This window comes from Aotus nancymaae, unplaced genomic scaffold (genome assembly GCF_030222135.1).
Source record: "Aotus nancymaae isolate 86718 unplaced genomic scaffold, 86718_ANA_hifiasm-v0.15.2.pri h1tg000058l, whole genome shotgun sequence".
Taxonomy (NCBI): domain Eukaryota; kingdom Metazoa; phylum Chordata; class Mammalia; order Primates; family Aotidae; genus Aotus; species Aotus nancymaae.
Window position 1 is genome coordinate 23,952,816 of NW_026988472.1, and position 72,089 is coordinate 24,024,904.

Below are 72,089 nucleotides of genomic sequence, written 5' to 3' on the forward strand. Positions count from 1 at the left end.
TCCACTTACAGGTGGTAAAACCATAAAAATGCAAAGCAGAGAATGGAGTCTTGCTGTTATTTTTTCATGTAAAAACTGTAGGTCATTATGTTGAATGAAATAAGCCAGGCATAGAAAGACAAACATCACATGTACTCTTTTTTTTGTGGATCTAAAAGTCAAAACAATTGAACTCATTGAGATGGTAGGACGATGGTTACCAGAGGCTGGGAAGGGTAGTTGGGGAAGGGTGTGAGGGAGGTGGATACAGTTAATGGGTACCAAAAAAAATTAGTAAGAAAAAATAAATGAGACCTAGTATTTGACAGGACAACAGGGTTAATGTAGTCAATAATAATTTAATTATATGTTTATATATAATTAAAAGAATATAATTGAATTGTTTGTAATACAAAGGATAAATGCTTAATGGGATAGGTATACGATTTTCCATGATGTGATTATTACACATTGCATGCCTGTAGCAAAACATCTCATGTACCCTATACATATATATACCTAATATGTACCTACAAAAACTAAAATTTTTAAAAGATAAAACTAGAATATTTATATACTAGAAAGTATTTGGACACCTTTGTTAATCCAGCATTTGTTTATACATAGCACTGCTTTGAAATTCCACTTTCCTGATCAAGGCTTGGAAGTCAAATTACTCAGCAAGCACATGGCCTATTATTAAGAATTAAACATGGTACTTAAAAGAACAAATTGCTCTCTTCTCTTTTTAAAATAAGAAAGTAGCATATAATTTTTAAAGTTCATAACAGTCTATCATTGAATAAATAATTTTTGAGGAACCCCTAGTGACTAAATATCAAGATGCTGTGCTCATGGAGGAAGATGCCCACACAAATAAGACACGATTCTTGTCACAATGACAAGTAAAATTAATGCTTAAAGCACTGATTCTTGCAGCCTGAATTTGCAGTATTCAAATCATTCATTAATTCATGAAAATGTCACTAACATCTCAGTAAATGCACGATGTAAACTGGAGGAGTTATCATTTTCTCATCCATCTGCAAGACTACAATCTCCATGGCTGCAGATTCTTTCTCTGACTTGTTTGCAGCTGTATCTCTTGTGCCCAGAGCAGTGCTTGGCACAGAGTAACCTAATAAATGTCTGTTGAAGGAAATAATTAGTTCACTCATTAAATACTTCAGTTCACCTAGTGTTAGAAACTTGTCACATATTCTCTGACAATTTGTAAGATGAGCACATGTGGTCATTGTGCACTGGAGACTGTGTGCATGAGGTTAAGAGCACAGACTGAAGTAATATTCCTTGAGCTTGACTTATACCCCAAATGCACTAGCTAGGTGACCTTGGATTAGTTTCATAGCATCTTTGACCTTCGGTTTGTATATTTGCCTTCAAAGAGTAAAGAGTCATAATGTAATCCTCATAGTATTGTGTGAAAGTTAAATTATCTAATGCATATTCAATGCTAAGCACAGTGTGTGTGACATGATAAACAACTGTCCTTGTTTGTGATACCATTTTCATCATCTAATAATATTCAACTCGTTTTAATTAATTAATCTGAAAAATCATGTAAAACTACTCTGGAAGATGAACATTTCAAATGTGATACCTAGGGCATAGCAAAGTGCGTAAGGCACGGGAAATTACAATCCAATTCACTATAACGACAAAGAAGCCTTAGAAAATTTGATTTTCAGTGGTTGTAGCCCTGCAGCAGGAAACTCCCTCTTTACCTTCTTTGCATTGTTTTCCTAGCAAATATTTTACAATCAGACAAAGTATCGAGTTATTCTCCTTTCCTAAGAAGCGTGGATGAAAAGAGTCTCAGTGAGGGGTTAAAAAGAAACCACAGAAAACTGTTCATGAAGCACCTATCTAGAGAGAAACAGAAAACAAAGAGGAAGCCCAGCAGGGAGAACCTCATAACTAAGCTACAGGTGATATTTTTAAAAATCAGTATTGTTGGGGAAATTCTCTCTTTCTCAGACCTAAGTTGCCAACAAAAACTGAGAGGAAGAAAATTGAAATTGAAAGGAAATTACATACCTGTGAACTAGGAAAAACAGTTTCTTCACTGATGCCCATTAAAAGAGATTAAATTAATTTTTTCCAGTGGGAAATCTTTCCAACGTATTCTCTTCTCTCTTGGAAAAAAAATAATTGAACGAGTTTTCAAATTGATACATATTTTACAATAACTATTACAGTTTCTATTAATACACTTTTGCAGTATCATTAAGTGTTTATGAAATGATGTAAACTGACAGTAGGATTAAAAGGATTGAAGTGGCAGGATGTCACCAGATGCCATGTTACAGATGCACAGTTTCAAGAGACAGGCCACATTGCCTGCTGATTGAATGTTGCCATTACAAAACCGAGGAACTGCTGCCAGGCCTTGAGTTCCTCCTTCTCCCAGTCTGCCAAGAGACAAATCCAAGAAATTGTGATGTGAGCACAACATGAAGGGGATGAAGTTTAGTCATTTTTTGAAAGGACAAAATAACTACTCTATTTTCTTCACTCATCTCAAGTCAGAAATGGATTTTGTGCCAACATTAGAAATCAATACTGATGATATTTGGAGATTAAAATTCTTAGCACAAGTTTTCAAGAGAAATGCTAAGGCCAATGTTACATTCAAATCATGTTGGAGATTGGGCATTCCACCTACCTAAATGCCCGTCTCTTAATTTTAAATACTCCCTAAGTTTCCATAGTAAGTATGTGGCATGTAGGCTTTTAAATAGATGCAAATGGTATATTTCTAAAATTTTGAGTGTAAATAATGTACTGAGAAGTTACATGGCTTCCACTTTCTTTCCTACCAACATTGCAATTGACTTCTCTCATGCCAAAAACACAGATGCCTAGCCATGATGTGGCTGCTCAAGACTTTGCTGTTGTAGCAGACTAGGATACATATGATCCACGCTACCTATGAAAGGGGACTAAGCATTGTGAAACTGTAAAAGATTGCCAATATTATAGAGAAAAATCTCAGTTAGTGAATATACACATCTATATTTCACTAATTCAAAAAGATACATTAAAATCCTCAAAAAGTGAGGTTACTTGGTGTTATTTTGAAAAATTTTAATATTGCTATAATCATAATCACTATAATTATTATTGATATCTTCTCCTTTTAGGTGGCAAATAATCTCATAATTTTATAAGAATATTTTAAAATTGTAAAATAGATAGCAAATATTGATAGCCTATTTGGCTACCTTATAAATACTCAAAATTCACCCTTGAATATCTATCTTGTATAGACAAGATAGTTCTGGCTTAATTGAAATAATAGATTATTGGTAGTGAAAGTAGGTATTAATTTTAGTTAATTTTTAAATAATTCAGGAGTTAATGACTTTATATGTAAAATAGACATAATACCAATCTCTTAGGTTATTATAAGAATTAGGATTCACACATGTAAATTTCCTAACAATATGCCTGGTAATAATGATACCCAATACTCATAGCAGTTGATATGTGTCAGAACTGTTCTAAGTGCTTTTTATTTATTAATTCAATTGATGCTCATAACAACTCTATGAGGAGGATACTATATTTAGCCCCCTTTTACTGATAAGGAATTAAGGAATTAGATTGATTCAAAAGTAATTGCATTTTTGCCATACTTTTACTTCTAATGGCAAAAACCACAATTACTTTTGCACCAACCTAATACATAAAGGGTGAGTAATTTGCCAGGTAAAGTGCCAAACAGGATTAGAACACTGAAAATCTAGCTCCAGGGACCACATTCTTGTAATGTCTTTTAAGTACCATGTTGCAACTGCAGTAGTAATCATTAAGTATTATATATATGTGTATATACATTTATAATACAAATAGATAATCTCTGAAGCTAAATTAAGTATATTGAACATACTGATATGTACATTTATTCATTAAACAAAAAAAAAACTTATCACGTACTAACATAATCTGGTGGTGCATGGAAAATACAGTGGTGGATAAAACATAGTTTTAAACACAATTAGCATTAGCATCAAAGAGAAACTAAGTAAATTCAACATTCTTTGACTATAGGTTGAATTATTGCTCAGCAAATGTACATTCTTCTCTGTTTTTCATTTGAGTGGGGTGTATTTCCCTACCACACTGACTTTGGATTAGTAGTATGACTTACTTTGTCCAATGGAAGGTTGACAAATGTACTCATGTTGTTTACTATGAAAAGAGCATACCCTGGGTAGACATTGGTCCAAAGAATATATCTGGAGGAAATTCTACGTGGATTACTCACATTTCTTTATTTCTTCTGAGCAAAAAGCATTGACGGCTTTGTTCTGGAATATCGTTGCCTGAATGTTTGTAGAGAAAACAGCCTTGAATGTTAGAGATGACTTTTCCCTCTGAGGCAGAGAGCAAGATAATGACTCTATTTGGGTTAATGGCTGAGCAAGTTTGCTAGAAGTTACTTTTAAAATATTTGGATTCCCTAAACTCAGGGTTCCTTGGGTATGACACAGACCCGCTAGGTATGAAACATCTACCTGGTACTGCCTCCACATAAGTTCCATAAAGTTTAAGGGGCAGGAGAAACTAAGGCAAACATGAATCCGAAGCTTTCTGCTTTGGTATCAACATCTTAAAATACAATAAAATAATAGAAATGTCCTTGGTCACTGCCCAAAGAGTCTCATTTTCCCTGTCAGCGTCTATGAAACTGTGAGAGGAAACTTGTTAACTTACAAATAGGATAAAATTTGAGGCTGTTAATAGTTAATTATAGAGATTCAAAGTCAATTGGATCAGATCTAAATCTAATTCATTAATTGGAGTTAAGCTCAGCCCACTTGCAGCTTTGAAACAGAGTGCCGTGAGCCCAGGCAAAACCAGTCAATCCATAGTTGATACAATGTGAAGTGAGTGAGACCAATATACTCATTGTTTTAAACCACTAAGTTTGGGTAATATGTTATGAATAATTATTGCAGCATTAGCTGACTGACAACATTATACTATGCCATGTGCTATATTAAAAGTAAGTATAAGGTATAGAAATGAGATAAAATAACAGGAACACTTAAAGAATTGTATGCTCTGACAACAAGTACTGTGGATATAAAAATGGTTATATAATTTTATTTCATCTAACATTGACAAAAACAAATTCTGCTTATTGCTTGCTCACAAAGATTAGAAACCATTTTTGACATTCTTTGCTATTTTTCCCATGAAACATAGCATCTACATATTAAGTTGAAATAAACAAGCGAAGATAAATTAAGTATATGTGCAATTATTATATGTCAATCATAAATGAAAAAAGAGATTCCCAAAATATAAGACATTCCTCAACCTGAACCTAGAAATCCTAAAATATGGATGTAGTTATGGAAAAATGTTGACACTAAGTTGATTACAGTAAGGCTTAGAAGGAAAGTGTAGTTAAAGTTTTCAGGAATACAAATGATGTAGGAAGGTCTCTAGAGCAGAGTGTGCACTTCAACAAACAAGAGTTCTTCTTCACGATATTCTACCAAAATAGGCATGGGTACAATTGAAAAGAGTTGTTGGCTCCTTCTTGCTAAAGTACCCACAGTCATGAAACACAAATGTGTTAACATTTAAATATTTCAAGCATAATGTTCAAAGAATTAGACAGGGAAAATGACCTCCTTAGCGTAGCTTATTTGGAATATCTATTGTTTGGTTCAAATAGTGTTGGCTAATTGGACATTTTTGTTACCTCCAGCAAATTTGTCAGTTGATTATAGGAATATTATGTGAATATCATTTGGACACAATAAGAAATGGGAGCAATTATTCTTCTTAACTAGGCCTTTTATGTGAAGCGTCCTCCTAAAGCTAGTGCATCATATGCTGTTCTGTGTAAGCTCTTTTCTCTGAGGATTTCTGAACTCAATTTTGCATCTACCATGGCCACATATACGTATTATGAAACATGATTTGCTTATTCTTAATATCCCTAACAACTTAAAAAATTTAAACAGTGGTTGTCATTTTAAGAAATCAGAAAATAATATCCAATTCTGCTCAAGGATGACATTTTACCCATAAATGACATTGTCAATATGGGGTTCATTAAGGATAATTTCTAGACAATGGCTCAGATTAACCAGGAGAAATTTGAAGGCTCATCTAATGATGTATTCATTAAGGAAGTGTTCATTGAACACCTTCAGAATGAAGTATTATAGAAAATGCTTTGAATAAAAGAAGTAGGTACCATCTAGTAACTTGATTTGATTTTTTTTCTGTAGTTGAGGGAATGTAGCATAGAGTCTACAACTGACTTGCTCAAAGTTGTAGAATTTGGTGGTGGTCTTGGTAACTCAGCTTCCTTCATGTTAGTAACTGGCTGTTTTCTTTGCATTAATTATCTCTATTCTGTATTATCTGATATCTATTCTGTATTATCACATGTTTTCTGATATCTATTATCTACCTGATATCTATTCTGTATTATATTATATCCTGAGGACATAAACAGGATATGGCCCTTACCCTTGAAAAACTAATGATCCAGTGGAATGGACAGATATGTAAACATTTAATTAAAGCATAGTCAGAGGCTGATCCACCGCAAGTAAAGACCACAGTCCCTAGCAGTGCTTCCTTAATGGGATATATAACACCATGATGCAAGAATTAACATTATAATATTGAAGGAGTGGTTGAGATAAACCTTCTGAGGTAGGTCTCAGCCTGAAATGTTTTGTCATCAGTTAAAAGCCAAAACAGAGAAAAAAAAATCCAATCCATTAACTGGCAACTGCAGCAAAGCAATTTTCAGAATTGCTAAAACACAAGAGGAAACAGAACCTTATTAGGTTCTATATTGTAAATATTACATGTGAAAACAAATAGGGATATAAAGCAAGACTTGCATGCATCTGGTTTTTAATATTGCTTATACTCAAATTCTAAATTTGAGCCTATGTGAGATATTGAGAACTTTTACTTTTATATTTGATTTCTGATAGAAGGAGTTAATCAATCTAAGTAACATAACTATGTTGTTGGTGGTGGTGCTTTTAAAGCAAGGGGAGAGTGGGAGAAAGAGAGAGATCCTATTGATTATGTTTCTGTGAAAAATACTAATACACCCTTACAGGATATAATGTCAATATTTAGAAATAAACATGCTTTTTATTATAAGTACTTTTGAAATAAAGTGATTGATGTTAACTAAATTAACAAATATTTAGTGATGTCTAATCGAAAATTTTACCTACTGGAATTAAGTGACACAGAAAAATTTCTCCTAGTCTTCCATAGACTTACAGTGTGTATAAATACTATATTGGTGTTACTGTATTTTGCTGAAGGAACACTATATTTCAGAAACATAAAAACGATTGAAAAAATAGAGCTTTGTGCTTCTTTATGTGTTAAATGGGAATGCTGTTGTTTCCTAAGATATAGTGAAGATGAAATAAGACTATGTGAGTTCCTTGGTACAGAATGGTTGGTTGTTTAAGATAGCTTAGCTTGCTTACTTAGCCCAGCAAAAAAAAAACAAAAACAAAAAACCACCACCAGCATCACCAACACAAAAACTTTATTTTTAAGGACGCAACTATCCCAATTATTAAGTGACCATTAGGAAGAGTAACAGCAACTGCAGTTCTAAAAATGGAGGTGTAGATTTGTGAAAAAAGGGTGAATTAAGTAGAACCATAATTCTATATAAAAATAATTTATTCCTTAGAAAGAAATAGTGGTTAGTTTGTGAAAATACCACCACTGTATACTAGTAGCAGTTAATTTTTAAAATGAATTATTTATAATACTACTTTAGATTTTTTAGTATTCTAGTCATAATCCTAAAAAGTCATACATATGTAGTTGTTTTACATGTATCCATCTATACATATTTAGGACTATGCAATGTATGTTTTTGTTGATATTATAAATGATATATTTTGTTTCATTACGTGAACTAATATGTTGTTATATATGAATTGAACTGATTACTCTAGGTTCATTTTCTAGCCTGTAGCCATTATTTTTATATTTTATTATTCTTGATTCCAATAATGTTCCAGCAGCTCCCTAAACATACATAATTTGGTCTCTTCTAAGACTTAAAATTATTATTACGTCTTTTGCCTTTAGATATTGACTAGAATGTCAGAACAATGTCAAAGATAGCAGTGAGAATAGAGCTAGTTGAATTGTTCCTTATCATTAAATCTCTAAGAATTCACTATTGAAATAATGCTTATTGTGTTCATTATTTGTATTTTACTCTGTTTATTAAGCATTTTTCTGTTAAATCACTTTTGAGTTTTATCAAATTATCTTTTTGATCAATTTACATGATCATAGGTTTGATTGTTTTTAAAACTTTTCCTATTGCTATATACTACATTAATAATTTGCATACTGTTAAACTATTTGATACATTCTGGAGTAAAACTTACATAGTCATTATTTATTACAATTTAATAAAATCATGAATATATTAAATAAATGCTTTACATTTAATTTAATTTGTTGAATTAAACAAAGTTTTTCCTCAAGTTTGGTGTTTTTGTTGAGGATCTTTGCACCCATCTTTTTGTTAGGCAACTTTTGCTAGATTAAGTTGAGGTAAAGAGCCACCCAACATGTCAGTGGCATTCGTTACAAGAATTTTCTCACTCTCTCACCCCCAATTTACACGTGGACCACTGCTGCTCTATTCCAATGTCTTTACCATCCTGGGACGGTAAGCGATCAACCCTTATCTTTTATCTTATTATAAATAAAAAGGGTAAAAGAGCTGGTGAAATCCACCCATACTGCTAAACCTTTTGCTGGGAACTGTTATCCAGAATCATAATTACTCACATTTCATTAATCAAACCAATTGCATGACAAAGCCTGATATTAATGAGCTGAGGAATTATACTTCTCCCACAGGGAGAGACTGCATATTGTATGATGATGGACAAGGATATATGATTCTCTCAGAGGGAAGGGAAAAGTGAATAAATGGGAATAATAATCCAATCCAATCTACCAAAATAATTGTAAATAAGATTGAGAATGCTTGTTTTGGTTTTATCTTTTTCAGGTTTCATGTTTCCTCTTGCCGGGTATGCAAGCCTTATAAAATGAATCGAGGAATTTTCTGATTATTTTCTAGAATTACACACACACACACACACACACACACACACACACACACACACACACTCTCTACATACAGTTGATTCTCATTCTTCACAGTAGTTCAATTATATGAAGTCACCACAAATACTAAATTATCAAATACTAAACTATTACTCCTAGCTAACTAATGCAGGGTAAGATTTCTGTGAGTCTCCGGTCACAATGTTTTTGTTAATCAATTGATGTGTAAATTCATTTAACGTGTTTTTCTGTTTCAAGTCACCTTATTTAATATATATTGTTGATTCATTAAAATTGAGTTCGTGTCAACAGCACTATAACTCATGCCTGGACAAAGTTTATCTAATATATATTTTCTCTGTAAGTGACATCACAGCCTTCTTTCACGTAGAAATGACATCATCTCAGCACTATGTGTAGAGGCTACTTTAAATAGAAAAATCACCAAAAAGCACAAAAAATATTAAAAATGTGTCACTAAATATACTACAAGAGGACTTTGTTTATAATATGGAGCTGAAACAAGAAGGTAAGTTGAACCTCAGCTGGGAACGTGTACATCAGGTGACTCAAATATTCCATTGCTCTATGTATATCCATAAATGACCTCAAAAATAGCACAAGTATTGATTTTGGAGTTACAAATACGTTTTAACAGTAAGCAAATTTTCAAATATGGAATCCACAGATAATGTGGATCAACTGTGTACATACACTAGACTTTGGCTCTTATTACAGATTTTTTTTTAGAAATATAATTTCCGTTTTAAAATTTTATTTTACAACTTGCTATTTAGACTTATATTCAACTTATTTTACTATTCCCTGCTAATTCTTAATTAAGTTTATTTTTAACATCTCTTGGTCCATAGGGTATCTTGCTAAATACTTTATTTATATAGGTAGTATTATTTCTGAGCCATTTAATTTCTGAGAATGCTTTTCTTTTGCTGTCCACCATAAATAATAACTTAGAGACATATCAAATTTGTGAGTCACAAAATTGTTTTCTGGTGATTAATATTATAAGAAAGTCTGAAGCCAGCCTGTTTTTGTTTATTTCTTCTGGAGAACTACCATTTTCCTATTGAAATTGGATGATTTTCTTGAATTTAAAAATTCATGAGACTAATTCTTTGATTTTGCTTATTTAATACACTTTCCTGACATTTGCTGAAATATCTTACTACACAGGCTGAGGTCTGCAGCTTTTGAAACATTTTTAAGCATAATTTTCACTGTTGTTTCTGTTCCATCTAGTTGACTCCTTTTAAAAGAATATTTAATTCACAATTTTGATATCTCTACTTTTTGTTCTCTACAGTAATGATCTCCAACATTTTCACATATTTCTATCTTTCTTAAAATATTTTCCCCAATTCGTTCCCAATATAACTGTTTAGTTCTGCTTACATTTTAATTCAGATTTTAATACTTTCAAGAATTTAATTTTTAAAGTAAATCTACATTACTTTCTGTCTGCTTCTCAGCTCCCATTTTATCTCACTCTTTATTTGCATTTTTGTTTTGATCTGTATAAGATCTATATAAGATCAGAATGACCCATGTAAAATACATTTTGTCAATATCACTAAGTACACCATGCAGATAATTTTCTCTAAGATTTCTTTGCTTCTTGTTGCTAACTGCTTCAGAATAATTTTCTTCTTCTCAACTAAAGTGTGTGATCTTCTTTTATGCTGCAGAATCTTGTCATATGCCTAATTAGCAAGAGTTCTCTTTATTTATAAACGCAATTTTTCTATGAGCTGCCCAGAGTTTGTGAGTAAAACTTTTCTTTTAAAAATAAGAGTGGTAAATCCATCTTTGTTTTATAATGAAAATAAGGATTTTTTTTTTCTTTTGAGACAGTTTTGCTCTATCACCCAGGCTGGAGGGCAGTGGTGTGATCTTGGCTCACTGCAACTCTGCCTTCTAGGTTCAGGTGATTCTCCTACCTCAGCCTCCTGAGTAGCCAGGACTACAGGAGTGGGCCACCACACCTGGCTAATGTTTGTATTTTCAGTAGATATGGAGTTTCGTCATGTTGGATAGACTGGTCTCAAACTCCTGACCTCAGGTGATTCACCTGCCTCCACCTCCCAAAGTGCTAGGATTACCGACGTGAGCCACCACGTTCAGCCAAACAAGAATACTTTTGATTGAGCTATCTGTTTCTCTATTAGATGTTTTCTGTCAACTTTGGGATTGTGGAGTTTATCATTTCCTCGCACCTTGGTGGGAATTGTTGGACAAAATCACTACATAGAGGATAAAAGAAAAACTAAGGAGTGTGGATACAAAAATAAAAAATGATTCATTGGCTGGACCAGGAAGGCAGAAGGGAGCATCCCATGATAAATAGTGAACTGCTGATTAACCATAAGGGCTTCCTTCTATCTTTTGTGTAGGAACCAAAATTTGGTAACCAAGCTACAAGTTCCAGTTAATTTCAGAATATTTTTTATTTATTTTTGAACAAGCAACAATTTGTCAACAATGAAATATGTCCAAGATAGCATGAATGGATGCGCCTTGGTTCCCCTAATATCTTGGCTATGGCTATTTGAGGGAGCAAAAGTGTCACATTAACATTTTTTTAGAAACTTCATAGGTCTTCTGGGAAAAACGCCTTCATTTTCTAATAGAAAAATAATTATCTTCAATTTATAACAGAAATAATTGGCATGCCTATCCTCTTCCACTTCTAATAATGCCACATTTGGGGGGAAATACAGATCGAAAATATAGAATGAGATCTTATCAAAAGCAGTGTGCCTGGGAGATACTGTGGGTTTGACTCCAAGCACCACAATAAAGTAAGTCACACAATGTTTTATAACAAATGCATATAAAATTATATTTACACTATATACTATTAATAAAGTATGCAATAACATTATGTCTTAAAATGTGCATAAGTGAAGACTACTTTATTGCTAAAAAATTTTTAATGATCATCTGAGTCTTCAGTGAATTGCAATCTTTTCACTGCTGGAGGATCTTGCCTCAATGCTGCTGACTGTTGACTGATCAGGATGGTGGTTGCTGAAGGTTGTGGTGGCTGTGCCAATTTCTTAAAATAAGACAACAAGAAATCCGCCCCATTGATTGACTCTTCCTTTCACAAAATATTTCACTGTAGTGTGAGATGGTATTTCATATCATTTTACCTGCAGTAGAAAGTATTTCAAAGTTGGTGTAAACCCTCTCATTCCCTGCCACTGTTTTATTAATTAAGGTTATGTAATAGTATAAATCCTTTGTTGCCATTTTAACAGTGATAATAGTATTTTCATCAGCAGTAGTTCTCATCTCAAGAAACCACTTTATTTACTCATTCAAAAGAAGCAAACTCATCATTTGCTCAAGTTTAATCATGTGATTGCAGCAATTCAGGCTCCAATTCTAATTCTAGTTCTCTTGCCATTTCCACTACATCTGTAGTGACTTCCTCCACTAAAGTCTTGAACCCCTCTAGGTCATCCATGAGGGTTAAAATAAACTTACTCTAAACTCCTGTTGAGGTTGATATTTTGACCTCCTCTCATGAATCATGAATGCTTTTAATGGCATCTAGAATGGTGACTCCATTCCAGAAGATTTTCAGTTTGCTTTGCCCAGACACATCATTGGAATCACTATCTATGGCAGCTTTAGCCTTATGAAGTTTATTTCTTAAGTAATAAGACTTAAAAGTTGAAATTACTCCCTGATCCATGGGCTGCAGAATGAATGTGGTGTTAACAGACAAGAAAAAACATGTATCTCTGTAAATTTCTATCAGAGTTCTTGGGTGACTAGGTGTGTTGTCAATGAACAGTAATATTTTTAAAGGAATCATTTTTTATTAGCAATAAATCTCAACAGTGAGCTTAAGATGTTCAGTAAACTGTCTGGATGTGGGGGTTCATGCTATCTGTAATCCCAGCCTTTGGAAGGCTGAATTGGGTGAATCGCTTGAGCTCAGGAGTTCCAAACCAGCCTAGGTAACAAGATAAAAAAAAATTAAGTGGGCATCATGGTGTACCCACTTGTGGTCACAGCTACTCAGGAGACTGAGGTGGAAGGATAGCTTGAGCCTGGGAGGTTGAGGCTACAGTGAGCTGTAATTGTTCCACTGCACTCTACCCTGGGTGACAGAGTGAGACTCTGTCTCAAAAAAAAAAAAAAAAGGTATTTGGTAAACTATACTGTAAACTATATGGTAAACTATTCTGTCATCCAGGCTTTGTTGTACCCTTTACAGAGCACAGTCAGAGTAATTAGCATAGTTTTTTTTATATACTTTTATTTTAGCTTCAGGAGGACATGTGCAGGCTTGTTATATAGGTAAACTTATATCACAAGGGTTTTATGTACAGATTATTTTGTCACCCAGGTAGTAAGCCAAGTACCCAATAGTTACTTTTTCTATTCCTCTCCCTCCTCCCACCCTTCTCCATCAAGTAGACCCCAGTGTCTGTTGTTCCCCTCTTTGTGTCCATGTTTTCTCAACATTTAGCTCCCACTTATAAATGAGAACATGCGGTATTTGGTTTTCTGTTCCTGCATTTGTTTGCTAAAGATAGTGGTCTCAAGCTCCATCCATGTCCCTGCAAAGGACATGATCTCATTCTATTTATGACCATGTAGTATTACATGGTGTATATGTGCCACATTTTCTTTCTTTTTTTTTTTTTAATTGTACTTTAGGTTCTGGGGTACATGTGCAGATCATGCAGGATTGTTGCATAGGTACATACATGGCAAGGTGGTTTGCTGCCTTCATCCCCCCATCACCTATATCTGGTATTTCTCCCCACATTATCCCTCCCTGTCCTCCCCACCCCCTACTGTCCCTCCCCTAGCCCCCACAACTGACTGCATTGTGTGATGCTCTCCTCCCTGTGTCTATGTGTTCTAATTGTTCAACACCCACCTATGAGTGAGAACATACAGTGTTTGGTTTTCTGTTCTTGTGTCAGTTTGCTGAGAATGATGGTTTCCAGATTCATCCATGTCCCTATGAAGGACACGAACTCATCATTTTTTTATGGCTGCATAGTATTCCATGGTGTATATGTGCCACATTTTCTTTATCCAGTCTATCGTTGATGGACATCTGGGTTGGTTACAGGTCTTTGCTATTGTAAACAGTGCTGCAATGAACATATGTGTGCATGTGTCTTTATAATAGAACAATTTATAATTCTTTGGGTATATACCCTGTAATGGGATTGCTGGGTCAAATGGTATTTCTATTTCTAGGTCCTTGAGGAATCACCTCAAAGTTTTTTAACTTTGATCATATTTGATGACCTTGGGGGTTTGTGACATAAGGTGAATTCAGTCAACTGGCTTCATGACTGGAAGATTTTTAGAGGGGCCAGACTCAGCTCAGAACTCCTGCCTGGATCTCATGCTGTAACTCTGGTAGACTTGTATTAGGCCCCAGCTTTGATCTCTGGCTCCTTCAGGTTAGGAACCCTATTGTACTGGAGGGACTGAGGTGCTACAAGACCGCTGGTCTCAACACTCTAGCGGATGGTGCCAGCCAAAGCACTTCACAGGGCAGTAACAGTGAGCTCTGTCCTTGTTCCCATGAACCAGCAGCAACTGCGGCAGCAGCATTGCAGGGTGCACACTTGTCCATTTGCTGCAGCATGGTTCTCATGGGTGCTGGGATGTGGGTATTCACAGCAGCAGTGGTGGCAATATGGCTTGGTGGGGGCGAGGAGCTCCCATTGGGACTGTGTGCCTATCCCTACAGGTGGTGGTTTTAGCATAGAGATGGAGCATTGGTGGGTTCAGGACTATGTACATCCTCTGTGTATGTTCAGGCTGGCAGCAGTCTGCTCAAGGCTGGGGGCTAGTCTACTGTTTTCCATGCCTAGTTTTGCTCTGGTGGCTGAGGCTCAGGGGCAGGGTGCTGGCAGGGGTGGGGCTGGGGGGTTCTGTCCCTGCTGATGTTTTGAAGCAGTGTAGTGTCGGGGTCTGACAGGCAGATCCTGACCCAAATACGGATGAATAAATTCATGCAGACACTGATTTTCAGTGAAAGAGTGGACTAGGGTGTCCAGGCCATTCACCCAAAGGAGTTAACAGCCTCCAGTCCCCACTCCCCCACTCGCTGGCCCTGTAGGCTTTTATTTAGTATAGATCAAAGGACAAGGGTCTTTGGATAAACACCATTAGAGGATCATTAACTTCTGCCCACCCCCTGCTTAGGAGGCAGTCAAGTGCAGAGGGGCAAAGGTTGGTCTTAGGACAACAAGCCATTTAGATAAACTCCTTGTTAACTGCTCTATACTTCAAGCCTCAAGATAAAAGAACTAGCGGCCTTGGGCCAATTCTTTCCTGAAACTTTTACAAAAACCTCCCTGCCTTCCAAGAAGGTTTGCAATTATTCTACAATGTTTGTAATTTTGCCAACCACCCTGATCAATCCCTCACAGTGTGGCAGGGTGGGGTTGGTGAGGGGGTGCACTCACACCAGCAACAGTGGCATGGCAGGGTGCAGGTTACCAGTACCAGTGTGCTGATGGGAAGGCTATGTCTGCCTGGGCATACACAGACTAGCATAGTGATGTGGAGGGTGGCCATGGGTGTGAACAACCTGTTGTGTGTCTGCAGAGGCCACTCTGCTGGAACACTGCCAGTCAAGTATGGTCGACTAGGTATGGTGTGGGCCCCGGGGGCACCTGGCAGCTGTACTTGCAGGCAGCTGTGGCCAGGCTGGAGCCCCGCAAGAGGCCAACAGACAGAGAGGTGCTCAGATTGGACTGGTTTTGTCTCATGGGTAAGACTGCCCTGCAAAGTTCAGGTCTGAAAGTTCCCCTAGGGCTAAATTCTCCTATGCGAGTCTAGGACACTCCTATGCAGTCTCCTATACAATTCTAGCCTAGGGGGGTGCACATCTCTGACAGTGCTTCACTCCAGTTGCTCCCATGGGACACTCTCTTTGCTCTGCCCCTGGCTGGAATTCTGCCCCTACCATTTCTTTAAGTAGCTTTCCCTGCCAAGTCAAGTGTCCATGGTGGTTGAGGGGGTCTCCTGCTGAGACTCCAAAGGCCCACAGTGAGGGTGGGTTGCTCTTTGCCTGTTAAACTCACCCCCTCTGTAGGAGTAACTGGGAACCAGGAACACATTCCAGTGTACAGTAGCCCCAGGAAAAGTTCCTAGCTTCTTCCTCCTTCAGCAGAGCCTCTGTGTTTTCCCTCTGTCTGCTCTGCCTATAGTTACAGGATAAGACCATGGCAGTGCTGTGATATGAACTCATTTTTACCTAGCTCCAAAGGCTTGCTCATTCATGCAGCCTCTAGAAATGAAAAATAATTGCCATCATTTTTGTTAAATCACATGTTCCTTCAGTCCAATTCTCCAAAGCTTTTATGAAACCTATGTGATGCTGTAATACAATTGATTATTACAGCATTTATGGAATATACCATTCATAGCTTTAGGCTACACAGGGACAGTTATATATCATGGTCTCTTGAATTCCCTCTTTTTCTAAAATCTATGGATTTGAAGTCAGGATGTTTTCAGAAGACCAACTGGTGTTAAAAATACAAATAGATCAAATATTGTTTCTGTTTATATCTGTGTGACAAATAATACCAATGTGTGTAATTACAGTGTGGAGAAACCCGCATAATTTCTCTGAGGAAATTTTATTTCACTGAAAGTAGTCATTGCCAATAAGCAATAGAAGCCCTAACCAGTGGCTCTTATTTTGTAATTACACTTTTCATCTTAATTTTAGTGTATGTGCAGCCAAAGCAAGTACCACATTTTCATCTTAAGCAACGACTAAGATTGTGTGTGATATAGGTGAAGGCTATCACCAGATAAACATCATCAAAAACTCATTTTTTAATAGTATCTTTCTGTTGTGGTATTTTTAGTACCTTTCTTCCTATCCTACTCCCTCCTTTTCCACAAATATATGTTGACTATCAATTCTGTGATGCTTGAGGCATTAGGCACTTTAATAGGCAATCATTTAGGTCTCTCTCAGATTTGAATTTGATTATATGGTGTCCATTGTGTAGATGAGGATACATCCTCTGTGAAGTGCAAGGTCACATAACCAAATGCGGAAAAGTAGATCTGTTTCTTGCTGAAAGAAAGTGAATATTGAATGCTGCTGCATGAAGCCCAAAGCTTCAGTGGAGAACCTCAGAAACCAGATAACTCTGAGCCGTAAGGCATGGTATTAGCCTCTCAGAAGTCTGAATAAATAAGTATGGGGGTTTCCCTTATTTTGAAGGCATTCATGACTCATTTCTCTAAGATATTAAAGTGAATTCTTCAGTGGAAGACAACTGGAAAATGAGTGTCCTTGTATACAGACATAGGATTTTAATATAAGTAATCATGAAATTGACCTTGGTGGGGAGAGCTCTGAAACAAGATTACATGGTCTGAGTGAAGTCCTAACAAAAGAGAAGATTATGTACGAAGACACAAGAAAGACACAGAGGTAAGAAAAGGAATATTGCCTGGAGTCTGGAATGCAGGAGCATGTGCATATATGTATGTGCACATGTGTGTGAGTGCTTATGTACCTAGGTAAGTTTAGATGAGCCTGGATAATTAATAAGCTGTGCTTGTATTTTGCAAAGATACACTCAAGAAGAGACACAGGTTGGAAACCATTGCAGAAATACAGTAAGATGTAGTGGTGACATGAAGCTAAGTTTATGATGATGAATTTGAAGAGAAATTCTAGGCCTTGGCTTAGAAAACAACATTAGAAAAAAAAAAGACTTGGTTCTTCAGGAACATAATGCCCACAGACAAACTTCATGACAAACAGAATTTGTTCATAGACAGATGTATATATCACTGCTTACTTGGATGAAATATATGCATATACTTCCATATACAGATGGATTCTTTCATCACTGAAAGAAAAAGTGCCAATAAGCAATAGAAGCCCTAATCAGTGGTTACTACACTACAAATATATTTACCTACAAATTTACCTCTACCAGACAGTTTTACCTGCTATTTTTGAAAGGTAAAGCAGTTGCTTATTATTTTAAACTTACGAGTGTGTTTCAAGTTGCTATTAGTGAAAGGAAAATTATTTGAACTTGAACAGATATGTAAGTATATTTGATGTCACTTGGTAGCTTTTCTCATGCAGATCGATTTTGCACGAGATTTGCCAGGAAGTTGAAGCTGCCTCCTATTCTGCACCTGTTTATATGATTTGGTAATAGTCTTTTGTAGTAAAGGTTTATGAACATGGTGAAAATTTACATACATTCAATTGAGAGATATGATAAAATGGCATTACTCAAGTTTCAACTATGATTTTGATAAATAGTTTTCAAACTGGTTTTGGGGGTTTGATGTAATCCAAAGGGGAAGATAACAATTTTACTACTAAAAAGTGTTAACATTATTTTGGCTATAGACTCCAATTTTTGATTAACAAAATAATTGTCATAATTATTTAATTACAATTTCAGTATAAGTAGAGTTATACAATCCTCCTTTTACTCAGCACATTTTGGTTTTTTGTTTGTTTGTTTTGAGACAGGGTCTTGCTCTGTCACCCATACTGTAGTGCAGTGGTATGGTCATGGTTCCCTGCAGTCTTAACCACCTGTGCAGAAGCAATCCTCCTCCCTCAGCTCCCTGGGTAGATGGAACTACAGGTGTGCACCACTATGCCTGGCTAATTTTTGTATTTTTTGTAGAGACCAGGTTGCACCATGTTGCCCAGACTGTCTTGAACCTCTGGGCTCAAGCAATCCACCCACCTGGGCTTCCCAAAGAGGAGGAGGGATTACAGGCATGAGCCAATGTACCCAACCCCATTTCTCTTCTTAAGAATAATTCTTGGCCAGGCGTGGTGACTCACGCCTGTAATCCCACCACTTTAGGAGTGCGGAGACGGGTGGATCACCTGAGGTAAGGACTTCGAGACCAGCCTGACCAACATGGAGAAACCTTGTCTCTACTAAAAATACAAAAAGAGCTAGGTGTGGTGGCGCATGCCTGTAATCCCAGCTACCTGGGAGGCTGAAGCAGGGGAATCTCTTGAACCTGAGAGGCGGAGGTTACAGTGAGCTGAGATCATGCCACTGCACTCCAGCCTGGGCAACAAGAGTGAAACTCTGTTTCCAAAAAAAAAAGAAAAAAAAAGAATAATTCTTTTATATCTGGTTGTATGTAATATTCACAATGCTTCAAAAATGTGAGAAAAGTATATGTGAATATTAATCACATAATTGATAAAATATATGAAATAATGAAGTCAAAGCAGATCATTAAGAAATATTTATAAACATTAGGTATTGAATGTACAGATGCTGCCAAAGTTGTACATCCATGGGGTCAGTCATAAATTCTGATTGATGTTTAAAATGAGAGCAAGAAATACCCAATTAAGTAGTAAATTGAAAACCATCTAATCTTCTTGCAATGCATCTGTGCCGCGTCATCTTCTTTGCATTTGTAAACTTGAATTGCGCCTTGAATAGGAGTCTTAACAGAGATATAAGTCCATCCCTTCCTGGTAAACAGCCTTTTAATGACGCCAGGCATTTCGTAGCCCTTGCTTAGAATGAAATCTTTAAAGGCAATTGGTCCATAAAGATCGTCAAAAATGTTGGGTTCCTCAGGCTTTTCAAGTAAGAGATTGGGGTCAATCAAAGGTTCATCACTTCTTAGCTCTTTCCACAACGTAGGCTTGAGGTAGCATGCTCCTCCATGCCTCATCTTCACAGGGTGTGCAATTTAAGAATTCGGTGGCATCCAAGCAGTAAAGAGAATTCGACCTCATCCATTTCATCTAGCTCCATGCTGTACTGCAGCTCTGAGGACCACTCTTTTATCTTCTTATTCTGTTGGTCTTGATAGGTTGCTTCACACTCGGAGGTAAAGTCATACAGACTCCTGATGCATTCTTCATCAACTCCCATGTCTCGAACCCACTTGAAGAACTCACTGAATTTTCTCAATGTGTATCTATGTTGAAGAGAGTCAGAAACGCATTCCGTTGTGCTTGGTGTATCTTCCTGAAGCAGTTCTTCTAGATGGGATGCTTAAATCTTGGGAGGCTCCGAGAACTGATGGGACATTGGAGCTTAGGGAGGCTGAGGGCGGAGACGGGACACTTCAGTCTTAGGAGGCTCCGGGCAGTGACTGGACACCTGACGAGTTTTTGGGTGGAGACTGGAGCCCTGACGAGTCTTGGGAGGCTCCAGGCGGAGACTGGACACCTGACAAGTCTCGGGAGGCTCCGGGCAGAGATGAGATACTCGAGTCTCAGGAGGCTACAGGCAGAAATGGGACACCTGAGTCTTAGGAGGCCTCAGGCAGAATTCCCCACAAGGGTATTTACCAGGCTTGGTGGGTTTGTTGGTTGTCTTCTCCTGGTTCTCACAATGAGATCATTCGTCCTCCTGCTTTCTCTCAGCAGTTTTGGTACCTGTAGTAGGAGACTGGACAACCAACGAGTGTTGGGAGGTTCCAGGCGGGGATGGGACACTCCAGTCTCCGGAGGCTCCGGGCAGAGACTGGACACTCAATGAGTCTCGGGAGGCTCCAGGCAGAGACTGGACACCCGCGTCTTGGGAGACTCCTGCTGGAGACTGGACACCTGGCGCGTCTTGGGAGGCTCCCGGCGGAGATAAGATAGGCAAGTCTCGGGAGGTTCTGGGCGAAGATGAGATACACGAGTCTCGAGGCTCCGAGCGGAAATGAGATAGGCAAGTCTCGGGAGGCTCTGGGCAGAGATGGAACACTCCAGTCTCGGGAGGCTGCGGGTGGACTTCCTCATAATGGTATTCATTAGTCTCGGTGGGTTCCTTGGTTGCCTTCTCCCAGGCGTCACCACAAGCCCATATGTCCTCCAGCTTCTTCTCAGTATCCAGCAGTTTTAGCACCTGTTGTAGGAGATAGGATACCCGATAAGTGATGGGAGGTTCAGGGCAGAGATGGGACAGTCCAGTCTCAGGAGGCTCCGGGCAGAGACTGGACACTTGACAAGTCTTAGGAGGCTCCGAGCAGAGACTGGACACCCGCGTCTTGGGAGAATCCGGGTGGAGACTGGACACCTGACGCGTGTTGGGAGGCTCCAGGAGGACATGAGACACTCCAGTCTCGGGAGGCTCCAGGCAGACACTGGACACTCGACGACTCTCGGGAGGCTCCGGGCACAGACTGGACACCCGATGAGTCTCGGGAGGCTCTGTGTGGAGACTGGACACCCTACTAGTGTTGGGAGGTTCCAGGCTGAGATGGGATACTAGAGTCTCGGCAGGCTGCGGGCAGAGTTCTCCACAAGGGTATTTACCAGGCTCGGTGGTTTTCTCGGTTGCCTTCTCGGTTGCCTTCACCGAGGTCTCACAACAAGCCCATGCGTCCTCCAGCTTCCTCTCAATATGCAGCAGTTTCAGCACCTGTCGTAGGAGACGGGACACCCGACGAGTGTTGGGAGGTTCCGGGCAGAGAAGGGGCACTCCAGTCTCAGAAGGCTCTGGGCAGAGATGGGACACTCCAGTCTTGGGAGGCTCCGGGTAGAGACTGGACATCCGACGAGTCTTGGGAGGCTCCAGGAGGAAACTGGACACTCGAGTCTCGGGTGGCTCTGGATGGACATGGGACACTCCAGTCTCAGGAGGCTCCAGGTGGAGATGGGACACTCGAGTCTCAGGAGGCTCCGGGCAGAGATGAGACACTCCAATCTCGGGAGGCTCTGGACGGAGATGGGACACTCCAGTCTCAGGTGGCTCCGGGGAGAGATGGGATACTCCAGTCTCGGGAGGCTCTGAACGGAGATGGGACACTTCAGTCTCAGGAGACTCTGGGCGGGGACATAATACCGGAGTCTCGGGAGGCTGCGGGCCGAATTCCCCACAAGGGTATTTACCAGGCTCGGTGGGTTCCTCGGTTGCCTTCTCCCAGTCCTCATAACAAGCCCATGCGCCCTCCAGCTTCCTCTCAGGATCCAGCAATTTCAGCACCTGTCGTAGGAGATCTGGAGGTGTATCTTCTCCCAGATTGGGGTCCATGGCCAAGGGATGCTCAGCCATAAGCTGGCGTTCCACTTCCTCTACGAACGCCTTACGTGTTAGCTGGGCTGACGAGAGTTTGCAAAATAGGGCCGCTTTCTTGAGCAGCTTTTTCTGCCTGCTTTTGGGGTCAGCCTGGGGACCTCTGTGAGAGATTTTAGGGAGTAAGAACTCCTAACGACAACAAAGGAGCGTATCTTCAGGAGACGTACAGCCGTAAAGGAAGTTGTGCCGTAGCGGATGTCGTGCCATAGCGGAAGTCGTCCGTGCCCTCCTTAATAAATATCCAGTTCCGGGTGTCCATGGGCGGGAACTTCTGGTGCCTGTGCTTGTCCTCTACGAAGCACTTGGAAAGCGGTATGTCACAGTACCAAGGGCTTGGAGTCCACGCCCAGGTACCTCATCAGTCCTGCGGCCTCTGGTCCGCTATGGTGGCCCTCGCTTGGGTGTCACCTCTCCAGCTTCCACGGTTCCTGATCCCTGCGGCTCTAGTCGCTAGAAGACCGCGAAGAGCCACGCGTAACCCAGGTTCTTCCTGGAGGCGGGACAATGCTGACATCACCTGCGCAGCCTGGATTCTGACAGGTGTGTAGTGGAATCTTATTCTGGGTTTCATTTGCATTTCCTAATAACTGCTGGTATTGAACATCTCTCTATTTGCTTATTTGCCATCCTTATCTCTCCTTGGTTGGGGTTTCTGTTTTTTTCCCCCCCACTTTTACATTGTGTTGCTGGATATCATGTTTAGTTTTGCAAATCCTTTTTGTGTTCTAGATATAAATAAGTTATCACATATATGTTTCGCAAATTTTTGACTTCATCCTTGGTTTTTCCCTTTCATTGTCTTAACAGTGTCAAAGAGAAGTTTTTTAATTTGAAGAAGTCCAATTTATCAATTTGTTCTTTTACGAATTGCGCTTCTTTTGATGTATGTGAAAACTTTGCCTATCCAAAGGTCACAATGATTTTTTTCATTTAAATCTGTCTTAATTTTTGTAAACAGCAGCAAAATATAGATTGAAGTTTTTATTTTAACAATGTATTTTAATGAAAATGAAGTATGCCGAGAAACCCCTAGTTTGCTTGGTTTTGAGACTACTACTTTGCAGGCAACAAGTGGGGCAGATAGTTGGTCAACTTTTAGTAAGTGGTTTGAAAGTATTAGGAGTAAACCACCTGTTAACAGGTATATGGTAAACAGTTTATTAGCTCTTCTTAAGTCAAGCTTTGTTGGATGTAATACTAAAATTTTCTGCATTACTCCAATACCAAATCTTCCATGATGATTATTTGAAACAAACAGACATATTGGGGGGGGAAAAAAAGGAAATAGGGTAGGAAAGTGGTAACTGCTTAATGGAGATCTTCTGTAAACATCACTACTGTTTTAAGGAATCTATTGACAAAATCGCCCTCCCTGGCTGCTGTACTCGAAAAATAAGTATAAATCTCTCAGAAAGATTGTGAAAGACTTTGGAATGGTCAAAAGATTACTGAATATCCTTTCAATGAAAAGATAGGCCTTGTCTAGAAGACCTTTGGGGCTTTTCTGATTTTATAGGGGTCTGTGCCTTTCTTTCACTGCCTTCGACTAAGCTACTTTACAACTCTGTAACTTGTAGAAAACGGATAGTGATGCAAATGATCCTTATCCATAGAGATGCAAATGAATTTTGTCCAATAGAGATACATTTGATTTTCCCTTGTAGAAAAGATGATTACAACCATTACATTTTATAGGCCTATTAACAAGTTTTGCAACTATTAGCACTTTTATTTCTTCCTTTGTGATTGTCTACATATATGTGTCTGTTCTTCAGATTTTTCCTTTAAACTTGTGACATCTTACTGGTTTTCTCATTAATAAAAGAGTTATATATATTAAAAAAGTATCTATTGGTTACGTATATCTGATAATTTCAGAACTATTTTTGTAAAGACATTCTTTTCTCCACTGAATTATATTTGGAAATTGGTAGAATATCAGTTGTCTATATTTTTCGAGGGTCGATTTCTGGGCACTCTTTTCCCTTCCATTGATTTTTCTCTCACACAAATTTCACACTCTGTTGATTACTTTAGCTTTATAATAAATTTAGTAATTAGGCTATACTAGTTCTTTAACAATGTTCTTTTACAAAGTTGGTTTTTTGGGCCCTTTGAATTTTTATAGAAATTTTAAAATCAGTTTGTTTATGTCTTAAAAAAAAGTCCTGTTTGGATTTTGATTAGGATTCTATTGAAGCTATAGATCAATTTGAAGATAATTGGCATATTAACAATAGGAAATCTGACCACTGAGGAAGGTTTATCTTTCCATTTGTTTATGTAATTTTTCATTTACTCAGGAATATTTTTTATTTTTTACTCTATGTGTCTTTTTTTTTTTTTTTTTTTGAGACGGGGTTTCGCCCTTGTTACCCAGGCTGGAGTGCAGTGGCGCAATCTCGGCTCACCGCAACCTCCGCCTCCTGGGTTCAAGCAATTCTCCTGCCTCAGCCTCCCGAGTAGCTGGGACTACAGGCGTGTGCCACCGTGCCCAGCTAATTTTTGTATTTTTAGTAGAGACGGGGTTTCACCTTGTTGACTAGGATGGTCTCAATCTCTTGACCTCGTGATCCTCCCACCTCGGCCTCCCAAAGTGCTGGGATTAAAGGCGTGAGCCACCGCGCCGGCGTCTATGTGTCTTTCACATCTTTTTCTCTCCAGATATTTTTCTAAATGCTTTTTTAATACTATTATATATAGTACTTTTTAATTGCAATTTCCAATTTTTTGTTGTTAGCATATATAAATATTGATTTTATATATCCATCTTGTATCATACAACCTTGGTAAACTCGCTCATTATGTTCAGGAGCATTTTTGTACATTTCATTGAATTTTCTGTATATATGATAATTACATCTGTGAATAAAGACAGTTTTCTGTCTTCCTTTCCAATCTGAGTGTCTTTATACCGCCCCCCCCGCACCCCGTCCAGTGGCCATCCTTGATTTTCCTTTGAATAATATCATTTAAATTTTTATCTCTCTTACGGTGCTTAAAAGCTTAAAACAATACCTATGAAAAAGCATTTCTGTAAAAAAAGTTTAATTATAGGCAGATTAAGCCTGCATTATTCCTTAAGCTTATCATTTTTTCCTCATATAGTAATTTTTTCTGTACATTCTTATTCGTTTTTGAAAAGAAGGTTTCTTATTTCCCTTGTTAGGTGCAACTGAACAATATTTTCTACCATTACTAGCAGGTATACCTTTGTTCCTCCTTGTAAATGAGGCATGATCAATGCCTCTCTTCCTTTTGGCTCCTCCTTTGCAAAATAGACACAATATATATTTCTCTCAGGTTTCTCATTAAATCAAATAAATAATTTATGTGTAAATCAAGTTAGTCTATATAATATGATTTTGTATAGTGTCTGGAACAAAATAAGCATCCAATAATATGTTGTTTTTTTATATAGTATTACTATAATTTGAAAATAAAAATATTCTACATTTCATGTCTAAAGAAGAAGCAAACATCATATATTTACATATCACAAATATTTTCATTTATCGATTATAAGAATCTATGTTAAGGTCTCAAGACATTTAGTAGATTTCATAATGTAAAGCTGGTAAGACCAAATTTTTTAACTTTCTTGCTTAAAAAAAATTCCATGGAATGTATATTAAATTCAAGAGCAAATGCTTCAACAATTCTCTTTAACAGTACTCTAACTAGCAAGCTCATGTGAGTACTCACTTATCTAAAATGGGTGAGGGTTTGAATAAAACTTCTATATTCTAAATAATCCCACAGAAAAACACACATTGAAGTTTCTAAAGTTCAACTAGACATCTTCAAAAATTTTCGTGGACTGTTCCTTAAAACAGTTTTTGTACTTACAGCCATTTTATTTTTTTCACTTTTCAGAGTAGATTATTATATAAAAGACACATATCCAAAATACATTAATAACTGTTAAAACTTAAGAAAATAAAGAACATAAAACAAAAAATGTGTAATATATAGTAGTTTAACATGTACAGAGATTAATAACTAAAGAAATAACTATAGATGTGTGTACATACTGGTTACTATACATGCATAGATTTTATAGCTCTGTGTGCTGAGAAACTAGAAAAAAAATGACACCCAAGTAGCAACAAGTACATTCAGTGCCCAGGTCTTGGTTTCTAAATACCATTCTCCAGAATAACAAAAGCAAAACACGAAACAGACATCCTTGGAGAAATGAGTAATTCTAGGCCTGTGGTGGCAGTGAAAACAAAAGATGGGCCTGGAGTATTATGTTACGCGAGAAAATACAGAAGTTCTCAGAAAACAAAAGAATAAAAACAGATCAGGAGCCAAACCTAAAGAGCACTCAGTGGCCAAAGTTAAGACAATTTAAGCAACAAAATGAATTAAAATTTAAAAATTATAACACAGCATAAAATAAAATATCCATGAGTCCATACTGATATAAATAATTGTACAAATAAATAAATGAGGAGAAAGGTAAAAATCTTTCTTAAAAGAATTTCAAAAAGTATACATAGATACTCCTCCCTCCAGGAGGTGAAATTTAAATGCCCTCCCCAGAGTATGGGCTGGATTCTAAAATACAGAATATGGAAAGGGAAAAATAGTGACCTTTTAGTGGAGAAAGCTGGCAGTCCTCTCCTTAACCAAGAGATCAATTTTAATATCAGCAGTAAGAAGTCACATTGGTATCATGTATTCCTCTGGTAGGATGAGAAAGACACTTTACCGCTATAGTATTCTTCCCTAAAATCCAGAATCCTAGTCTAATGATGAGAAAACATCTAACAAACCCAGGTCCAGGTACATTCTACAAAATTCTTGAGTATTCCTTAAAACCATAGAGGTCATGGGGAAGAAGTAAAGGCTGAGAACGAGTCATAGACTTTAGATTAAAGAGACATGAGAACTAAATTTAATGTGGTAGGCTGGGTTGGATCCTGGCACCAAAAAAGGATATGGGTGTAACAAATCTACAGATCTGAATAAAGTCTGAAGTTTAATTAATAGTAATATATCAATGTTATTTTTTAGTTTAAATACATGTACAATGTAAGATATTAATTTTAGGGGAAGCTGAGTGAAATGTACATGAAAATGCTCTGCACAACCTTTGCAACTGTTTCATAAATCTAAAGTTATTCTAAAATAGAAGCTTTCCATTGTAAACTGTATAGTGTATTATGATGAATTATCAACAAATCACTATTAGTCATACAAAAGAGAAAGCTGTAGTTTCTTTAAAATGAATACTTGTGGCCCCCTTACCCCATATATAGAAAGTCATAATTTTTTCAAAGTGAAGCCAGTAATCTACATTTCACATGGTCTTTAAATTATATACACCAATATGTGAGAATTACTTTTCTAAAGCTCTGTGCCTTTTATAGGCCCCAAAGACCTTCAAAAAGTTTAAAAACCACAGTAGTAATGGTATTATCGAAAGTAACCAAATTTGAAGAAAATTAAATTTCAGCAATGCTAGATGGGAATGTAAAAATCTGATAGTAGAGCCTGTGAACAAAATAATTCACTTAGGTAACATGTGCATAATTGGTAGGCCTACAGGATAATGAAGTCATGATAGAAGAGTAAAGAAGATACAAAGTTTGATGAGTACCTGACTGGCAGTAAAAAAACAGGAGTACACAACTTAATTGTGCAAACAGCCCTTCTTGGATTGAAGAAACCTGGTATCACTGTAGAGTGCAGAGAAATTACGACTGGCCTGTTCAATCAACAAGCAACAACTGCCTTAGTATTTACTCCAACACCAAGGAGCTAGTAAAGAAATATTCAAGCAAGTCAAAATGGTCTGAGTGGAGCATCATGTAATGAATAAGTAAACAAGGGAATGAGAATAAATAATGTGATGAAGTGCATTGGTTTAATAGAGCCTAAGTAGTCCCAGTTCTGACATCTTAGTGTGCTTCTGACTGCTCTTAGTTACCTACAACCTTGATTGCAAACTTAGCTCCGGACCCCATTTTCGTGCTCCAGCAGACTCAAATTATCTGAAACCTTGCTGCCTCTTCTGCCCACACACAACACCTGCCAGCCTTTCTCAGAAACTAATTCATGTTCACTCTGATCGAACCAACTTTGGAATTCTTTTGCTTTTATTAGCTCTAAGTTTACCTTCTTGTGGAGAACCTCAGAAACTAGATAATTCTGAGCCATAAGGCATGATGTTGACCTCTCAGAAGTCTGAATAAATAAGTATGGCAGTTTCCCACATTTTGATTGCATTAATGACTCATTTCTCTAGGATATTGGAGTAAGTTCTTCAGCCTTAATGCTCTGGCCAGAATTGCCAATATTATTTTGAATTGGACTAGTGAGACAGTAGATCCTTGCTTTGTGTCAGTTTTCAAGGAAAATACATCCAGCTTTTGACCATTCAGCCTGATGTTGGCTCCGGGTTTGTCATAGATGGCTCTCATTATTTTGAGGCATGTTGCTTCAATACCTTAATTACTGAGAGTTTTTTTATTTCCTTGAAGAACTTTTCCTTTGCATTCACAGCCTAACACTTTGGCACAAGAGGCCTAGCTTTCAATTTGGCTTTTGACATGCCTTTCTCACTAGGCTTAATCATTTCTAGGTTTTGATTTAAAATGAGATACACGTGATTCTTTCTTTTGTTTGAACACTTAGAAGCCAGTGGAGGGTTACTAATTGTTGTAATTTCTTTTTTTTTAATTGCGTTTTAGGTTTTGGGGTACATGTGAAGAACATGCAAGATTGTTGCATAGGTACACACATGGCAGTGTGATTTGCTGCCTTCCTCCCCATCACCTATATCTGGCATTTCTCCCCATGATATCTCTCCCCAAATCCCCACCCCCCGCTGTCCCTCCCCTATTTCCCCCGATAGACCCCAGTGTGTGATGCTCCCCTCCCTGTGTCCATGTGTTCTCATTGTTCAACACCCACCTATCAATGAGAACATGCGGTGTATGATTTTCTGTTCTTGTGTCAGTTTGCTGAGAATGATGGTTTCCAGATTCATCCATGTCCCTACAAAGGATGCAAACTCATCGTTTTTGATGGCTGCATAATAGTCCATGGTATATATGTGCCACATTTTCCCTGTCCAGTCTATCATCGATGGGCATTTGGGTTGGTTCCAGGTCTTTGCTATTGTGAACAGTGCTGCAGTGAACATTCGTGTGCACGTGTCCTTATAGTAGAACGATTTATAATCCTTTGGATATATACCCAGTAATGGGATTGCTGGGTCAAATGGAATTTCTATTTCTAAGACCTTGAGGAATCGCCACACTGTCTTCCACAATGGTTGAACTAATTTACACTCCCACCAACAGTGTAAAAGTGTTCCTGTTTCTCCACATCCTCTCCAGCATCTGTTGTCTCCAGATTTTTTAATGATCGCCATTCTAACTGGCGAGAGAAGGTATCTCAATGTAGTTTTGATTTGCTTTCTCTAATGACCAGTGATGATGAGCATTTTTTCATATGTTTGTTGGCCTCATGTATGTCTTCTTTTGTAAAGTGTCTGTTCATATCCTTTGCCCCCTTTTGAATGGGCTTATTTGTTTTTTTCTTGTAAATCTGTTTTAGTTCTTTGTAGATTCTGGATATCAGCCCTTTGTCAGATGAGTAGATTGCAAAAATTTTTTCCCATTCTGTTGGTTGCCAATTCACTCTAATGACTGTTTCTTTTGCCGTGCAGAAGCTGTGGAGTTTGATTAGGTCCTGTTCGTCTATTTTGGCTTTTGTTGCCAATGCTTTTGGTGTTTTGGTCATGAAGTCCTTGCCTATGCCTATGTCCTGAATGGTTTTGCCTAGGTTTTCTTCTAGGGTTTTTATGGTGTTAGGTCTTATGTTTAAGTCTTTAATCCATCTGGAGTTAATTTTAGTGTAAGGTGTCAGGAAGGGGTCCAGTTTCTGCTTTCTGCACATGGCTAGCCAGTTTTCCCAACACCATTTATTAAACAGGGACTGCTTTCCCCGTTGCTTGTTTTTGTCAGGTTTGTCAAAGATCGGATGGTTGTAGATGTGTTGTGTTGCCTCCGAGGCCTCTGTTCTGTTCCATTGGTCTATATCTCTGTTTTGGTACCAGTACCATGCTGTTTTGATTACTGTAGCTTTGTAGTATAGTTTGAAGTCTGGTAGTGTGATGCCTCCCGCTTTGTTCTTTTTGCTTAGAATTGACTTGGCTATGCGGGCTCTCTTTTGGGTCCATATGAAGTTTAAGGTGTTTTTTTCCAGTTCTGTGAAGAAGGTCATTGGTAGCTTGATGGGGATAGCGTTGAATCTGTAAATTACTTTGGGCAGTATGGCCATTTTCACGATATTGATTCTTCCTAACCATGAACATGGAATGTTTCTCCAGCTGTTTGTGTCCTCTCTTATTTCGTTGAGCAGTGGTTTGTAGTTCTCCTTGAAGAGGTCCTTTACGTTCCTTGTTAGTTGTATTCCTAGGTGTTTTATTCTCTTTGTAGCAATTGTGAATGGCAGTTCATTCTTGATTTGGCTCTCTTTAAGTCTGTTATTGGTGTATAGGAATGCTTGTGGTTTTTGCACATTGATTTTGTATCCTGAGACTTTGCTGAAGTTGCTTATCAGTTTCAGGAGATTTTGGGCTGAGACGATGGGGTCTTCTAAATATACAATCATGTCATCTGCAAATAGAGACAGTTACACTTCCTCCTTTCCTATTCGAATACCCTTTATTTCTTTTTCTTGCCTGATTGTTCTTGCTAGAACTTCCAATAGTATATTGAATAGGCGTAGTGAGAGAAGTCATCCTTTTCTAGTGCCAGATTTCAAAGGGAATGCTTCCAGTTTTTGCCCATTCAGTATGGTATTGGCTGTTGGTTTGTTGTAAATAGCTTTTATTATTTTGAGATACGTTCCATCAATACCTAGTTTATTGAGGGTTTTTAGCATAAAGTGTTGTTGAATTTTGTCAAAGGCCTTCTCTGCATCAATTGAGATAATCATGTGGTTTTTGTCTTTGGTTCTGTTTATGTGGTGAATTACGTTTATAGACTTGAGTATGTTGAACCAGCCTTGCATCCCCAGGATGAAGCCTACTTGATCATGGTGGATAAGCTTTTCGATGTGCTGTTGCAATTGGTTTGCCAGTATTTTATTGGAAGATTTTTGCATCTATATTCATCATGGATATTGGCCTGAAGTTTTCTTTTCTTGCTGAGTCTCTGCCAGGTTTTGGTATCAGGATGATGTTGGTCTCATAAAATGATTTGGGAAGGATTCCCTCTTTTTGGATTGTTTGGAATAGTTTCAGAAGGAATGGTACCAGCTCCTCTTTGTATGTCTGGTAGAATTTGGCTGTGAACCCATCTGGACCTGGGCTTTTGTTGGGTGGTAGGCTCTTAATTGCTGCCTCAACTTCAGACCTTGTTATTGCTCTATTCAGAGTTTCTACTTCTTCCTGGTTTAGGCTTGGGAGGATGCAAGTGTCCAGGAATATATCCATTTCTTCCAGGTTTTCTAGTTTATGTGCATAGAGTTGTTTGTAATAATCTCTGATGATGGTTTCTATTTCTGTGGAATCTGTGGTGATATCCCCTTTATCTTTTTTTATTGCATCTATTTAATTATTCTCTCTTTTCTTTTTTATTAATCTGGCTAGTGGTCTGTCTATTTTGTTGATCTTTGCGAAAAACCAGCTCCTGGATTTATTGATTTTTTGAAGGGATTTTGTGTCTCTATCTCCTTCAGTTCTGCTCTGATCTTAGTTATTTCTTGTCTTCTGCTAGATTTTGAGTTTTTTTGATCTTGCTCCTCTAGCTCTTTCAATTTTGATGATAGGGTGTCGATTTTAGATCTTTCTATGCTTCTCATGTGGGCATTTAATGCTATCTATTTTCCTGTAGACACTGCTTTAAATGTGTCCCAGAGATTCTGGTATGTTGTCTTCATTTTCGTTGGATTCAAAGAACATCTTTATTTCTTTCTTCATTTCATTGTTTATCCAGTCAACATTCAAAAGCCAGTTATTCAGTTTCCATGAATCTGCGTGGTTCTGAGTTAGTTTCTGAATTCTGAGTTCTAACTTGATTTCACTGTGGTCTGAGAGACTGTTTGTTATGATTTCTGTTCTTTTGCATTTGCTGAGGAGTGATTTACTTCCAACTATGTGGTCAATTTTGGAGTAGGTGTGATGTGGTGCTGAGAAGAATGTGTATTCTGTGGATTTGGGGTGGAGAGTTCTGTAAATGTTTATTAGGTTTGCTTGGTCCAGGTCTGCGTTCAAGTCCTGGATATCCTTATTAATTTTCTGTCTCGTTGATTTGTCTAATATTGACAATGGGGTGTTAAAGTCTCCCACTATTATTGTGTGGGAGTCTAAGTCTCTTTTTAAGTCATTAAGAACTTGCCTCATGTATCTGGGTGCTCCTGTGTTGGGTGCATATATATTTAGGATCGTTAGCTCTTCTTGTTGCATTGATCCTTTTACCATTATGTAATGTCCTTCTTTGTCTCTTTTGATCTTTGTTGCTTTAAAGTCTATTTTATCAGAGACTAGGATTGCAACTCCTGCTTTTTTTTACTCTCCATTTGCTTGGTAAATCTTCCTCCATCCCTTTATTTTGAGCCTTTGTGAATGTGAGATGGGTTTCCTGGATGCAGCACACCAATGGGTTTTGGCTTTTTATCCAATTTGCCAGTCTGTGTCTTTTGATTGGGGCATTTAGCCCATTTACATTTAGGGTTAATATTGTTATGTGTGAATTTGATCCTTCCATTTTAATGCTATCTGGCTGTTTTGCCCATTAGTTGATGCAGTTTCTTCATTGTGTTGATGCTCTTTACCATTTGGTATGTTTTTGGAGTGGCTGGTATTGGTTGTTCCTTTCTACGATTAGTGCCTTTTGCAGGAGCTCTTGTAAAGCAGGCCTGGTGGTGAAGAAATCTCTTAGTACTTGCTTGTTCGTAAAGGATTTTATTTTTCCTTCGCTTATGAAGCTTAGTTCGGCTGGATATGAAATTCTGGGTTTAAAGTTCTTTTCTTTAAGGATGTTGAATATTGGCCCTCACTCTCTTCTGCCTTGTGGGGTTTCTGCTGAGAGATCTGCTGTGAGTCTGATGGGCTTCCCTTTGTGGGTAACCTGACCTTTCTCTCTGGCTGCCGTTAGCATTTTCTCCTTCATTTCAACCCTGGTGAATCTGACGATTATGTGCCTTGGGGTTGCTCTTCTTGAGGAATATCTTTGTTGTGTTCTCTGTATTTCCTGGACTTGAATATTGGCCTGCCTTGCTAGGTTGGGGAAGTTTTCCTGGATAATATCCTGAAGAGTATTTTCCAGCTTGGATTCATTCTCTCTGTCACATTCAGATACACCTATTAAACGTAGATTAGGTCTTTTCACATAGTCCCATATTTCTTGGAGACTTTGTTCATTCCTTTTTACCCTTTTTTCTCTAATCTTACCTTCTCATTTTATTTCATTGAGTTGATCTTCGACCTCTGATATCCTTTCTTCTGCTTGGTTAATTCGGCTGTTGAAACTTGTGTATGCTTTGCGAAGTTCTCGTGTTGTGTTTTTCAGCTCCATCAATTCACTTATATTCCTCTCTGAGTTGTTTATTCTCGTTAGCATTTCATCAAATCTTTTTTCAAGGTTCTTAGTTTCTTTGCATTGGGTTAGAACGTGTTCTTTTAGCTCAGAGAAATTTCTTATTACCCACCTTCTGAAGCCTGATTCTGTCAATTCATCACACTCATTCTCCATCCAGCCTTGTTCCCTTGCTGGTGAGGAGTTATGATCCCTTGTAGGAGGAGAGGCATTCTGGTTTCAACTGTTTTCATACTTTTTGCACTGGTTTCTTCCCATCTTTGTGGATTTATCCACCTGTCGTCTTTGTAGTTGTTGACTTTCAGATAGGGTCTCTGAGTGGATGTCCAGTTTGTTGATGATGAAGTTATTTCTTTCTGTTTCTTAGTTTTCCTTCTAACATTCAGGCTCCTCTGCTGTAGGACTGCTGAGGTCCACTCCAGGCCCTGCTTGCCTGGGGATCACCTGTAGTGGCTGCAGAACAGTAAGGGTTGCTGCCAGTTTCTTCTGCTATCTTTGTCCCAGAAGGATACCTGCCAGATGTCAGTCTGAGCTTTCCTTTATGAGGTTACTCTTTGGATATATGGAGGTCAGGGAGCTGCTTGAGGAGACAGTCTGTCCTTTATAGGAGCTCAAGTGCTGAGCTGTGAGCTCCGTTGTTTATTCAGAGCTGCTGGGCAGGTACTTTTAAGTCTGCTGCAGCAGAACTCATAACCCTCCCCCCCTTTTTTTTCCCCAGGTGCTCTGTCCTGGGGAGTTAGGGATTTATTTATGAGTTTCTGTTGTGCTGCTGCCTTTTTTCAGGGCTGCCCTGCCCAGCGAGGAGGTAGCCTAGTCACAGTCTGCCTGCAGAGGTTTTGTTGAGCTGCTGTGGGCTCCACCCAACTGCCGTGTGAACTTCCCTGCAGTCCTGTTTATACAGGTATAGTTAGAACTGCCTCGGCAATGGCGGCCCACCTGTATAATGGTGGACTCTCTGTAATGGCGGGCTGCCTCAGTAATGACAGGCTGCCTTGGCAATGGCAGGCTGCCTCCGTATTGGTGGACTGCCTCGGTAATGGCGGATGCCCCTCCCCTACAGAGCTGGACCATCCTGGGTTCAGCTGTGCTTGCTTTGAAACTCTCAATCCAGAGTGTTTCAGATTGCTGTTTTTTTGTGGCGGTGGGAACAGCCGAGCCTGATCACCGTGCTCCCTGCCTCAGAGCCCTTTTTTTTTTTTTTTTTTAGTTGAAAGGGCGACTCTGTCTCCCAGGTGTTCCAGTCACCTGTTGAAAAGGTGCCAAGATCTGTGTGATTTCCGGTGTGGCAACCCACTGCGCCGGCTGAAACAGCTGAGCTCAGATTCTTGGTGCTTTTTTGCCTGGGAATCTCCTGGCCTGGCTCCCTGTTTCAGTCCCCTTTTTTATCAGTTGAATGGGTGACTCTGTCTCCCAGGAGTGCCAATCTCCAGCTAAAACAGCGCCCGGACCTATGTATTTTGTGTGGAGAAATGCAGCGCTGGCCAAAACAGCCATGCCGGCGACCCATGGGGCTCCTCTGCCTGGGAATCTCCTGGTCTGTGGGCAATAAAAATTCATCTGGAAATGTGGTGTCCACTCACCCTCCACGCTTTCGCTGGGAGCTGCAATCCTGAGCTGCTCTTAATCAGCCATCTTGGATCCGTCCCCTGTAATTTCTATATTGTCGTGTCTCATTGAATAGGGAGGTCCAAGGAGAGGGAGACAGATGGGGGAATAAGCAATCAGTGAAGCAGTCAGGTCACACACCGTATTTGCCAGTTCAGTTTATTGTCTTACATAAGCACAGTTTGCAGCACCTCAAAACATTTGCAATAAATATTTCAAAAATCACTGATCAGAGATCACCATATCAGATATAATAATAATGTAAAAGTTTAAAATATTGTGAGAATTAGAAAAATGTAACACAGAGACACAAGGTGAGTATATAGTGTTGAAATAGTAGTGCTGCTATAATTGCTCAATGTAGGTAGGGCTGCCACACACCTTCAATTTGTAAAAATCACAGTATCTAGGAAGCATTATAAAAAAATGCAATAAAATTAGCCATGCCTGTATCAAAATGGTATAGTGGCCCTAACATTGCTTACATGGCAAACATTTGTTGCAGTCAACAAAGAACTGGGATTCTCTTTTAAGTTTTCTTGTATTTTACCTAATTGAAATTCCTCTCATATTCTGAAACTAATTCAGCTGCCAGTCTTACTTCTTGATGTTTTTGTGAGTTTTTTCCTTTCTTTTTGGGGTCATCATAGCTATTTTAATTATAAATTAGAAGAAATTAAATTGGTAGCATATTATTTTATTTTAACTTTTTTTCCACTCCTTATTTGAACACACAAAAAAAGGAATTTCTATTCTAATTTCCAGGAAGATAAAATCATGGGACGAACATTTCAAGTTCCTCTCCATCCTCTCCCTGTGTCTGTCCTGGGACTGGGGCAACATGTGGAGTATGTGGAAGAAGTGACTTACTTTGTACATAAACTGGATACTTGAGCATGCTCAAATTACCCTGTACTTCTTTAGGCTCTTTGTGCCTGGCCTCATAGAGGGTACTCTGAACTGCTTCTCACTATGCAGAAAGTTTATCAGATAAGTTATATTCCTTCTGAAATGAGATAGCTTTGATGTGTGGAATCTAATCCAACTCAGGTGTGGTGTATTATTAAAGCCAATGATTACATATCTAAGCATTGTTTTCTTATTCATATTTCCTGCAGTTGTCCACTTTAGTTGTGGCAACAAGTCTAAGCTATACTGCAATGGGGCCTTTATCCAGTAATACAATTTCTATTCCGTGTGCCTGTGTGTGCATCTCTCTCAATTGATTCTGAACTTAGGAGAGAAGAGAAAATTTCCATCTATTGGCCTTCTAAACTGCATATGTTGGTACATGGTCTTGCAACAATTGCAGAAATAGAAGAAGGCTGGCATGTGGGGAGCTAATTCATATGTTCAAAAGACCAAGATTTCTGGGGTGGTCAGCTACAGGGGGTTAAGTTCTGAACTATCAGTAAGGAACTATAAAATATTTTCCTCTAGGCTCTTTAAATGGGCATAAGTGCAGTGGGATATGTTTATGCACAAATAGCACAAGTGTACTCATATTGTGACAATCCAAGATATACACTCAACATCTGTGCACCTTTCCTTATGTATTTTATATTTTAATAAAAAGTTTACCAAGAATTAATAAAAGATACATAGTGTAGGATTTGTAAAAAATGTATCAACAATATTACTTTTTAAAATAAAACCTGGGATCAAGCAGTAAGACTTCATTTTTATTTTTAAAAATGTTTAGATTTTGAGTTTTTGTCACATACTTACAAGTTTAAATTAATTTAAAGTTTTTAAAGGAAGGCATACTAGAGACAGAAACACTGACTGAACAAGAGTCTGTTCTACTTTAACAAATACTACTCAATCACTAAACATAAGTGGGGAGACTTGGCTGATTTTGAAGCATCAAAGTAATAGAGATCTTTTATGACTAGCTGCAAAGATTGGAAGTGCCTGGGGAATAGTCATTCATTTCAGCTGGTAACAGAAAATGACTTATTCCTAAGATGAACATGAACAATTGGGTATAATTTACATAAAATTGTTTTGATCTCTATGGAAGAAACCTAAATATATTATGAATGTCTTTGTTGCTGTTTGTATTTTCAATATTTACTACTTCTTAAATGTTGCTAAAAATGTTGAATGAATTAACCATATATGCTTAAAAGTTAAAAATATAATAGTAATAAAGACATATGACAAAACAAGCCAAAAGAGATACTAGTGCTATTTTTGGACCTTTCATCTTTGTCCATAAATTGAAAATCATAATAGTTAAGTACCTAATATAGTTTGATTTTAGGATTTTTTTCAATGAAAATTGTGTAATATAATTTAAAACTAATATTATATAAAAATTCACAGAATTTTATTTTTCTTTATTTTGTTTTCAGGTAAAACAGTGAAATGATTCATCCACTATTATCAGCCTAGGTACTACTTGTCAACAGTTCAATTATATTAATTCTTATACTCTCTATAAATGGATATCTACCTATCTAGATTATATATCTGTTTATAAAGAGTACATATATTTATTAGTACATAATCTAAACATGTATGGGTAATACTTTCAAAAAGTAGGCAAAGTACATGAACAGACACTGTCCTAAAGAAGACATATATGTGGCCAACAAGCATATGAAAAAAATGCTTATCATCACTAATCATCAGAGAGATGCAAATCAAAACCACAAGGAGATACCATCTCACACCAGTCAGCTGGTAGCTTTATATATATAAAGCTAATAATGCTAGCTAACACTAGCTTTGGTAACATGAGTTTTCTATGTTTAAAAGGTAGATAAACACTATCAATTTACTTCAAATGCTAGTACACTTTAAGTAGGTACCATCTGAGAACCAGAACGTGGGCTCTCATCAAATACCCAAACTGCTGGTTCCTTAATCTTGGACTTTCTACCCTCCAAAACTATGACAAATGAATTTCTGTTGTTTATAAACCACCTAATCTGTGTTTTATAGCAGCCCTAATGAATTAAAATAATACGTTATAGTACTCAAAATACTTTTTGAGAAAATTATTACCTTGCTTCTGAAAATCTCAAAAACTATAGACCTAAGTATTTTGATTTTCTGTTTGAGGAAAAGGTAGTATATATAATAATAGATTTTTGCAGCAGGTTAAAATAAAAATGAGGAAGGCAGCAAGGTTGTAAATATTATAACAGCTGGCTTTTTCTGTTGAAGATATGCCTACCCATAATAGTCTTGAATGTTCATTCACTTTTTGTTTTGCTTTGACCTCTATAAAAGTGGCATTTTATTATCGATAAAATGTGTTTTCATAAATCAAGTGCTTTTTTAATGTAAGTAAATTGATTAGCTGGTAACACAGTAGCACTTTATTAAATACTTATTGATGATGATGATTATTTATGGTCTTGAACTGCATTGAAGAACCAAATTTAAATCCAATTCAATAAGTTTCTTTAAAATAAAGATGCATAGGCAGTGATTGCCCATTCAGTAGGTATTCCCTCCCTTTGCTAAGAGTACTGACATGGTTTGGCTCTGTGTCCTCACCCAAATCTCATGTCAAATCCAATTAAAGACATTAATATACATAAGGTAGATCTGTACATACTGACATGGAAAAATGACAGAGATATGTTGCATGAAAAATTGCAGAACATTATGGATTTGTATAGAAAAGTTTGGAGGCTTTTTCAGCAAACTATTTGTAATGATCTGGAAGGTGAAGTAACCAGAGAATTCCACTGCCTATATTTATGAACATAGGTACAGAAAAACTAAGCAACATATTAAAAAATCAAATCCATATTGTTTAGTTTTTCAGCATCTATGTTCATGAATGAGTTTGGGAGGTAATTATCATTTCGTAGTGACCTTGTCAGATTTTGACATTGGGTTGTGTTGGGTTTGTAGAACTTGGGAAATCTTGCTTACTTTCTTGAGGAGTTTATATAATATTGGTGTCATTTAATTTATTCCTTACGTATTTGGAAAGAAATTACTGGTTGAAGCCAATTGAACTCAGAATTTGCTTTGAGAGTAGGTTTTGAATTACAAACACATGTATTAGATATAGAAAAAATTGACTTTCTCTTTATTCTTACTCATTTTTGTTAAATTATGTTGAGGATTTCTTTTTTTGAATTGTTAAATTGTTGTCATAATATTGCTTATATCTTCCTGTAATCATTTAATATCAATAAAATCTGTAGTAATATCTCCTTTTTAATTTTTATACTTATTATTTGTGCCTTCTCTCTTTTATTAATGTTGTTTTTAAAAGGACCAAGTTTTGGTTTTATTGATTTCATTTTATGATTGTTTCTTATTTATCAGATTTCTGCATGTATCATTATTTTTTCTTCTAATTTTTAGGGTTTAATTTCCTGTCCTCATCTAAACATATTGATTGCTAATTTTCAGTCTTATTTTCTAATATTTATACTTGAGTCTATAAGTTTTTATTTATTAATTTCTTTACTTGCATGGCACATATTTGTATATGACAACTATGTTACCATTTATTTCACAGCAACTTAAAATATCCATTGTAATTACTTGTTTGATACAATTTAGTTATAACTATATAGCTTAATATCAAATATTAAGGAATTTTCCTGTTTATCTTTTTGATGCTGATTTTTAATTAATTCTACTCTGTGTAATATATATCATCTTTAAATTGTGTTAAAGCTTGTTTCATGGCCCATAATATGGTTAATATTGATAATTTTCCAAATACACTTGAAAAGATTATATATTATAATTATGGGACACAGTGTTCTATATGTCAACTAGGTCAAGTTCATGAATGTTATTCTTCAGTCCTAAAGAAACTCCAGTAAGTTTTATTTATTCATAAAAATTTGACTCGAAGGGGAGAGAAACAGAAAAGATTTGGTTGATCTCAAAGTATTTTATTACTCACAGGACCTTGGGTCACAAGTCCTCACTTTTATTGCTTTTTGATGTTTTTACATAGCTGTTCTTTTATATTTTGCATGGCTCTTATAGTTATGCTCAGTAGTAGAGTTGTTTTGGAATAGGTTGCTATGTCAAAAATTAAAATGGAACTCTCCCATCACCATATTTTCACTGTTGACATTACTATTTCGAACAGAATGAGTACATTTTCTTAAAATATCACATAAATAATCTATTTCTGGGATGAAAATATTTTTTCATGTTGCTTGAATTTATTATGTAGTTATTTAAACTGTGTGTTTCTAGGAAACAGAATGGATAACAGAAGATAAATCAAAATTCTTTCAAAAGTTTAGCAATTATATGTAGGAAATGGAAGCATTTATCTAAAATCATCATGTTTCATAAGAGCTTGCCCAAGTATAGGTAGAGTAAATCTCTTTTCTTTTGGAGACATGTTGCTCAGATGTGAGCCAAAGTTAAGCAAACTTCACAGAACATAGAAATCTACCCGCACCAGTAGCAAAAGGTTTTCTGCTGTAAGCCAAAATGATAAATGTATGTTGCAGATGTATATGGTGATTGATTATAAATTTCTATGTGTTTGTATGAGCATGCCTCTGTGACATAACTATGGGAACATATTTATGTGCATATAGTTTATTTAATGGGTATATATGGTTGGCTTATGTTTAAATGTCTAGGAAGGATTATGTATATTTGGGGATAGGCATGTGGGATGTAGCACTTATCTTGCTTTGTTTGTCTATGAGTACATGTGTGTACACCTGGCATGGCCCAACACGTGTCTGAATGCTGCTGTGTCCAAATGGGGTGATTCAGGGGCCTGGAGAAAAGGTATCCCAGGATGGGGATATGGAACAAAGAAAGTAGTCACTTGATAGTGTAAATACTAGACTTTAATATGTTTTTGCCACATTATACCCAATACACTGACCTTTCACCTAATCTCTTATGTTTATTGTTTATGTCCATTCTACTAAAAGGTCTTCTGCCAAAGTACACTGAGAAAAATCCAATTTCTGCAGCCTAAGAAACTGAATGAGGCCTTGACTCCTGCTAATTTTCTAAACTCCTGACTTTTTTCTACCCCTAGATGTGGAACTCCACCTTTGTTCTCAGCAAAAAGCTTTCCATGAACCACAATGCTTGTACCTATCTGTCCATAAATGTGGCCCCTTCCCATATGCTCCTGCATTCATGAATTACATCAGGTTGAACACACTAGGGAATTTTATGTTACTTTGAATACTAGTTTCAGCAACCACACTACACATTTCCCTCTTAATCACCTTCCAATCGTCACAGTCTCTGAATGGCTTCCTAATATTACAGACCCAAAGGAGCTTGTAGTTCAGTAAGTCTACACAAAGAAAAATAGGAATGATCATTCAGGAAGCTCATTATGAAAGTGTCTCTAATGCGATGCTCATTCACAACATCTAGGACCAGCAAAACACTTCCATATACTAAGAGTAAATACAATAACAAGTTGGTTAAATTGCATTATATGAGAGTAGAAAAGGTAGGAGATGATTTTAAATATCTACTATGATAATTCATTCTATATTTACTGCCAAACTTAATTGATATTACAGAAGAAATTCAAAAGGAGCTTCAAATATACTCATATTAAAATTATAATCTCTAGAATTCTAAAGAGAGGAAACATTATTATAATTTTCTAGAAGTTGGATAATCCCCGGAAACAATTTATAGCAAAAGATTCTTAAAGTGCCCAAAGCTTGTATAGAATAAATATGATTACAAAGGAGACATTGTGGGTTCACTGAAAGCAAGTCAGACTGAAATAATTTTATGTCCTTTTTATGGAGTATCGGTATATTAATATCCTAAGTGAATGTTGTTGGCATTATTTCTTGATTGCAGTAAGACACATGAAATGTACCTAACAGAATCATTTGGAGAAAATGTAGACATGAGCTAAAAATAATTAGGTAGATTTACAGCTGTTTGAATCTCCATATCCAAAGTATCTGTTAACCAATCAGAGTTAACTTGAATCGGATATCTTGGCAGGTAGCTACAGATCCTATGGATTTGGCAGTCTTATTGCTTCCAGCCTTACCTCTGGTTCCACCTTGTGGCTAATTTTCCACTGATTACTTGCCATAGCACTTACCTTGCTTTGTCCGTATGTTGAACATCAGTTATTTAACAGAGCTGTGATTATGTAACTTGGTGTAGGGCTGCTGAGCTACTTCCTGTTACATCTGAGAATGAAACTCAGTAGAACAAGTCTCTCTTCAGGACATGGATTTTGGTCCAAGTCTGTAGGTATAAATATTAAATGAGTCCACTAAAGAGAATCAGAATAGAGAATCACCATGTTACATGCCATGCAGTTCCCATGAAATGTTATTGTTTCTTTTCTGAGGCATGTCTTTTCCTGTATCACCCATTTGTTCTTATTCTCCTGAGATTGCCATCCTCTTTTTTCTTTTAATGCCTCCTGATTTACCCCTGTTATTATACAGTAACAGTAGCACAAATATTAGACCCAACATGTTAGAGTTTTGTGGATTATAAGAACATATTTATTTTATTTAAATAGACAGGCAGTCTGGGAATATGAAGACACGAAGGCTCAGAAATGTGAGGAGTACTGATAAAACTGTTGCAGCTGTTTTTTTCGTGAAGTTTGAGCTCCAGGTCAGTTTTTTTCAGGAATTATCTGGTTTTCTATCTCCTTCATTATACTGCTGAACAGAAGACTCTCACTGTCCCCAGAAATCTAAAAGCAGAGAACACCTTGCATGCTTTCACCTTCTTGTCTAGCCATGATTCCAACACATGACTTTTGGCCAGCTGAGTCATGAGAACAAACATGACTCATACCTCATGGGTCATCAGAAAAAAATTTCTCAAAGCACAGACACACTGGGTCTCAATTTGAACTGGAATACAGTGTCTTTTTCCCAGAAGCTTCTCTAGTAACCACAGCAAAAACAATCTGAACCAGAACAATATGTACTGGATGGAGATTGGCCACGTAGAGTGATCTTTGTACTTTTAGTTGGCAACACCCGCCCCTCCCCCTCTTTTTTTTTAACTTGCTGACAGCAACGTGCCATAGTCTATCAGGACTGAAGAAAATTTCCTGTTATCCTCCAGTACACAAGCATCACCAGTTTTCATCATGACCATCATCATAAATAATATTTACTGAACAATAACCATGGCCTGTAACTGTGTACCACATACAGTGCTAAGTGCTGTACACTTAAGATCTTAGTTAATCCTACACAACCCTGAGAGACAGGAATTACAACATTTAGTCTGTGAGTAAACTGAAACCTAAGGAGGCTGCGAAACTGACAATAATCATAGAGATAGTCAGTTGTAGAGCTGGGGTTTGAAACTGGGTCTGTCTCATGCAGTAGCACCCAACACAGCACTACTCGTAGATCCTGGCTCATGCAGCAGCAGCAGCAAGAATAAAATGTCCTCTTCCTCATATTTCTTCCCTCCACTCCCATGTGTGACAGATTTAAGCTGGATATGAATTATTGAACCGAATGATCTCTTTTTTTCTTAAACGCTTTTAGATTCTACAAACTAAATCCTGAGACTTCCCCTGTACCAGCCCAGAAAGTAGCAGAGATTAGGTGTAAGGAGTAAGGCAGACCCCACACTTAAGAGTGATGAGAAACATTCCAGAGAGGGTCTTGCTTATATTTTGAAAGAAACTTTATGCCACACAATAAACAATGGAAACATCCCATGATAATTTGCCAACATGGCTCAGCACACTTTAGCAGAGAATAAACAAGCACTTGACAGGACAAAGGAAAGTGGGAAAAAGTCGAATGCTATGATCTCTGTGTACATTGATTCAGTGCTCCAGGCTTTGGATGCTTTGGTGTAAATTCATTTTTTCACATCATCGTTTCCTGAGGTTTGAATTGTTTATTAGCTGTGTGGCTTGTAATTTAAGGACCATTAAGTTCTTTTGAAAAAATACTTTCTTATAAAGGAAACAAATATAGAGCTAATATTGTTAAAATATAAATGGTTGAATAATATTTAATAGATTATATTATAGTAGATAATGTCCAATAGAAGCATGTGGGATAGTGGATTTCTCTAATGTTACATGAATATGTGCAGGTACTACATGCAACTCAGAAAATCCTGAAAATATGACAAATAATAGTTTTCACAATCTTGATCATTGTACATTTTGACAACCAAGGCTTTAATGAGGCAACAGTGAAGGTATCATTTCATGAATGTTGAAGAAGTATTTTAGATTTCCTCAAGGTTATAGAAACAAAATTTGGATGGCTATTTCTATGTTAAGTGACAGTGTGGAAATACCTTAGGCCTCTGATTAGTTTTGTTCTCTTCAATGCCTGTTTCACAAAAATTGCTGATGACACAGCATTAACAAGTTTTATTTTTGCTGTCAGATATTTTGTGTGCCTATCCAGATGCAATTATAAACTGAAAAGACAAAATTATGCATTATATATCATGTCAGAAATAACCATTACTTTCCCTAAAATATTACTGAAGTAATTGTTAAATAATTCTTTATTGGTTCTTTTGAATTTTAATAAGTGAAGTCAATCTTACTAAAATTCAGGGCACATAATAACTAATTAATAAACACTTAAATTAGTGACTGGAAGGTAAGTAAAATTATTTCCATAGTGGATTCACAATTCATTAACCACAATCGTCATTTTCTACTATGGGATGGAAGAAAGTCACTTTATTTAAGATTAAATTGACATCTCATGTTACACAAATGCTCCATCAACTTTCTTAATGGCTTTTAAAAAAATCATGTGTCAGAGAAACTAGAAAAAGTAATATCTTTCAGTTTAAACTCAATATACAGAATCAATATGTTCCTCTCTTCACTTCCAATAATTTAATGAATTTTAGTAGCCACTTCTGTCTACACTGTTGCCAGGTCAGGCAGCAGCATTATTCCATGTTTGTCAATTAAGTCGTAGCACTAAATGGGGATTATATGTCTAAACATGCTCCAACCAGTGACAGACCTTTGATTTAGAACTCTGAGTCATGGACCAATATTTCCTCTGATGAAAGCTGGGCTGCTTTATTTTCAGCTCCAGGTGATAAGATACTACCGGCCCTGTTACTTCAAGCCAAAGATTTGACACAGTGCTTATGACACTAAATGTTTCCTCACGAGCCATATGGAGATAAAAACATTGTTTCTCCCTGTGCGCAAGGTCTACATAGTCTTTAGAGTTATTGACACCCTTGATTTCATCACATGGTTAAAGGGAGTTACAATGGAATCAGATACAGAAGGGTCTTGGGCTCAGGTTTATATAAACCCTTAATTTCTATATAAGCTCCCAAAGAGGAAGTACTCTTGCCATATTTGTCTTTCCTATATCCTGGCACAGGTCAAACTCAGGCAGGCATTTAGTACATTCTTGCTGACTTGTTTCACTGTCTTGACTCCTGGGCAGCATGGTGTTTCAAAATAGAAGATATCTGAGGTCATGAGTACTATATATATTGAGACTACCTTCTGGTTGCTGGACATAATCAGAAATGATATGGCTAATGAAGGTAGAGATGTATGTGTGTCCTCGTGTGTGTGTGTGTGTGTGTGTGTGTGTGTGTGTGTGTGTGTAAGAGAGATAGAGAGAGAGAGAGACAGAGAGACCTTTCCCACCTGTGTTTTAGGAGTACATGCCAATTTCAAGACTGTATGAAAAGCAAGTCTAAAAGCATTTTATTTATTCCATTTACTAATTGAATTCCCTTCATCTTGGGTTAGGCCAAACTGCTGTAATAGAGAAATTAATATTTCACAATAATTGTGTAAAATATGAGTGTAAGACAAAAATGCATTTAGTTATCTAGTAATTACAGTATTTTGGAACATAAGAAGACCTCAATCATAATTTACTCCAATTCCTTTATTTTATGAATGAAAAAGCTGAGGCTCAAAGAAGAGAAGTAACTTCCTCAAAGTGAAACAGCTAGCAACTACCAGAACTATTGACTTCAAGTTCAGTAATCCTTGCACCTCACTAGGCTGCCTTTCATGCTGGTAGGTCACTTTCCCATTTCCAACTTCATGTTGGACATCAGTGAACTCACCAGAGCAAGAATAATGGAGAAACTCTTTTTTGTCCTTTATTTTGTGTCTGTAGAGGATTTTTCCCAAGCCCTGTGACTTAGCAAGATACTTCTAACCCAGTTAGTTTTAGTCAATTTTTGCATTTTATAATAAGTTTTCATTATCATTTAATTAATTTTTAAATTCAATTTTCAGATATTTCACTGGGTGTTTGGTCATTCTTTCTTAATTTTATCCACATTAGATATATAGATTGTTAAAAGTATTTCTTTTGTTTGGAAAACCATCCAGGATAATTTATACTCATCAAAACAGAATACTTGATTTTCAGTAATAGTGTAGGCAACCTTTGAGATGATGTTTATCAAAATACAAAAGCAAAGCTGCGTTTTAAAGGACCTGGTTTTGTGTCTGGAAATAATAGTTGCTCTAAACAAATAAAGCTATTATTTTTAATTAATAATACTATCACTAGATTAAAATTACAGTCCTTAACTTTTCCTATTCCACATCTTTCTTATAGATAATTTCTGTTGTTTCTATTTTTGTATATATCATCCATTAGTCATTGGTAATTGTCACCCTGTGCTTAGGAAATTAGGAAACCAGCACAATAAAATGATAAAGTCACATCTATCTACCATGAAAAATAGACATGAAACAACTTCTCATAAATTTACATAGTCAAGAGTGGCAGCTATCTCTGTTTGTCTGTTTCTATTATAGGATGTTTCAGATTTTCATAATGTTATACAATGCCAAACTCTTTCTTCTAGCATCATATTGTTTCTAAAGTACATTTTTTTAAGTGAATATTATTTTCTTTATCTTTTTTTTATTGTACTTTAGTTTCTGGGGTACATGTGCAGATCATGCAGGATTGTTGCATAGGTACACACATGACAATGTGGTTTGCTGCCTCCATCCCCCGTGACCTATATCTGGCATTTCTCCCCATGTTGTCCCTTCCCGACCTCCCCACCCCTGTGCTGTCCCTCCCTTGGCACCCCCTAACAGACCCCAGTGTGATGCTCCCCTCCCTGTGTCCCTTTGTTCTCATCGTTCAACACCCGCCTATGAGTGAGAACATGCAGTGTTTGATTTTCTGTTCTTGTGTCAGTTTGCTGAGAATGATGGTTTCCAGATTCATCCATGTCCCTACAAAGGACATGAACTCATCATTTTTTATGGCTGCATAGTATTCCATGGTGTATATGTGCCACATTTTCCTTGTCTAGTCTACTGTTGATGGGCATTTCAGTTGGTTCCAGGTCTTTGCTATTGTAAACAGTGCTGCTATGAACATATATGTGCATGTGTCTTTATAATAGAATGATTTATAATCCTTTGGGTATATACCCAGTAATGGGATTGCTGGGTCAAATGGAATTTCTATTTCTGGGTCCTTGAGGAAGCGCCACACTGTCTTTCACAATGGTTGAACTAATTAACCTTCCGCCAACAGTATAAAAGTGTTCCTATTTCTCCACATCCTCTCCAGCATCTGTTGTCTCCAGATTTTTCATGATCGCCATTCTAACTGGCATGAGATGGTATCTCAGTGTGGTTTTGATTTGCATTTCTCTAGTCAGTGATGATGAGCATTATTTCATATGTTTGTTGGCCTCATATATGTCTTCTTTTGAAGTGTCTGTTCATATCCTTTGCCCACTTTTGGATGGGTTTGTTTTTTTCATGTAAATCTGTTTTAGTTCTTTGTAGATTATGGGTATTAGCTCTTTGTCAGATGGGTAGATTGCAAAAATTTTTTTCCCATTCTGTTGGTTTCTGGTTTACTCTAATGATTGTTTCTTTTGCTGTACAGAAGCTCTGGAGTTGAATTAGGTCTCATTTGTCTATTTTGGCTTTTGTTGCCCATGCTTTTGGTGTTTTAGTCATGAAGTCCTTGCCTATACATACGTCCTGAATGGTTTTGCCTAGGTTTTCTTCTATGGTTTATGGTGTTAGTCCTTATGTTTAAGTCTTTAATCCATCTGGAGTTAATATTACTGTAAGGTGTCAGGAAGGGGTCTAGTTTCTTCTTTCTGCACACTACTTGCCAGTTTTCCCAGCACCATTTATTAAACAGGGAATTGTTTCCCCATTGCTTGTTTTTGTCAGGTTTGTCAAAGATCAGATGGTTGTAGATGTGTGGCGTTGCCTCCAAGGCCTCTGTTCTATTCCATTTGTCTATATCTCTGTTTTGGTACCAGTACCATGCTGTTTTGATTACTGTAGCCTTGTAGTATAGTTTGAAATCAGGTAGCATGATGCCTCCGGCTTTGTTCTTTTTGCTTAGGATTGTCTTGGCTATGCGTGCTCTCTTTTGGTTCCATATGAAGTTTGAAGTGTTTTTTTCTAGTTCTGCGAAGAAGGTCGTTGGTAGCTTGATGGGGATAGCATTGAATCTATAAATTACTTTGGGCAGTATGGCCATTTTCGTGATATTGATTCTTCCTAACTATGAGCATGGAATGTTTCTCCATCTGTTTGTGTCCTCTCTTATTTCGTTCAGCAGTGGTTTGTAGTTCTCCTTGAAGAGGTCCTTTACATCCTTTGTTAGTTGTATTCCTAGGTATTTTATTCTCTTTGTAGCAATTGTGAATGGGAGTTAGCTCATGATTTGGCTCTCTGTTAGTCTGTTTTTGGTGTATAGAAATGCTTGTGATTTCTGCACATTTATTTTGTATCCTGAGACTTTGCTGAAGTTGCTTATCAGTTTAAGGACATTTTGGGCTGAGATGATAGAGTCTTCTAAATATACAATCATGTCATCTGCAAATAGAGACAATTTGACTTCCTCCTTTCCTAATTGAATACCCTTTATTTTTTTTTTCTTGCCTAATTGCTCTGACTAGAACTTCCAATACTCTATTGAATAGGAGTGGTGAGAGAGGGCATCCTTGTCTAGTGCCGAAAATTATTTTCTAACAAGAGACAGTAGTTTATTTGTATCAACAGCAAATCTGATGTTTAATATCTTAAGAATATACTTCAAGCATCAATAAAGTATTCAGTTCAAGATGAGTAAAATAGTACACTTGAGGGTCACAGTCTAGGATCCATGTTGTGCATTTTCTGAAAATGCCTGCTTAATATTTTTTTCTTTTCTTTTCTTTGTATTTTTTGAGACTGAGTCTCACTCTCTTGCCAGCCTGGAGTGCGATGGTGTGCTCTTGGCTCACTGCAATGTCTGCTTCCTGCAACCTCTGCTTTCTGGGTTCAAGTGATTCTCTTGCCTCAGCCTCCCAAGTAGCTGAGATTACAGGAGTGTGCCACCACACCTGGCTAACTTTTGTATTTCTAGTAGAGATGGGGTTTCACTATGTTGGTAAGGCTGATCTTGAACTCCTGACTTCAGGTGATCTGCCCGCCACAGTCTCCCAAAGGGCTGGGATTACAGGTGTGAGCTACTGTGCCTGGTCAGTATTTTAAAAATATTGTTGGAGAAGTCACATTATGTGTAAGAATGTTTTTTGATTCAATTATGGCAGGAACACATGAACTATAAACTCGTTTACATTGAGAAAAGAAACACACTCTTGGTCGTAGAAATAAAACTCCCCTTAACAGTCTCCTAGTGAATCACTAATGCTAATGCCAGGAGGGATTCAACAAAGCTTATCTAAGATTCCATATTAATATGATATTTCACATTAATCTATTATTTCATATTACTGTTACAGCAGCCTAAGAGTTTCTCAGTTACCAAATCATACTTGACTTATATTGAGCTTTTGGAGAACGAAAATTGAGGTTTTGTTTGTTGGCTGGTTCATTGGTTGTGAGTTTTTCTTTTTCCACATGAATTTAAAGTGATTATTCTTTATTGTACAATTGATCTTTTTTTGGATGTATCAAATTTTCTTATTTATTAAGTTTTTAAAAATTATTTATTATTTCAATAGGTTCTTGGGGGAAAAGTGGTGTTTAGTTACATGCATAAGTTCTTTAGTGGTCATTTCTGAGATTATGGTGCACCCATCACCCCAGCAGTGTACACTGTACCTAATGTGTAGTCTGTTATCCCTTGCCACCCTGCAACCTTTCCCCCAAATCCCCAAAGTCTAATGTATCATTCTTATACTTTTGCATTCTCACAGCTTAACTCCCGCATGAGTGAGAACATATGATGTTTGGTGTTCCTTTCCTGAGTTATTTCACTTAGAATAATAGTCTCCAGTTCCATCCAAGTTGCTATGACTGCCATTATTTCTTTCCTTTTTATGGCTGAGTAGTATTCCATTGTATTTATATGCAACATTTTCTTTATCCACCTGTTGACTGATGAGCATTTGATCTGGTTTAATATTTCTACAATTGCAAATTGTGCTAATATAAACATACGTGTGCAAGTATATTTTTTGTATAACTGCTTATTTTTTTCTGGGTACATACCTAGTAGTGGGATTGCTGGACCAAATGGAAGATCTACTTTTAGTTCTTTAAGGAATCTCCACACTGTTTTCCATAGTAGGTGTACTAGTTTACATTCCCACCAACAGTGTAAAAGTATTCCTTTTTCACCTCATCCCCACCAACATCTATTTTTTTTTATTTTTTAATTATGACCGTTCTTGCAGGAGTGAGGTGGTGTCACATTGTGGTTTTGATTTGCATTTCTCTAGCAGTCTGTGGGTCAATGAAGAAATTAAGATAAATTGAAAAAGTTCTTGAAACAAATGATAAAGGAAACACAACATACCAAAGTCTATGTGGTAAAGCCATTAGTCAGAGGGAAGTGTATAGCTATAAGTTCCTATATCAAAAAAGAAGAAAAACATCAAATAAACAATCTAGTGATGCATCTTTAAAAACTGGAAAAACAAGAGAAAACCAAATCAAAAATTCATACAGGAAAGGAAATATTACAGCAGCAATAAATGAATTTGAAATGAAAACAATACAAAAGTTCAGTGAAATTAAAAGTTGTCGATTTTTTTTAATTGACCAATTTCTTGATACATGCAACCTACCAAGATTGAACAAGGGAGAAATCTAAAACCAGAACAGACCAATAACAACTAACAAGATTGAGGCCATGTTAAAGAGTCTCCCAGTAAAGAAAAGTCAAGACCCAGTGACTTTACTGCTGAATTCTACCAAACTATTTTTTTTGTGTGGTGAAGTTTCGCTCTTCCACCCAGGTTGGAGTGCAGTGGCGTGATCTCGGCTCATTGCAGCCTCCACCTTCTGGTTTCAAGTGATTTTCGTGTCTCAACCTCCTGAGTAGCTGGGATTACAGGTGCCCGCCACCACACCCTGCTAATTTTTATATTTTTAGGAGAAACAGAGTTTCACCATGTTGGCCAGGCTGTTCTCGAGCTTTTGACCTCATGATCTACCCGCCTTGGCCTCCCAAAGTGTTGGGATTACGGGCATGAGCCACCACACCCAGCTCTCTACCAAACTTTTAAAGCAGAATTAATATGAATTCTTCTCACACTATTCTAAAAATTAGAAGAAGAGGGAATACTTCTAAACTCGTTCAACAAGGACAGTATTACCTTAATACCAAAACCAGACAAAGACACATGAAGTATAAAACTACAGGACAATATCTCTAATGAATACTGATATAAAAATCCTCAACCACATACTAGCAGACTGAATTAAACAATATTATAAGAAGATCATTCATTATGACCATGTGAAATTTATCCCTAGGATGCAAGGATGGTTTCAGATCTAAAAACCATCATTCTCAGCAAACTGACACAAGAACACAAAATCAAACACCACATGTTCTCACTCATAGGAGGGTGTTGAACAAGGAGAACACATGGACACAGGGAGGGGAGCACTATACATGGGGGTCTGTTGTGGGGGAGTGGGGGGGACAGCAGGGGGGTGGGGAATTGGGGAGGGATAGCATGGGGAGAAATGCCAGATATGGGTGAAGGGGAGGAAAACAGCAAATCACACTGCCACGTATGCACCTATGCAACAACCTTGCATGTTTTTCACATGTACCCCAAAACCTAAAATGCAATAAATAAAAAAAAAATAAAAATAAAAATGAAAAAAAAAATAATAAAAATCAAACAATATGATATGTCATATCACCAGAATGAAGGACAAAAATCATATAATCATTTCATTGATGCTGAAAAAGCATTTAATAAAGTTCAACATCCCTTCCTGATTAAAAAAAACAAAACTGAAAAGGTGGAGTTTAGAGGGAACATACCACAACATAATAAAAGCCGTGTACGGCAGAATCACAGCTAGTATCATACTGAATGGGGAAAACTGAAAGCCTTTCCTCTGACATCTAGAACATGCAAAAGATGTCCACTGTTAACACTATTATTTAGCATAGATAAAGCAGTCAGACAAGAGAAAGAAATAAAAGGCATGAAAATTTGAAAAGAAGTCAAATTATTCTTTTTTGCAGATGATATGATCTTATATTTACAAAAACCTAAAGATGTCACAAAAAACTATTAGAAATGTTAAATAAATTTAGTAAAGTTTCAGTATACGAAATCCACATAGAAAAATCAGTAGCATTTGTATATGCCAACAATGAACAACTTGAAGAAAAAATTTTAAAAAGTAACCTCATTTACAATAGCCACAAATAAGATTACATATTTCAGAATTAACCAAAGAAGTGAAAGAACTCTATGATAAAAACTATAAAACACTGATGCAAGAAATTGGAGAGGGCACCAAAAAATGGAATGTCATTTCTTGTTCATGGATTGCAAGAAACAATATTGTTAATATGTTTATGCTACCCAAGGCAATCTACAGATACCATACAATCCCTATGAAAATACCTATGATATTCTTCACAGAAGTAGAAAAAACAATTCTACAATGTATATAGAACCACAAGAGACCCAGAATAGCGAAAGCTATCCTAAGCAACAAGAATAAAACTGGAGGAATCACATTACCTGATTTTAAATTAACTACATTGTTATAGTAACCCAAACAGCTTGGTATTGGCATAAAAACAAACACATAGACCAATGAAATAATGAAATAAGGGATAGCAAACCCAGAAACAATGCACAAATTTATAAGGAACTAATTTTTGACAAAGGTACTAAGAACATACATTGGGGAAAAGAGTCTCTTCAATAAATGGTGCTAGGAAAACTGGTTATCCATATGCAAAGAAATGAAACTAGACCCCTATTTCTCATCATATACAAAAATCAAATAAAAATAGATTAAAATTGTAAATCTAAAACTTCAAACTATGAAACTACTACAAGAAAACATTGGTGAAAATCTCCAGGATGTAGATCTGGGCAAAAATTTCTTAAGCTATACCCCATAAGCACAGACAACCACAGCAAAAAATGGACAAATGGAATTACGTCAAGTTAAAAAGCTTCTGCCCAGCAAAGGAAACCATCGACAAAGTGAAGAGATAATCCACAGAAGGGGAGAAAACATTTTCAAGCTATCCATCTAATAAGGGATTAATAACCAGAATATATACGAAGCTCAAACAACCTTATAGGAAATATCTAATCTGATAAAAAAAATAGGCAAAAGTTTGAATAGAGATTTCTCAAGAAAAAAAAAAAGACATAGAAATGACAAAAAGGCATATGAAAATGTGCTCAAGATGATTGATGGTCAAAGAAATGCAAATCACAACTACAGTAAGATATCATCTCACCACTTTTTAAATGTGTGATATTCAAAAGACAGTCAATAACAAATGCTGGCAAGGATACGGAGAAACGGGATCCTTTTTACACTGTTGGTGGGAATGTAAGTTAGTACAACCACATGGAAAACGGTTTGGAGGTTCCTCAAAAAACTGAAAATTGAACTACCATATGATCAAGCAATCCCAGTGCTGGGTATATGCCCAAAAGAAAGGAAATCGGCATACTGAAGAGATGTCTGCATTCTCCTGTTTGTTGTAGCACTGTTTGCAATAGCCAAGATTTGGATGCAACCTAAGTGTCCTACAACAGATGAATGGATAAAGAAAATGTGGTACATGTACACAATGAACTACTATTCAGCCATAAAAGACAATGAGACCCTGTAATTTGCAACAATACAGTTAGAACTGAAGATCATTATGTTAAGTGAAATAAATCAGGAACAGAAAGGAAAACATCACATGTTTTCACATATCTGTGAGATCTAAAAATCAAAAGAATTGAACTCGTGGACACAGAGTGTAGATGAATGATTACCAGATGCTGGGAAGAGTAGTGAGGGGTTGGCAGGGAGGTGGGGATGGAAATGCTTACAACATAAATATAAAGAATGAATAAGACCTACTATTTGATAGCACAACAGGGTGACTATAGTCAATAATAAGGGTACATTTTAAAGTAACTAAAAGAGTGTAATTTGATTGTAACAGAAAGGATAAATGCTTGAGGTTATGGATACCATGTTTTTCATGATGTCATTCTTAGTAACTAGTATTTGATAGCACAATGGGGTGACTATAGTCAAAATAATTTAATTGCACATTTTAAAGTAAAGAAGAGTACAGTTGGATTATTTGTAATACAAAGGATCCATACTTGAGGGGATACATACCCCATTTCCCATGATGTGATTATTATGCATTACTTCCCTATATGAAAACATCTAATGTTCCTCACAAATATATATACTTACTATGTATCCACAGAAATTAAAAATTTAAAGATACATACAAGGTTTCAATTTATCAAAGTATTTATGTATTTGATACCTATCTTTTGTTCCTCCACAGAGGTTAACTGCTGACATAGCCCAAGACAAAGTTTAGTTGACATTAGAGTTATTATGCTGTTTTTAAAAACAAATAGATAGGTCTGTAATGTCCTGGCGCTCTCTAGTTGTTACCACATAAACATTTAGAGACACACATGTGTTCATAATCTACCTTACTACATTTATATGTATTTAATAACAGGTTTGTTGAGATATAATTATCATACCATAAAATTCATTCTGTTATACTGTATAATTCAATGTTTTTGTATATTCACATATTATGCAACCATCAACACAATCTAATTTCAGAACATCTTCATCACCTACAAAATAAGCCCATATCCGTTAGCAGTAATTTGTCATTCACATCTTCCCTCAACCCTAGGCACTTTTGTCATAAAAGGCCACTTACTGAGAATAAAAAATATATAATTTACCTACTTGCTCCAGGAAATAGTGTCTCTGGGAATGTCAGACTGAATCCACTAAAGTAACCCAAAGCTTTTATGTCATAAACTGCTCAATATTAAACAGTTCCCTTCTTCACAAGATCAGCCTTAAAATCCCCAAACCCAGAGTCTAAAATTCTGTGAATATTCTCCCCTGACTTCCTCTTTTCTAAGACTCCCTTACATAAGATTTCCCTTACTACAGTAAGTCTAATCAACTTTGCTGTGCTTGATACATAGGTCTTGTCCCTTATTGCAGTGAGTTTCATAGACTCAGCTTTAAGTCATCAATGGATGTTTCTGACTGACTTCTGGAATCAACATTTAGCAGTCTCCTTATCCTCCCTATTGAATTTCTTGGGCCAGAGTCAAGTTGTCTCCAGCTCTCTTTTGCTTGTGGACTAAGGAAACATTCATTCTTTCCTCTTGTCAAACTCTTGGAGGGCATACTTTCTGTACAATCACTTTTCTTTTGCTTTGTCACCAAAGAGCTGACCTGACTTTATGGTTTGCTTCTCAGTAATGATAGTCCAGTCCACTGAACTTTGAAAATCCCAAGAAACACAGATGAGCACCTTGGCTTCCTTAAAACCCTTCTCTGCAGGATCAAGGTGGGATATTGCCATCTCCAACTCTCTACCTTGGGATTGATGCAGGTAATGGATGAGATCATAGCATGACAACAGCTTCCTCCAGAGAATTCTCACAAATCTACTTTTCAAAGTCTGCTCTTTAATACCCTTAAAGGATTTCAGGATTTGAGGAAAATAAGTCTCTAATTTTCTTTGAAAATTCAAATTTAGTACAGCAGACACACTTTGGAATGTTGTATGTACTGTATCCTTGTTCCTCAGTTGAAACTCCCAATGTGACATTCAGCTACATTCATATTTTGAGGTAAATGTACTCTGTTTATTTTACTGAGAAAGATGTGCTGTTAAAAATAAGTTTGAGGATCAATCCAATTACACTTTTTAGGTCTAGTCCAGTATTACTCATGATTTAATGTGCAGAAACAATTACATAGGGAATCGTGTTAAAATGCAGGTAAAAAGAATCTAATTCAGTACGTCTGTAGTAAAATCTGAGTTTGTATATTTCTACCAATCTCCCATATGATGCGAATACTGCTGGTCCTCAAGCCATACTTGGCCTGACAAGACTTCAGCCACCCTCTCTGTCCCAGGGGTTAGATTCCAATTGTGAATTCTCTGAACTGGAAAATTGAAAACAGAATAATTACAATTCAGTTACTCATTCCAGTGTTGTCCAGGCAAGGAGACAAGGAGCAAGAATCTGGGATGAATATGAGGAATGATAAAACTGGGAAGTGATGGTGGAGAAGGGACAGGAAGATTTCAAAGGGAGCCTGCTTGAAGATGTGACACATAGTAGGCAGGAGATAAGAATGTCAGTAAAGCAAGAGAAAATAATCAGAGGAAGAATACAAACAAAATAAAAATAATCTTGCATTTCTGGCCCATGTTCATTGGGTGAACGTTGCCAAATGATAGCATTGCTATGCTCATGAGCAATAGGAGACCTTTAACTATTTTTGATGGGTATTAAAAGCATTTGAGTAGGTGGGAGTTGTTCTGACAATTGGGAACACATAGTTCTAGTCTGGGTACAACATAGTGGTTCTTTCCCTTTTTTCCTTGTTTCTACATCTACTGCTGCTATAACACATTCTGGAAATTTTCTTTTTTTTTCTTCTTAATTTTTTATAGATACATAGCAGTTATATATATCAGTGGGATATATGTGATATTTTTATAAAAGGATACAATATATAATGATCAGTTCTGCTAATTGAGATGGATATCCATAACCTCAAACATTTACCATTTGTTTTTGTTGGGATTATTTCAAATATACTCTTCTAGTTTTTTTGACATATACATAAAATTATTGTTTACCGTAATCACTCCTTTGTGCTACCAACACTAGATATTCCCTCTAACTGTATATTTGTACCCATTAAACAACCCCTCTTTATCCCCTCCCCCCCCACTACCCTTCCCAGCCTCTGGTAACCACCATTTTATTCACAACCACCATGAAATCAATTTGTTTAGCTCCCACGTATGAGTGAAAGCATTCGATATTTGTCTTTCTATGCCTTGCTTATTTCACTTAACATAATGTCATCCAGTTCCATCCACCTTGCTGAAAATAACAAGATTTCGTTATTTTTTATGGTAGAATAATATTCCAATGTACCACATTTTCTTTATTATTAATTAATGAATACATAGGTTGATTCTCTATCTTGGCTAATGGGAATAGTGCTGCAATAAAACATGAGAGTGTAGGTATCTTTTCAATGTGCTGATTTTCTTCTTTATTGGATATATTCTCAGCAGTAGAATTGCTGGATCATATGGTATTTCTATTTTTAGATTTTTGAGTCATTTACACACTGTTTTCCATAGTGGTTGTACTAATTTATATTCTTACCTATAGTGTATGAGCATTTCCAGTTCTCCCCATCATCACCAGCATTTGTTATTTCCTGTCTTTTTAATGATGGCCATTTTAACTGAAGTGTGCTGGTATCTCTTAGTGGTTTGTTTTGCATTTCATGGATGATTAGTAACATTGAGCATTTTTTCATATACCTGTTGACCATTTGTATGTCATCTTTTGATAAATGTCTATTCATTTTTCTTTGGATTATATGAGGGGTTTTGCTATTGAGTTGTTTGAATTCCTTATATATTCTAAATATGAACGTCTTGTCAGATACATAGTATGCAAATATTTTCTATCATTCTGTAGGTTATATTTCACTTAGTCGATTGTTTCCTTTGCTGTGCAGAAGCTTTTTAGCTTGATGTAATCCCATTTTTAAGTTTTTGCTCTGGTTACTGTGATTTTGAGTTCTTACTAAACAAATCTTTGCCCAGGTCAATGTCTGGAAGCATTTCTCCAATGTTTTCCTCTAGTAATTTCATAGTTTCAGGTCTTTTAATCCATTTTGATCCAATCTGTGTATGTGGTGAGAGATTGGGTTCTAGTTTATTCTTCTGCATATGGGTAACCAGTTTTTCCAGAAACATTGATTAAAGAAGCTATCTTTTTGCCAATGTATGTTCTTGGTGGCTTTGTCAAAAAAGAATTGACTATAAATATTCGGATATATTTCTGGGCTCTCTATTGTGTTCCATTGGTCTATGTGTTGGTTTTTATGCCAGTATCATGCTGTTTGTTTACTATACAGTATAATTTGAAGTCAGGTAATGTGATTGATGGCTCTAGCTTTGTTCTTTTTTCTCAAGACTTATTTGGCTATTCTGGGTCTATTATGGTTCCGTACGAATTTTAGAACTTTTTTTTTCTATTTCTGTGAAGAATGTCACTGGTGTTTTGATAGGGTTAGGAAATTTTCTTGAGGAGTGTCCAAACTGATAACAAAAATATTGCAGAAGTTGGAAAAATATATAAAAAACTCCAGCCTAAACAAAAATATATTTAATTATCTTGCAAGTTTGCTCGAGGTGGAATAATTTCCAGTATTTCCTTTGTCAAAGCCTACTTGCCATTTTTTCTGTTTTGTTTAATCAATGTAGATATTGTAGAGGGGTAATGGGGATCAGTCATCTTTAGCAATATTTTTCAAAAGAGCAGAAATGATACTGGGTAAACAAAAAGAGACCATGAGCAGGAGTTTTCATTGCCAAACTCTGATGCCAGGGGAGGAACTGACTGTGTTCCATCAAAGCCTTTCTCAAGCAACAGTGAAAGTCAGGGCATCTCACCTACATGCCATGTGTCCTGCTTATAGAGACAAACTGTTAAGTAAGGCACTTTGCAGGCACCACAGTCATCAGAGGCTAATGAATCAGCATTTCCAGTCCAAAGACATGACAAAAAAGAAAAAGAAAACAAATGAAAAAATATATATACTTCTAGTCTACTCCCTGAACTGGAGAAAAAAGAATACTTTCACTTCTCAACTTTGAAAATATTTTACAATGGTTATGTTTATAAAAAGTTGCAGGTTATTTCAGAGGTAACTTATCATCTTGAAAGTTGATAAATGAATTTGACTTCAGCTAAGCATCATATATGGATATGTGGTAGCCATAAAATGAAAATATTTTGTACACACACATACACACACGCACATGCACACATACACACACCACACATTAAGACTAACACTGTCTGAATTCTATGCCTTGTTTAACTTTTTAAACTAATTTTACAAGTCATTATATTTGTATGCTGATATCCTTCTTATTATCATTTCTGTCTCTTCTTTTGGGAACAGTGTTGAGTGGTTTCATGACAGAAAAAATAAATGCACATGAATCATGAAGATTCTTTAAATGAACCTTAAGCCTTATTAAAACAGTTGAGTCATTTTTGTTTCCCTCCCACAGGGGCAATAAAAAAATCATTTAGTCTAAATTATTTTCACTTTCCCTACCAGTTTCTGAATCTCGTAAACCTGAAGAAACCTTCAGAGCATTTCTGTGTAAGAAATTCAGAACCTTTGTGTCTGACTGTAAGTGGGAAGAATGGCTTGGTATTCTCTTATATGTTGGCTTTAACTTTCTTTTACATAATGACATGCGAAATGTTTGAGAAGGCAAAATAAATGATGACCATCTCCATTAAAGTAGCAAAAACTTTGAACTTCTGTTTTTTTCACTTGCTAACTATAGGCTATTTTCTCCATTTTCCTGTTTGCTTTTCTCCTAATGCCCATTCTTGTTACAAAATGTTCACTTATTGATTATCTTAATAAATGATTAAAAGAATTGCTACTTTTTAGCATTTTTGAGAATTTACACTATGCTGATTTGTAGACAACCCTGCAAGGGACCCTTTTGGGATGGATGTATAAGGCAAGTCATTGAAACAAAGACAATAAGCACATTCCCAATCTATGCCCATACAGTGTTCCTGGGTTATAATAACAGTGGCTGATTAATGTTGTTCCAGTCTGATATTTCTTTACCCAGAAGTATATAAGCCTCAGGCTACTATAATTCTTAAAGACAGAGTATCAGGTCCCTAACTCCCATGGAGGTGTTAATTCTTTTGATTATTCTCTGGTACAGAAATAATAAAGTTGCCTTTGAAATCCAAAGTTCAGTTCTACTGTGTTAATATTCTCTATCTAGCATAAGGACTGATAACATCTTGGCAAAAAACGGTCTCCTTTGACCAAACTTTAGCCAGGCTCCTCTGAATCCCCTGCTTGATTATCCTGGACCTTGGACTTCCCTTCCTGTCCTTGCAGAATCCAGTTTCAGCAAGAATCCCACTAAGAATGTTTAAGGAAAACATTGGTATCTGACCACCCTTCTTAATATTTTATAACTCTGGTCTGTCTTCTGCAGTGATCGTGTCAAGTTAGTTTAGCCAGAAACCTCTTATTCTTGATATTTTCTTAAATTTTCATACACTGACTCACCACCATGTTAGTTGGTTATTATATACCCCCAATTGTCCTTGTTGGGCTTTGAATAAAGTGTGTCTTACTATCTTTAACAAGTGTCATGAATATTTTTCTTTTACAATTTGTAATGTTAAATTAGAAAATTACAGATATAATCCTGAGTTGTAAAAACATATTAGTGACATACTGCCTTTAATACCTTAGGCAGTTACAGAGAAGCTATAAATGAATCTGTGCAATGAAAAGTGAATTCCTGACCATCTCCAAGACTAGAAATTGAATTTCAGTGGCCTGGTTTGCTATTGGAAAATAGAGACATCCACAAGAAACCACGCTTACCCTGATTGTGCATCTTTTTTTTTTTTTGACATGGATTCCTGCTCTGTGCCCAGGCTGGAGTGCAGTGGCACAATCTTGGTTCACTGCAGCCTCCACCTCCTAGGTTCAAGCACTTCTTCTGCCTCAGCCTCCCAAGTAGCTGAGACTACAGGCACGCGCCACCATACCTGGCTAATTTTTCTATTTTTAGTAGAGACATGGTTTCAACATATTAGCCAGGCTGGCCTTGAACTCCTGACCTCATGATACACCCGCCTCAGCCCCCAAAGTGCTGTGATTACAGGTGTGAGCCACCACGCCCAGCCAATTGTGCATCTTTACTAGGCCAACAAATACAGTTGTGTTGAATTCCAGGGAGATGAGGCCTACATCATTCATAATGTGAAGATGAGCTTATTTCCACAAACTAGGGTTGCCCAAGGATATTTTTCATTGTTTGTAGCCTTGTAAGTTCTCAACTATTCCTAAACACTTTGTAGAGAAATGGTGTTAGTTTCTTTCCTAACACTTCATTCTATTCTGTGAAGACCAAGTGCTCCTAATACTTGTCACGCAATGCTGTCCTTGACAGGTGGCTCAAATCTTTGAACTACTGAAGATTATCTATTTTTGCACACATACGTGACTCAAACTTCCTAACTCATGGTAAATAGCTTTCTATTTTTTTTTTATTCTCACTTGTTGAAGAGAGTACATCATTTAAAAAAATATCTTAGTATTTTAATAGCTTTGTAACTTGTAATACAAACCTACATTTGAATAATTTTATCTCAGATAATAAACAATATTTAAGAGTGATACTAAAGTATTTTACACAAGGAAAGTGCCTCTTTGATCAGTTTTAGGAGAAATGGCCAATTTTGGCATTGGAGCATATTTATGAGAAATAATAAAACTGTTAACATCCTGGTATAGAATTCTAAATTAGATCCACCATGATATATTTAAAAGTGTATGTAGGTTTATTTTTTGGTTATGGAACAGAAGATGGGTGGGTGGAGATATGTGGGAGCTAAGGAGCACAGAGAACATACTTTATTATTCATTTTGGTTCAGTGGAGAAAAATTACTAAAGGAGCTGGGCTACAGCCAGCAGAATCAGCAACAATTCCTTGTGATAAGGATTCAGTACTGTATGAAAATTTATATTCTTGGAACTGTATGTTGAAACAATGGAATTTCAACATCAAGGAAGGTTACCACTTAGCTGGAATTTGTGGTTAAGAAGCATCTTTCTTAGAAGGAATTTACTAATAAGCTCTCAGCTGTGTTAGAAAGACAGTCCTTAGTTTCCAAGATTGGCTGCTAACTGATGATTATGGACCATGAAGAAGACATTTTAAATTTCTTAGTCCATAGTACCAATCAAGCATTGAGGAAGGTGGGTTCTTCTCTACAATTGAAGATTCCCTGACTCTCTTGTATTATTTCCCAATATAAAAAATGTTTCTGATGAAATTCTAAATGGCTGACATAATGGTTTCTTTTAGTCCTATAAGTAAGAAGTAATGCCCCCTTTTTCATTGTTGACTTACAGAAACAAAATATCCAAAATATTTGGTCACTTCAGTGAATGTAATATCAATGGCAAATTTAGATGAAAATATGGAAGATTAAATTTTGAGCCAAGGAATTATGAGTGTGAACTGGGAAACTGATGAGAATGGAGATGGTTTTGAAAATCCAAATAATTTTACTTATTAATGGCATATAATTAATGCGAGAAGTATATAAAATCAACAGACAAATGGCGTGCTTATTTAAAAATTAGAGAGTTGTTAATTCATAAACTACTAATCAGGCTTCTCTCTTCATCAGCAGCTTTATTATTTTGGGTGTTTTCTATCATAACTCCATTTAATTGACCAATCTGGCCATCACAGAATGGATGGATTATCACAGATAACCATAGACTACTGCAAACTTAACTATGTAGTAGCTCTTATTGCAGCTGTTGTGTTGAATTTGGTTTGTTTACTAGAGCAGAATAATGTAACCTTTTGATGCATGGTTTGCAGCTATTGATCCAATAATGCATTGTTTTCTATATCATTCAGTAAGAAGAATCAGAAGCACTTTGCATTCATATGGTTGGAACAGATAATACTATACATTCATAGTATTGCTTCTATTTACATATATTAATTAGTATACTATTTAATGTGTATTATTTTATCTACAATAGCTAGTTCAGTATTTTATAGAATCCAGTTCCTTAACTAGAAACTAAATCAATTCAAGTGACTAAAGTGTGGCTCTTTCTAAAAATGTCAAATTACTAAAAAATGAAAGAGCAAATATGTGCACTGAGAGTTGATATACTTAATGCTATGACGCTACTCAAAGAAATTGTTGTTAGTAAAGGTAGAGGCCCACAGTAAAAGAAATACTACAGAATCTGAAAGAAATTCTTCGATCCATTTTCAGTCTAATGGGCTGCTATGTCTAAAGCCTTTAGGCAAAGACCTCTTCTACAACAGATTAAAAATTATGAAAAGGTTTAAAGATTACATTACAGATGCATAAAATCTGGCAACTAACTTCATATTGTACCTAGATTAACATCACAGGTGAAATGGAATAATTTACATCTAAGCTAAAAGAAAACACAACCTGGCTATCTAATATATGTGGAAGAAGTTTCAGCATGTTTTCTTGGTTATGCCTGAGAAATGTTTAACCATATGTCCAGAGTGCCTTTTAGACTCTTCTGTATATTTCTAATTTTTGACTTAAAGTCTGTTTATCTGATATAAATATAGCTACTCCTGATCTTTTTTTGGTTTCAATTTTTGTGGAATATCTTTTTCCATCCCTTCATTGTCAGTTTATGTATGAAATGAGTTTCTTGTAGGCAGCATGTAGTTGGGTCATATTTTCTTTAATTCATTCATCATGTCTGTCTCTTTTAAGTGAAAAATTTAAATCATTTATATTCAAGGTTATTATTGATAGATGAGGGCTTACTCCTGTTATTTTGTTAATTAATTTCTGGTTGTTTTGTACATCCTCTTTTCCTTTCTTCCACTCTTAATGTTTATAATTGAGGTTTGTTGGTTTTCTGTAGTGCTAAGGTTTGATTCTTTTATCTTTCTCTTTTGTGTATCTGCTCTAGCCGTGAGTTTTATTCTTTTGCCTGTTTTCTTGATAGTGATTATTGTCATTTTGCTTCCAGTATAGGACTCCCTTGAGCATTTCTTGTAAGATCAGTATATTAGTGATGAATTATCTCAGTTTTTGCACATTTGGAAAGTACTTTTTTCTCCATAATTTCTGAAAGATAGCTTCTCTAGGTATAGTAATCTTGACTGCAATTTATTTTTTCTTTTAGCTTGTTTAATATATCATCCCAGAAATGAACATTTTAAGCTAATTTTACCACCAAAATTAATCCCTTCAAAAATAATATGAGAAAGAAATATTAATGAAAGGAATTGTCTCTATGCATCATAAAACAGGACCCATAAAAATGACACAAACTAAGTAATATATTAACAAGAACTAGAATAATCAGTAAAGTCAACAAGGCAAAGAAGGCCAAATTACCTTAAGGATAGGTAGATATCAAGAGAGAAATAAAGAAGTTTGAATTGTATACAGGGTAAACAATATAGAAATAGAAAAATGCATCATTAGGGAACAGTGGGTAGTTGAGTCTGGCAGGATCACAGGGCTCTTCCACCAATGTAGCAGGAACAGTTCTCTTCTGGAGAATTTTGACAATCAGCTGAAAGAATATAGGCATACATTTTGTGCGTGTTTGACTGTTTTTAACAAATAAGGGAAAATGTTATTGTGATATTTCAGGAAGATAAATCTGAAAGTATAAAAAACTAATAGGAAGCCGGGTGCAGTGGCTCTCACCTGTAATCCCAGCACTTTGGGAGGCCGAGGTGGGCAGATCATTTGAGGTTAGGAGTTCGTGACCAGCCTGGCCAACATGGTGAAAACCCTGTCTCTACTAAAAATACAAAAATTAGCTGGGTATGGTGGTGCATGCCTATAATCCCAGCTACTCATGAGGCTGAGGCAGGAGAATTGTTTGAACCTGGGAGGCGGAGTTTGCAGTGAGCTGAGGTCGTGCCACTGCACTCCAGCCTGGGCAACAGAGCGAGACCCTGTCACACACACAAAAGATTAATTGGAAATAGGAGACTCTAGATAACATTAAGAAAATATTGGAATGACTTTTGTATTAATTAAGAAGGTTTAGGCCTTGATGGGGACAATGCCCACAGATATAAAAACCATTGTGAAAGATTGTGAGAAGGGAAAATCATTAGGACTTAATGAACTACTCTTAGGGGTAGAGAAAAGAAAATCAGAATAACAGAGTTTCAGAATATGGTGACTTGAAGATCAAAGTAATTTTAAGAGTGAAACAGAAATTCCAGAAAAGAGCTTGATTGTTTTTATATGACATGTTGACCTTTAACCAAGGTAATTCTTGCAGTCTATAAGACAACAAAGTGGCAATCACAGTATTAAAGATTTTTAAAAATAAAAACATTAAAAAATAAATACTTGTTAACTCTTGGTGTTATATTTTTCTCTCTAATTTTCTGATACTTTTCATTTTTTTATGATAAAATAAGTAAAGGCAATAAGGACAAATAAGTGTGTTAATAAATAAGAGCTCAAGGATAAATAGGTTAGCTTATTTTTAGTTTTGCAAAAGAATGTAGGCAGAGAAAAGGAAACCGCCATTTATTATATAAAAATAAAAAAGACGGGGCCAGGTGTGGTGGCTCACACCTGTAATCCCAGCACTTTGGGAGGCCAAGGTGGGCAGATCATGAGATCAGGAGTTCAAGACCAGCTTGACCAACATGGTGAAACCCTGTCTCTACTAAAAATACAAAAATTAGCTGGGCATGGTGGCACAGGACTGTAATCCCAGCTACTTAGGAGGCTGAGGCAGGAGAATTGCTTGAACCCAGGAGGTGAAGGTTGCACTGAGCCAAGATTGCACCACTGCATTCCAGCCTGGGTGACAGAGCGAGACTGGGTCTCAAAAAAAAAGAAAAAAAAAAAAAAAGGAAGATGGTAGTCAGAGAGGAAAGAATTGATGGGGCGTCATCAAAGGCAGTTAGATAATATGGAATCAGGAGAGCTAGTAGCTTTGAAAGTAAATTGGAAATCCTGCCCTGGGATGAGGGGTTGGGCTTAAATTTACAGAATCATCTAGAGACAATGAAGAAGGAAGATGTTTACATAGTAAATTTTCTATTATATGTACCCAGTCTTTCAACTAGTTTGTAGGTGTAGTCATCTATTAAGAGTAAGATGCTGATTAAATTTTACCGCTGAGGAGTGTATAAAAAGTTTGAAATGGCTTTGGTGATCATAATAGAAATTCAGCAAGAGGCTTTTTTCTTTATTATTGTTGAGGAGCAGTGAAAGAGCATATGAGTTTAGGAAACATTAATTTGTAATGGATTTTCAAGGCAAATAATTAGAATTTTCTTCAGATCAACTCTTGACAGCAAAAGCTTGATAATTAGTATGACAGATCTGGTAGTTCAGAGTGTGAAAGTTTCTATGTGAGAAAGAAAGTAAGAGCCTTCGCTAGGCACGGTGACTCACATCTGTAATCCCAGCACTTTAGGAGGCCAAGGCAGGCAGATAACCTGAGGTCAGGAGTTGGAGACCAGGATGGGCAACATGATGAAACCATGTCTCTACTAAAAATATAAAAATTAGCCAGGCCTGGTGGTGAGTGCCTGTAGTCCCAGCTACTCAGGAGGCTGAGGCAGAAGAATCGCTTGAACTCCAGAGGCGTAGGTTGCAGTGAGCTGAGAGCATGCCACTGCACTCCAGCCTGGGTGACAGAGCTAGACTCCATCTCAAAAATCAAAATAAAACGAAACAAAAAAAAAAGAAAGAAAGAAAATAATAGCCCTAAGACTTGTATTAAAAATTTTATTATTTATTTATTACTCTACACGTGGTAACAAAAAAAGGGAAGACAGAGCCTCCATGTTGGACATGCCTAGCCCCCAGGTAGCCCTTTTCTGTTGGCACAGAACCCTGTGCAATCTTCCAACTTCCTTATCTGTATTTGCAGCTTGATTTTTCAGGCTGCTCATTATTACAAAGGAAATGATTTTGGGGGCTGCTTTTTGCTAGAAAAGAAATTCTGCCAAGGACTCTTTTGCCCTACTGTCTGCCTAAATCATTTCTTTCTATCTCCTGTATTACTTATTCCCCAGTGGTAATTCTAGTCCTGCTCAGTTTCTTCTGCCACCTAGAAAAAAAATTGTTCTTGCTTTTTGCAACATACACTTCAGAACAAACATTCACTTCCCCAATTCCTTCTGTTTGAAGTGTTCCATTGTTCTTCATGGTTTAGTCTTTCTTGTTCCAACAGTAAACTCGACTTTGTTGACTATAGGTTTTCCTGGTGGTCCCTCACTGGAGGACATCAACAATAAAACACAAAACTTGTCACTTTCATCATCAACACACCTACCCATGGGGGCCATAAGTTGGAAAGCACAAGAAAAAAACAGAAAGGAGCTGATGAAGTGATGGATGGAAGGACCAGAGCAATAGCATGCACAACAACGGTGGAGAACTGGTTTAGTGTGTAAGATACTTTAGACAAGGAACGTAGGAGAAGACAGACTTCAAAATGGTAATGACGATTTTTACTGAACACCCACTATTTATTGTGCAAAGACAGCTTCTTAATTTCAGTAAGCTCTGGTACTCTAAAGACTAATTTTTATTATAAAGATGGAGCTTAAAGAAAGTTCTTTTTTTCTCAATGTGTATAATCATTTGCACATCAATTCAAATTCACAGAATATTTTTAAGACACAAGAGTGCTGCTGTGTTCCCTTCCTTTGTCCAGTGATGTAATAGAGAAAAAAAGGAGAATCTTTCCTATTCAAAGAGGGGAGCTGAAAGAATACTTTCTCTTTTTTTCTTGCAAGGTAATATAATTCAAATTAAATGAAAATATATTTATTTTGTCATCTGGAGACTACCTCAATCACCAGCTTGGTCAATGGAGAAAAATTATCACTAAATATTCAATCTGGTTTAAACTTGATCCAATAATATTGAGAAGCATCATTCTGCGATGCAGATTATCAGGATAAAATATTTGGACTCTCAGAAAACCTCCACTTGCCCCTGCTTCTCTCCTTAAGGTGGTGACTTGTTATATTGAGAGACGAATTTTAAAGATCCCCTTGACATGAAAAGGGACGAAGGTCCTCCAAAGTGATGCCCTCTATTTTTCTGGTGTCTCACGATGTTCCTTGTAAACATGGATGCAGTTAACCTTGCTAGTAGTCATGGCTGAAACCTTTTATTGGTTCAGTTAGTGATCTGGTCCCTTTTAGCTTGGTTAATGATTGGTCCTCAACTCAGTCTCCATTGGCTCCAGGTTGCTGATTGCAATTGATTCCCCATCATATCTATAGGCTTGACAGCTACAGGGTTCCTTTTGACAGGGCAGCCAGATCCTAACTGAATACCCGTGCCATATAAGAATTGGGGTTGCCTCAGGAAAGGAAACATCAGGGCTTCTGTCTGTGAGATCCCATCGTAGTGCCACGTTCCTAGAATCTCGTTCACGGTTGGTAGGAGAGAGGCAGCCCAAGAAGTAAACCTTTTCTAGATCTCTCAAAGAGTCTCTGTCTCAGACTTCAATGGTATCCTTATTTATCAGAGGTACATCCTTCCTATACTCTGCAGCCACAAGCAGGGAAATTGGTGACTGCTTCTTTCATTCTCTCTCCCTCCTTTTTTTCTCTCTTCTGGTCATTTTTTAGACAGAAACAGGCAATATTTCTCTATACCCTCCCTATGCTCTGTTTGCCTTTTGCCATTGGGAAGTAAGCTTAAGAGTCTAAAGTCCTATATGGGCGGGATAAGGAATATGTATAAACTGGATTCATTTGGCTGACACTTCATAGACTATGACATGGAAAATAAACTTATTAAAGACAATAATGGATTTGCAAGTCTGCCACCTTGTGGCACAATCTAATTAAAAATATTATTAACTATTACCTAGGTCTTCTGTAACCAATTATAATTACTTCTCAGGTAGATGGATACCTAGGAAAAACTAAGCCAATTGTAGTTTAAAGGGAAAGTAAAAAAGAAACAAACTAATCTGTTAGTTCAGGGAGAACTGATTGATAATGAAACTGAAATTGTGTTAGTGGTGTCAATTCATGACAGCAAAACAGCAACCGGAAGAGCACTAGGGTTTATGAAGTTGTTTGTTTTGACCTATTGTTTTGGATCTGAGTGTTTGGGGTGGTAGCAGAGGTCCTCTAATTGTTTTGCTTTTGTTAGAGGGAAATTTGATTACTAACACAGACAGGCAGCACCATATAAAAGTTTTACATTCCACACAATTTACTTTCTCTTTCAAGTTCAATAGATACAACAAATGATGAAATATTTATTTATTAAAAATCTATAGTCTATAGTCCACTCAGTAAATGATTCTATTTTTTCCAGTCTACAATATGATTCGTGTGCTCTAGAACTGTTCTAACTCTTCTGCTAGGCATAAGATGGGAGTATCTCCCTAATCAGAAGAGAGAAATGAAGCTTTTAATGTCTATTTAAAATGATTTAAGGTCTATAATAAAAATGCTAACATAACACAAAATATATTATTAAATGTATTTACACACTAAATATCCCCTAATGTTGTACAAATACGAAATCTTAACCCAAACTGGATTACATTTGATGATACTTAAATTCTGCTTTTCCTGCTTCATGAATTATTTCAAAGGCAATTTTCACCAGCATGTGACTATAAAGTGCTGATATTTTTAACCCTCTGTATATACATTCAAAGTTTAAACACGGTAGGGAAGTTTCTCCTCTGTTGGAAATCTCACATAGCTATAGTGAGGAAAAGAAGTTAAGTTGTCTTTCAAATTGGGCATACTAATTTAACTAAATATATTAAATATCATACCATAGGATGTCGACTGATTTTAAAATTGGTAGTTCAAAGGTTAAAAGTCATTCATTTCAAATAAAATATTAAATTGTGGGGTAACAAATAGGATAATGATTTTGTGCCAGTTCAGTGATCAAGTTACATTCATTTAAAAATGACTGATTTTATACATACATGCCACAGGGTAGTACTAATTTAGTAAAATGTGCTTCATTTCCAATAAACAAATTTACATGCACATGCATACAACTTGCCAAATCTTCAGTATATTCTATCAGAGATATCCACTGTAAAACACTGTAAATATTACCATCTTAACAATTCTCATTGCTTATCTAACTGTAGAAATATTTTGAGTTTTGCCTTGACTAATGACAAGATTTTACCATGATATGTTTTCAAAGCTTCACATTCCAAAGGACAGGAAATGCTATTTTAGGCAATAATTTCTAAGAAGCCTGGACCTATAGAGGCAGGACTCATAAAAGCCAATCCTTTGATTCTCTCCAGCGATCTCATGTGCCTACGATAAAAACAACTTTTTAAAAAATATTTACAACTATATCATGAATAAATTGGTCTTTTGATTTGACCCTACTCAACCGGACAGTTAGCCAGCTGAATGGAATCTAAAATAGTTGATGAGGTACTGCTGTTGACTGATACATAAAGGCAAAAAAACATATGAAGAATATATTTCACTTTGTTGAGTAAACTAAGGGTGCTAGGACAACTGCAAATGTCCAGAAGCTCTAATCAATGTACCTGTTATAGTCAGAGGAACTAATTTTAAATATAAAATTAACATTTTATATTATCATTAGCAACAAAGAGTGAAAGCTAATATTAATTAATCTCAGCACAGCACCTTGTCCCCTTAAGCATAAAGAAAAAGACAGAATTTGGCAATGCTGCATAGCTTTGGGGACAGAATACAGTGACCCAAAGACATAGAGTTCCAGGTCATTGTGGTGAATGCTTCGTGGGGATGTTAATGGTGGTGATAGACATAGGCTCTGTGGAGTGCATGCCACTAAAGGACGGGGGCATAGGGAAAGGTAGCCATCTGAAACAAATAAGAATCAACATCAAAGAGCAAGATGTATGAAATATTTTGAAAGCACCCCCACAAATTCTTTGAAGCCTTCTCCTTTCAAAGCTGAAGTCTAATTCCCCTCTTTTTGAACATAGTCTGGCCTTGGTCACTAGCTTCTAAGTAATAAAATGTGGCTAGAATGATACTGCATGATTTCTGAGGCTAGGTTTGAAAAGGCATAGAGTTCCCCCGGTCTCTCTCTCAGGATAATCACCCTTGGAACCAAGACCACATGAAAAGGCCCCCTTATGTGTGTTCCAGTGAATCACCTTTGCTGAGATCTCATTTTACAGCTAGAATTACCTGCCAGCCACGTATGAGCAGAATTCTCACAGATGACTTTAGTCATTGTCACTATCAAACTGCATGAAAGACTTGAAGCAAGAACTGCCTCTCTGAGCAGAGTCAGCACCCAAAACCATGAAGAGATGATAGCAATAATAATAAATGACTGGTATTTTACTTCATTAAGTATTGGAAGTTGTACACAGTAATAACTGAAACAATGGGACATTTCCAAAACTAGTGGTCCTGAGAGGTGGCTTGTACATTCCTGCTGAGGTTAACATGCTGTTCTCCAGGGATTAAAGCAATTCTTAAATCTCTATCAGAAACACTGAAATGCAGTTCACATAAGGCAATATATGATTGAAAGTAATGGTGACATGCTTTGTGTGATATCTCCTTAATATGAAGTGATTTGTATATAACGTAAGAAATGTGGAGTTAGAGAGTTACAGTTATTCCATTTGTGTCTAGCCCTGTCCAAGGGAAAGTGTGACTTGACCATCTGCCATGAGAATTCTAGATACTTTGGCAC

At 36.8% G+C, this 72,089-nt stretch overlaps 1 protein-coding gene across 1 annotated transcript; it reads right to left on the reverse strand.

Annotated features, from left to right (window-relative positions):
- Window positions 1-15,755: 15,755 nt before the first annotated feature.
- LOC105707392 (protein FAM47A) lies at window positions 15,756-56,106 on the reverse strand. Its single transcript, XM_064364567.1, is given in 8 exon segments — window positions 15,756-15,906; window positions 16,209-16,328; window positions 19,496-19,880; window positions 19,883-20,516; window positions 20,958-21,565; window positions 21,749-22,350; window positions 22,385-22,507; window positions 55,946-56,106. Coding segments are annotated over 8 exon segments (2,784 nt in total).
- Window positions 56,107-72,089: the final 15,983 nt, after the last annotated feature.